Here is a 72089-nt window from a genome sequence, read left to right as displayed (position 1 = left end):
CGTAGATTCTTCGGAAAACAAATTATTTTTTATATTTTGAAACATGACTTCTTGGTTTGAAGTCTATAATGAAATACCGACGTAATAAGTTCAAATATGTTTTTTTTTAAATACCGACGCACGCATATTACGCGAAATGTATGATTTTAAGTCAGTATATTTTTATTGAAATATAACCACGCATAGTGTTGATATTTAAATAAAATTTGTTTATTTTAATATTTAAGAAAAAACTAAAACATGCGGAAGTTACCTCTTATAACAAAACAAATATATTATTGTACCCGTGTACAACAGAAAGGAAGCTTGTTTATTTATACATTTGTATGTTTCGTAAAAAATATCAAATATACAATTTATCACAAAAAGATGACTGCTACTTTTTGGTTATTTTAGATTGGAAGATGGTATGGGCCTTGTGATGTTTTATGATGGTGTTGCTAAATTCTCTAATACTTGAAGATTATATGTACTAAAATCGGACATACCGTTCAATAAAATATTCCTTCCAAAGTATAAAGAGAAACAAATCGCCCAACAGATACTATTTGTTAAACTACAGTTTGGTTAAGCATATATTAAGGATTACTGCAAATCTTTGAAAACTGGAAAGGAATAGCGAAGGACTATCGTTGATATATTTTCTATAAAACTAGCGAAAAACATCCAGTTCCTGCATTCGATAGCTGCAGGGTTTGTTTAAGTTTTGGTGGAATTGTAACTGGTCTGTTAGAGGGGAGAATTGCATTGTTACTAACTATGGGGAAAATCATGTTGTTTTTTTTTTTATTAGAGAAGAAAATCATTTTAAAATCACATAGTCTTTGTGTTTGAAATGTTAAGGCTTATACAGTATACATACTCATTGATTTGGTTGAAATGTTTTCAAGTAGAATCTTTGTCAAAATTTGAGATTTTTGAGGAGTCGAAATTAAGCCACGAAAATGAGTGAATAAGTGGATAATATTAACAAACCATGCAGCTGTTCTTGGTATTAAGTTTTTTTTATCAGAAGCGAGGTTCATCTGTCTGTTTGTCTGTCCAATAGTCAGTCTGTTTCGCATTATGCAACGAAAAGTTTTATGATAATGGAGTGTACCTTTAAATAGTAATAGATGATAATGCTATAGCGCCGAGTACAAAAACCAGAACTCTTTATAGTTTCAACCTTAAGGTAGTTCTGCACGTTAGGATCGAAATTTTTTCTACAATGTAGATTTTGATTTAACTCTGATTTTTCGAAACTTCTGAATATAGTAAGGAAATTCGGCTAATAAAATAGGTAGCGTCGTGCACTTGATTTTTTGCTAGACTGATTTGAAAAAGTGCCATTGTAATAAATTTACTCACAGGTTGCCATTGATTTATAAAATGATTTTCATATCCGAACGCCGAGTCAAGGCTTTATTTTACGTTTTCCGGATAAATTACGTTACGCCATCACTTCCGGTTTATCAAACATGCAGAACTACCTTAAAATAAGATGTGTGCTTAGTGCACTCAGAACAATGCTAACTACGTTTGTTTGTTTCTTTTGGGTTTAACGCCGTTTTTCAACAGTATTTCAGTCATGTAACGGCGGGCAGTTAACCTAACCAGTGTTCCTGAATCCTGTACCAGTACAAACCTGTTCTCCGCAAGTATCTGCCAACTTCCCCACATGAATCAGAGGTGGAGGACTAATGATTGCAGACACAATGTCGTTTATCAAATAGTCACGGAGAACATACGCCCCGCTCGGGGATCGAACTCGCGACCCCGCGATCCGTAGACCAACGCTCTTACCTACTGAGCTAATCGGGCGGGCTTAGTTGAGTACATCTTAGAAATCATTGCATTTTGTACATACGTTAGACATGTGAAATATTTGCCAATGTAATAAATTGGAATGTTTCTTCTACCAATTCAATATTAATACTGTATACTATTTTATTATTTGCAGTTTTCACATGGATAAATGCATTTCATCATCAATATGTGGATTGATAGAGCGCCAACAAGATGAAAAAGGCAGTGCAAGAACTTTCAAAAAAGAAACAGAAGGTTGAGAATGAACTGAAAGCACTCAAATGTGAGATAAAATGAAGGAAAAAATAACTGCTGAAGCAACTAGTTCCTTTGAAGCTAAAATTCATGACATACTAATTCGTACAAATCGTTCTAAGTACCTAACAAACAATAGAAGGCCAAAAGAAGGAGTTATACTAGCAGATTCGTATATTTTAAAACAATATTATGGTAGCAAGAACCCTTCAAAGAACGACCTCGAACGAGACAGTGATATATTTCAGACTATTGTTTGCTCATACGAAGAGAAATTGAGCAAACGCAACAAACCAAAAGAAAATAGTGTAGCTAATCAGTAACGAAATGGGATGGGTTTCTCTTTCTGACCGCAGAAAAATACAAAAATTAATTTTAATATATAAAGGAAAACATGATAATCTTCCAACATGTTTACTAGCATTATTTCCATCGACCGTGAATGACTTAAACCAGTTCAATTTAAGAAACAACGCCGATTTTGAAATTTTAGCCAGGCGTATTTAAATTTACTCTCAGTCTACTATTCCCTCTGCAATAAAGTTATGGAATGATCTGAACATTGAAACTCGTCTGCTACCAACTCTTTCGGCTTTCAAAAATTTTCAAGCCTCCACAATTCCCTACTTTTTACTTAATCGATGACAGACGATACTCTGTGTTTCACGCTAGGATACGAAATAAGTGCAGTAATCTAAACGCCGACTTGTTTAATAATCACATCAAAGAAAATCCAAACTGCGACTGCGGATCCGAAACGGAAGACGCAGAACACTTCTTCTTTAAATGCACTCGTTTTTCACATCAAAGAAGAGAACTTTTTACTAAAACAAGATTATTTCATCCACTAAGTGTCAATAAGCTATTTTATGGCAATGATAATATTTCTACAGAAGATAACACTACTCTTTTCACAGAAGTTCAAATATATATCAAACACACAAGACGTTTCGACAGTACATAATGTATTTCTTATGTCCTCTTGTCATTGTTACGTTACTTTGGGACAGGATGTTTGTGATTACTGGGTAGACACTCGGGGATATGGAGCAGCACATTTTTTCTTTTCTTCTTTAGCTCATCTATAATGATTACAACCATAACTTGACTAATACTAAAACTTATTAATTACCATTGTGTAATTATTATCATAAATACTATTATTGTTATCATTTTGTTACAACATTGATATCATCATCATAATTTTTCCCTTCTTCTTCTCCTTCATCTTTTTATCTTTGTAGTTATTATAACTATCATTACTACTAGTTCCGAAGAGTGGTCCTTGTTCACAGGTTTGACTGTATATCATATATCTTTTTATAAGGAATGCTAAAAACTAATACACTCTTCCTTTTTCACTTGCTATTAATGTTACGCACTTGGGAAGGGCTGACTTCTAATGTTGCAATAACTTGTAGGCCAACCCATTTGCTTTTGTTACTTATTATGTATATGTGCTATGTATTATGTGTTCAGAAGCAATAAAATATGATTAAATCAAAACAGTTGGATATTCAGTTGAATACAAATACATGTTCTGATGGTGGAAAACCTTTACAGTGTTCTTCTATGCTTAAACCCTTATCCCTATACATACATCTGGAATCACGGTCAAGCTTTTGTGCCAAATTTTGGCTCACTTGGACCGAGTACATCACAAACATTTGGGTCAAACATTAGACCGTTTGATACAATCCAAACACCACCACAAGCACCAGTGGAGACACCACCACCACCTCCACCACAAGAGGGCTGATTTTACTCGCGATAATGTACATGTGACTGTAAAAACATGTTTCGTCTTTTTTAAAAGTAAATAGACTATTAATTGTTGCATAAAATTATGCTGTGCTTTTCATGGACACTGACAGTTTTGTCTTTTATCAAACTTTATATATATCATGTCAGTTGACCATAGATCTAGCAAGCTTTAAGAACAAAAGGTGTTCAGATATGTGGCCTAAATACATTTAATATATATATAAAAATACAGACATTACCCGGTATTAGATTTTGAAAATACAAGAATGCTTTGTTTTTAGCTCACCTGTCACGAAGTGACAAGGTGAGCTATTGTGACCGCTTGATGTCCGTCGTGCGTCGTCCGTCGTGCGTCAACAATTTCTAAAAATATCTTCTTGAAAACCTATGGGCAGAATTACACCAAACTTCACAGGAATGATCCTTGGGTGGCCCCCTTTCAAAATTGTTCAAAGAATTGAATTCCATGCAGAACTTTAAAAATCTTCTTGTCCAAAACCACAGGGCCTAGGGCTTTGATATCTGGTGGTCCTCTACCAAAAGTGTTCAAATTATCCCCATAGGGTCAAATATTGCGCCGCTCCGGGGGTCACATGGTTTATATAGACTTATATAGGGAAAACTTTGAAAATCTTCTTGTACAAAACCACATGGCCTAGGGCTTTGATATTTGGTATGTAGCATCATCTAGTGGTCCTCTACCAAGATTGTTCAAATTATCCCCCTAGGGTCAAATATGGTGCCGCCCCGGGAGTCACATGGTTTATATAGACTTATATAGGGAAAACTTTGAAAATTTTGAAAATCTTCTTGTACAAAACCACATGGCCTAGGGCTTTGATATTTGGTATGTAGCATCAACTAGTAGTCCTCTACCAAGATTGTTCAAATTATCCCCATAGGGCTAACTGTGGCCCCGCCCCGGGGGTCTCAAATTTTACATAGACTTATATAGGAAAAAAAGTTTAAAAATCTTCTTGTCTGAAACCACAACACTTAGACCTTTGATATTTGGTTTGTAGCATTGTCTTATGGTCCTCAACCAAAATTGTTTAAATTATACCCCTTTAACGAAAAGAGGCCCTGCCCTGGGGGTCCCAAGTTTTATATAGACTTATATACGAAAAAGCTTTAAAAATCTTCTTCTCTGAAACCATACGACCTAGGCTTTTGATATTTGGTATGATGCATTGTCTAGTAGTTCTCTACCAAAATTTTGTCAAATTATGCCCTTGCGGTTAAAAGAGGCCCCGCCCTGGGGTCACTTAGTTATTATGTGAGTTATATATGAAAAATACTTAAAAAATTATCTGATCCTATTTCCAAGACTGTTTAATTATAATTACCTGATGACCCCAAGTAATATGATGTCACTTGACTGTGACCTTGACCTACTGACCTACTTTGTTTTTTTAAGATACAGCCTTAAAATTTTGATGACATACACAGTTTTGCACACAAATCGTAAAACTGAATTTCATTGACCATGAATATGACCTACTGACTTTCTTAATATTTTATCATCAGTTTGACATTTGAAACATGTAGCTCATACTACTCAGGTGAGCGATCTAGGGTCATCATGACCCTCTTGTTTTCTTATTTGTTCAATTTGTTTGCATATTGTAAATAAATAATATTGATTAATCGGCTGTTATGTATCGATACTATATAAATTTTCCACAAAGTTTGAGAGGACACATGTTGATATATTAATCTTGACAAAGAAATGACCCTTAGTTTTTAATGTCAGTTTTGATATCAGGTTTACAGAGACCCCTAACAGTGAAAAAGTTTCCAGTTAGTAAGTGGAGAATACTTTGGTCAAGGCTCCAAAAACTTGGCAAGCAGATAAATTGGTCATGACAAGATGACATTATTTTAAGCTCAACTAAGCACATAGTGTTCAGATTTAGCTATTGTGACCACCCTGTGTCTGTCGAAATTGTTTTGCATCATCAAGTATTGAGTTGTTAACACAATTTTGGTCCAATATTAATGGAACTTGGCAAAAATGTTTCCTTTATGTCCGTACTGGATTATTTGGAATTAAAAACTAGGTCAAATAAATAAATAAAAAAACGTTGTTAACACTAAAATGCCACATTTTCTATCTATCTTAAATATGATCTTACTAAATTGTAAGATGTTTTCTGTGAAAACTAGGTCAAGTTTGAAACTGGGTTAACTAAGATTAAAACTAGATCACTTGGTCATATCCTAGAGAAACCTTGCTAACACTTTAGACACCACTATAAGACTTAATAAGATTATGTGTCTTCATAGTCTGAAAATGGGCTGTTTAAAATCATAGAAAGACCATGTTAACACTGTAGAGGCCAAATTATTCCGGTTTCTCAAAAGCAGGCAGCCAGACGGCATGGTTTCCCAACATGTTGATAGTGGAAACTTTAAAAATCCTTTTGTCAGAAACTGCTTGCCCAATTTCAAAGTAATTTCACATTTTAAGTGTTTCTTGGGTGACCCTTTACGAGGATTGTTCAAGTTACGCCATTTATAAAAAAAATGGTGGCCAGAGCTTAATATTGAAACAAATCTTCAAACGACATTTCTTAAACCATTGGTTTGCTTTTTAAATGATTTCATATGGAAATATTCCTTGGATAACAGCAAGTCTACTAAGATTTTTCAAACTATTCCAATTAAAAAATAATTAAACATTAATATAAAAGATCGAGGTTGTTCGGTGTATGTGCGTGCATGCGTACGTCCGTCCGGATTTGTTTGTTCGGACCATAACTTTGACATGCAGGGAGCAATCCTGCTTATATTTGGCATGAATGTTAATCTCAGGGAGACAGTGTCATGCGCAAACACTAGGTTCCTATCTTAAAGGTCACGGTCACAGCTGGAGGTCAAAGGTAATGTCAGATCTTGTCCGGCCCATAACTTTGACATGCATTGAGGAATCTTGTTTATATTTGGCATAAATGTTTAACTCAATGAGACGGAGTGTCTTATGCAAACCCCAGGTTCCTATCTCAAAGGTCAAGGTCACAGTTGGGGTCAAATGTAATTTTAGAGCTTTACAGGCCACTTTGATAAGTATGGAGCAATCTTTTTTTCTTTGGCGTAAATGTTCACCTCTATGAGACAGAGTGTTGTACGCAAACCTGGCATCCCTATCTTAACAAGGTCACACTTTGGGGGTCAAAGGTCATTTTAGAGCTTGTCCGGGCTGTAACATTGCCACGCATAAAGCAGTCATTTTTTATTTGGCATAAATATTTGCCTCAATAAGACAGTGTTGGTGCAACCCCATCCCCTACCTCAAAGGTCAAGGTCATACTTAGAGACCAAAGGTTAAAACTTTGTGCTGTTAGTCCTTTTGACAACTGACGGGGTGGGAAAACTTAAAAAATCTTCCCGTCAGAATCTGCTGGTCCGAATTTTTACAGTAATTTCACATGAATGATCCTTTGGCGACTCTTGACTAATTTGTTCAATTCATACTGATTTACAAAAAAACATGGCCACAAGCCGATGGTGAAATAGTTCCCTTTATGTATACAATTTATCGGGAAAACTTAAAATCATGTTTGATTTTAAAAAAGTGTGTTCCTTGTGCAACTTTTTACTCAAAATATTTCGATTTACCAAAAATAATTAAAAAAAACATGGTCACCAGAGCTCAATATAAAAAGAAATGTCCAAACAGCATCTCTGTAAGCCTTTCTTATGATCACAGGAATGTGCCTTCAGGTGATCATCTACCTCCAGTGTTCATCACTAGCGTTTTCATTTGTCAAACTTCATGGCCACTAGAGAACAATAGAACAAAAATCTTTAAAAGCCATCTCCTAAACAGACATGTTCCTTTGGTGACTGGAATGCGGGTAGGGTCACCTGCCAGTTGCTAGTTGCTACTTGCAAGATGCCACTTGCTAATTGTTAGTTGCCAGTTGCTAGTTGCCGTGAAATAGATGTAAAATATGCTTGTTTACTGTCTTTATCTTATCTTATCTCTCCCTCAATTATAATCCGTATTGTATATAATCAAAAGGATTCAAAACATATCTGATATAAGTGTCTGTCGAAAGCTGCAAGATTCAGATTCTAATTAATAAAGTGGCAAGTAGCAACTAACAACTAGCAAGTAACAGCTAGCGACTAGCAGTAGCAACTGGCAAGTAGCATTCACAGGGCCTTTGTATTGTGATTCTGCAATTGAAGCAGAACTTGTCTGAGGACCGGATAAGAGTCCCGCATTCTTTAAACGGTCGCCTCATCCAGACAGTGACAAGACAAATGCAAACAGAGGGCGTACATATAAACTTTATCTAATTCGCAGTTAGTAACTAGCAACGGACAAGTAGCAAGTAGCAACTGGCATGTCCCTAGGTGACCATCTACTGAAATTGTTAAAATCCATCTTCATTTGTCAAATGAAGCATGGTTGTCGAGGATAGGTCTATTTTTCCCATTATGGCTCCATTGAAAACTTTTAAATCTGTGATGAATTAGCCGGCCAGTTTTCCAAGTAATTTGGCAGAAATGTTCCCAGTAAAACCTTCCTGTGCTGTGAAACTAGTGAGCAATATAGGACCATCTTCGCTCTCTTGTTTTATTTATTCTAATATTTGAAGAATGTTGTGTGCAAGAAAAAGTAAGAGTCAGATATTTCAATCCACACCTTCAACCAGCGAAAGAATCTTAAAATATCTTTACATGCAAATGAACGGATTATGCCACGTTCAGTGGCAGTCTTGTTGGCTGTTTTATATCTAACTAAAAGACTGTACTTAGTTACACAGTACAGTCAAGTTAATAAGTTTCAAGCTTATTCAAAAGTCAAGGCCCTTATGGGCATCTGACATAAACATTACAAACAATGTAACATACAACATGGCATATGAAACAAGATGTCATTATTGTGAACTGTGTACAAGGAGGATGAGAAATTTTATTAAGGTAGTGGACCCGGAATCAAAATTGGTAAACTATAAACCCTCTAAATAATCTACAAGCCCGAGAAAAATAAGCAAACACTCGGTTGTTACCCAGTTTGATTTCGGATCCATCACCCCAACACTAGCAAATTATCTAAGACTAGACATCATATTTACAAAAGAATGCCAAATTAAGTAAAGTTGAGGATGAGAAATGTTGTTAAGATAGTGGGCCCGGAAACACAATTGGCAAACTATAAACTCACTAAATAATCTGCACCCAAATAATGCTGAGCTGCTTAAAGGCCTAGATTTTGGCAGTGGGCCAAGGGGTTTTTGTCTTCACCAGCACAGCTGGGGGCTAATGATTATCACAGTATGGCTCCAATAAACAAGGGTCATTGTTTATTGGAGAGCCATTCTACCTTACAAGTGTATCTTTTAGTGAGAAGGGGAACTTATGTAATTTATTTTAAATTAATGAATAATTGATAAGTTTTAAAGTTATACTAGTTATTTTTGGCATTTCTATGTAAAAAAAATATTTGTTGATCAAACACAATAATAAAATAATCAGAAACTTATTTTCACAATAATGAAATAATGAGAAACTTAATAAAAGAAATATGCAAGTTTTTATTTTTTCAAATTCTGTCTGGAGAATTGTGATATTTTAGAAAAATGTGACTTTCACTCATCTAAAGCTCGCAGAATACTGTAAATAACATTTGTCTAGAACTGAAAACAGAATGTGCATTTCAAAGTTACAAAGCAAAGCATGAAAAAAGTCACTTTTGGCAACATACTGAAAAGGAAAATTGAGTAAAGATGGAACACAATAATTTTGTATTCAAATAATGTATATTACATGAATACAATAAAATCAGTTTCCAATTCGAAAAAAATTGTTTGTCAACACAAAGAACTCATGAAGTTTTCACTATACTTGTGTTTTATTATCATTATTATTTTCAATATTTATACTGTATCTTTTATCATCCTATATGTAATATAATAATAATAATAATGATAATTAATAATAATGATTATGATTATTTTTATTATTATTATTATAAAATTAAAGTAGTAGTTATTATTATCTATATAATATCAAAATAATAATAATAATTATTATTATCATTCCACATTCACTGAAGAAAAAATAATTTCTTTCAACTCCACTGCACACATCTTCATGGTCTAGTTGGGGTCCCTGCTGTGCTAATTGCCTTCTAATCAGTTACTGTTACATAATCGTTGATAAGCAGCAGATAAGATGGGAGTTGTATATTGGATTTGTGGGGGGGGGGGGACACTTATATAGTAGTGAATCTAGGCCTTTAAGAACAAGCAGACACCCGGTTATTACCAAGTTTGATTACGGGACCATCACTTCAAAACTAGCAAATTATCTAAAACAAGACATTATGTTTTTACTAAACACTGCCAATTTAAGTAAAGTCGTTCTATCTTCGCAATTCATAAGTTTGGAGAATTTAAAAGCATTAGGACGTTTAAAGTAGTAGTCATCAATATATTTTTTTCTAATATTATTAAAGAATGTACAATTAAAAAGATAATGAAATTCATCGCCTAACAGGTTTTTATCACATAATTGACAGATTCTTTGTTCTCTAGCAATATTGTAAAATCTTCCTTTTTCTATAGGTAATTTATGATTCATGCACCTAAATTTACATAGTGTAACAGCAAGATCATTTGGCAGAAGTTAGAAATATTTTTCAAATACAAATTCTTGCTTATACATTCTGTAATTCAAACATTTTCTTGAATTATTAACAATACTAATTGGTCGTTAAGCCTGGAGTTAACAATCCTTTTAATTGAGTTAAACAGTGGGTTTTTTTTGTTCGAACCAATAATTGGACATACCTAGATTATTCAAATTATCTCGAAGAAAGGAGATCCAACTAAATTTAGTATTTAATCTTTCATGCAAATATCTATATATGATATTGCAAATTTTATCTTCCTTGGAATTCACAAGCTTACACCAATAATTTAAAACTCTACTTTTGAAACGATTAGAAAGTGGTGTAATACCAAATTCACCATATAACATACAGTTAGGTGTGCTCTGCTTCAGATTCAAAATATATTTAAGATATTTCAATTGAAATTTATCAATAATATCAACGTTTTCAGTTCCCCATACGTCCGAGCTATATAAAAGAATAAGTGCGACCATGGTGTCAAATAGTTGTATTTGCATATCAATAGGCAAGTGCAATTTTTTAGACTTTTTAATAACGGAAAACATGGCTTTGCGGGCTTGGTCAGTCGAATAGGTTTTGGTTTTACTAAATTCCCCAATAAAAGAAAAAATAACACCCAAATAAGAAAAATGGTCGACAATATCTAAAACGTTTTCTTCAAAACGAAAGACGAGAGATTATGGATACCCCTCTTATTTTTCCAAAACATTACTACTTTAGTTTTCGAAGCATCGACTTTAAGCCCCATAAATTACAATATTCTGACATAGCATTCAAAGCTGTCTGGAGATCAAGAGCACTTTCTGCTAGAATAACTGTATCATCAGCATACAATAAAAAATAGTCTGAGAAAACCTTTACATCATTATCACTTAACATCTGGTTAACATTTTCAGACAAAAGTTGCAAACCTGTGTATTTAGTGGACATAAAGTCATTCAAATCATTTAAAAATAATGAAAACAGTACAGGCGATAAATTTTCACCTTGTCTAACACCAGTCTAACTAGCAAAAAAAAACAGACAAAGTACAATTTGACTTTACACATGACTTAGCCTTTTCATACATATTAAAAATAATTTTGTAACATTTTCCTTCAACATTATGATTTAAAATCTTACGCCATAAAGCAGTGCGGTTGACTGAATCGAACGCCATACAATAATTCACAAAAGCACAGAACAGTTTCTTATTACTAGCAAGATACATATCAATTAAAAATTTCAAAGAAAATATATGGTCAAAAGTACTATAATGCTTTCTGAAACCTGCCTGTTCTTCACGTAATAAGTTATTAGTCTCTAAAAAAAAAAATAATCTAATGTTCAATAGAGATGTAAATAATTTACCAAAGCAGCTTAGTATTGTAATTCCCCTATAATTATCTGGGTCGTTAACATCGCCTTTATTTTTATACAACGGTAAAATAATACCCTTACTCCAAACATCTGGAAAAGTACCAGAATCTAAAATAATATTAAACAGTTTACAAAGCACTGGTAACATGAGTGGATGAAGATTTTTAAGGTACTCATTCAAAATATTATCAAAAATAGAAGATGACTTTATATCCTTGGCAATTTGATTGCCTTTTCAACTTTAGGTTCAGAAAAAGGAGAGTTAAGCATCTCATTATATTCAGGTATATTATCCAAATCCACATTTTCAAAAGTATCCGCATTAGCAAAATCTGAATTCAAATTACTGAAATGTTCATAAAATACTTCACTAGAATTTTTGTGTACGATAGATTTTTTCTCACCCGAATATCTATATAACATACTCCAATAACTTTTAGGATCAGAATTCTTAAGACTTCTGAGTTTTTTAACTACTTGATCATTAAACGACTTAATTTTTTTATTGATTTCTTTTTTATACTGCTTACTCATTGCTATCATATTATTCTTATTCACATCTGATTTAGATCGTCTATAAATATTTCTACTATTATAATAATCACGTCTCATATTTTTACAACAATTATCAAACCATGGTTTATGAGAATTCGAAGACTTATTCTTCTGGTAAACCTTCTTTTGCTGAATAAAATTACATTTTTTGCAGCATTAACAATAATATTTGAAACTGATTCTGTTAAATTATTAATAACAATATTACTATAATTTTCATCGTGTACAATATGATCCATGTTAGAGATCACATTATTGATCTCATTTACGTCAAAGTGACCAGTAAATTGTTCTTTTAAGGTTTTATCCCAAACAGGACTTGTGAACACTAAGTTTTCATTGGGAACTTCATCATGATTCACTATAGAGTCTTTTACTATAATATACTCAACTGTTAAACAAAGTTAGACCGCATGAAGCATGTCAACTGAATGAGCCTTAACATAAATCTGCTTATGGCTTTAAGCGACACCTTATCTTTAACATTCCGTACTTATGGAATACATAAATTATGTCTAAATGTACATAACCTGTTTCATGCACTCATTTATCATTAGTAGCCCGTCTGTTTACAACTTAAAACTGGCCACTTTAGAGTCTTCAGGAATTTATCGGTGCATAATTGATTAAGCCTTGTATGCAAGTATTTATTTGCATAATTACATCAAAGGGGCGCAGATATACTTTACAGCGTCTAGTTATTCGGAAATTTTATTATCTTAAACATGGAGACAATAAAAGTGTAAAGTGCCCATAATTTTTAAGAAAAATTATTCCCATAGCGGATTACAGCAACAAAGTCTGTACATTACAAACAACACCAGTCTGCTGATGAAATAGCCGTACTTCTATATTAATTTTAACATCAATATTCGTAAATGAAAGTAATAACTTTTCTTATAAAACGACGTTTCGGACAAAAACTTTATTTTCAGAAATGCTAACTTTAAATTTAGGACAAAGGCAATACTTGCATGCATTGAGGACCTCTGAAAATTGAATTAAGTTGGACACGTACTTGAAGTATTAATAAATTGACGAACGTCAAATTGTACCATTGATACTTATTTCACTAATTTGTAATTAAAGGAAACAAACCCGTTAATAGTTATCAGCAAAATTACTAGATCACAGAAACATTTAAACAAAACAGGCCAATACAAGCCAAAGACCATTTGTAACGAACTTGACATGGTGTGTCTAATGTTGATACTATGATTCGGAGTTGGGGGTGGGGGCTATTCCAGTCCCACTTCAACGCTAATGTTTGACCCACCAAATCCACAACATGTATTTTTAGTCCCCGACCGGTGGAGGGAAGTATAGGAATGCCATCAAACCGCAAATCAGGATCCAGAAATTACTCAAAAATTATTTAAGCTAGGTTCATTAATCTTGGTATGTGAATAGAGGACAATATGTAGATTATTCACGTATATGACTTATGCTTGTAGGTTAAAGGTCAAGGTCACTATTAAAGGTCAGGTATAAATTGTTTCCGCTCCATAACTTTTGTATGCATTGACGGATTATCTTAGTGGTACACACAAACGTTCCCCATAAGACAGTGTGTCAACACATGATCTTTCCTTGTCGGTTAAAGGTCAAGGTCACTGTTTAAGGTCAAGTAAAAATGTCTGTCCCATAACTTAACTGCATTGAAGGACTTTCTTTATTACTACACACAAATGTTCCCCATAATTAGACTATGTGTCGTTTAAGGTCAAGTAAAATTGTTCCCACTCCATAACTTTTATTTGCATTGATGGCTTTATATACTAGGTCACTTCCTATTCATGAATTGAGGATTTATTTTGCAAGATCCAGAAATTCACAATTATCCAGGGGTGTTATTATGATCTTTCTGCATTTTTAAGATATCTCGATTTAATGTCAATTTATTATATAGATTCTAATCGAGAAATGTCATATTCTAGCCCAGGACAATTTTCTTCTTTTTTTTTTCGGTATTTTACGAGACGGAAATGTTGCTTTAATTAAAAAGATATTATTTGTACCAAAGTTGTTTTTTATCAATAAAGTCAAAACTAATGAAGGCGTTTTGAACATTTAAAAATTCCTTAATCACTCTTGAAATTACATTTAGAATGGTAAATAATACAGGTAAAAAAATCGAGAAAAAATCGCTACAGAAAATGTATATCAGAAGTTTTGTAGAAATCTATCAACTACATGTGTTAGAACTTTGAAAATTAAAAATGGATGTTCGGATTAATTTCATATACCATTACTCTGTCTACGGTGAAAATTTCCACTGGCAAAAAAAGGCTTGCCACTAGTTGTTTCAACAAAGTTCACATTCGTTTAACCAAACAAAAGGGTGGACATATTTCCCAGACAGGTAGACAGACGAACGGAAAAGAAGAATTCAGAATGTCTCTCATTGCCACTTCGTTGGAGTGGGGTGGGGGAGGGAATGGTGATGGTTTGACAAGAAACATTCAACTTGATGCCGCCAAACATTCTATTTTAACAATTAGGTTTGGGAAATACAAAAGAAATATATTTTAACAGTTACAATCAAGTTCTTTACAAGCTAAAACATGTTATTGGTTTTAATATAATTATATTAATGAGCGAATGATTTATTTATAAGCTTGTATAAATGGTAAACCTTATGTCTATTGTTCACAACAAATATACAATTATGGTAAATGTATTTACATTTAAATTTTCAAAGTAGTTATAGTCAGATCTTCAAAGAAGTCTGCTATCTGTATCCATACGTGAAATTCTTAAGTTTCTCAACGGCTCTGTTGTCAAAAGAAACGAAGGTATAGCAACAGTAATTCTTAAATATTTAACACTAACTATATTTCATGATTGTGAAATTGTTTCACAATTCATTTCACGTGAGTGATACTGTTAAGTGTTAACACGATACATGATCGCATATTCCAAATTATCTGTTGCCACGGAGCAAATATCCTCACTTTTCATTAAAGTTTTAATGTGATTAAAACACTGTTCCACTGGATTCAGATGTGGAGAGTAAGTTGGCAACAAAATGTACTCTATTCCAAATATGTCCAGTATGCGTGATAATAAATCTTCCGCACGGAAGCGATGATTTGGACAGTTATCTAAAATCAAGAAATCTCCTGGTCGTAAAGCTTAATCTCCGTAACTCGTTGTAGAATTTAATGCATTGAAAACAAATTCCATAAATGTATCTGCATTACTAACATCATCAAGAATATTTGCATGACACACTCCAGCAATTCCTCTTAGTAGATTTAGCGTCACATTTTTGTTCGAGTCCTGGTCTGTATTTCTATATCCCTTTCCACTTTCATTGATCTACCATAGCGACGGTTACGCGCATCAGGTTTGTGAAAACCGCATTCGTCAAAACAAAAGTCATTTTCTTTGGATCTGTTCTGCACATGACGGCAAGAAAAGCTTTAGTGTACATCATATTTTCATCGTTGAACCTTTAAGCTGCATTGGTTTTGTAAGTATTTTCCGGGTCATTTCCTTCTTCAAGAAGCCGCAAATAGCCTGTTTTGAAATGTCAACATCACACATACACGGTGAGGATGTGTACACCGGATATTGTCATTTTGTGATAAGGTATTTTCCGAAAAAGGGATTGACTTTTGTCAACAAAGTAAATTAAAATTTAATTTACTACTCTATTTTACTACTATAGAAAAAGGAGATTTTATTTTTAGAAACCAGCTACTGTGTATATGCTCTCACAAGAGTAAAATGAGTCAATCTTATGAAGAAACGCTAAAATTTGTGATAAAATGGCAACTTTATTATTTGATAAATGCAGGTCGGGGACACATTTCTCCCGATATCGTCACTTATTGCCTTGTGATAAAAAGTCTGAATCGTACGATTTATTTAGTTACATACAAAGAAAACATGTGCAAAATTTCAGCTTTGTAGATGTTCGAATTACGGAGAAATCGGTCATAAATACGCGTCGATGGTGTACTTTGTATTGCAAATTATATGTACTGAGTATTGACCTGTATCACATTTTACTGTACTGTGTAATGTTGACATTATCACTGAGTTTTATAGAATAAATCTTACAAAATGTACATTATCATTTCCTTTTCAAAGTACAAAACAGTAATTTCTTTAGTCCTGAAGATACGCGATGTTTTCACATTGATATTTATAACGTTTACTCAAAGCTAAGCTCTAAATCGTAACTCACAGTCACAATAGTGCAAAAGTGGGCAATACTTTTTGTTATGCTTACCAGTTGTAAATGTATATTCTATTCTTACGCTATGTGATGTTGAGCATTGTTTACGTTGATATTACATGAATTATCTCAAAAACAATTAAAGGTATTTTTTTAAATTTGGCATCGGTATGTCACTAAAGTCTTACTCTCAATAGCCCGGCCCTACTAATAAATACTATATTGTGATTTTTTTTCTTTGCAGATTCAACATGTTTATGTGTGTTTATAGCCCGACGAACGAGTTTAAGGCCATTGTATGTCATTTTGTTGAACACCACCCAAATGACGAAAATAATATAGTACGCTAACGACCAAAACCGCACAAAAAGTAAATTACAAGATAACACCAGAAATATGCAGAAAAAAAAGCAGACAAAATACTGTTGATTCAGAAAATATTAAAATTCATGTTTCCAAAATATAATTTAGAAACACACACACGGCGGTGTAAATTGAACCTTCAGTGATACGCTGAGTGCAATTCCATGGACAGACGAGGTTTTAGAAGAGTATACATTGTTATACAGTCTTTGAAAGAATGTAACAAAATAGATGAATTTATAGCCTTTAATCAGTTTGTTTGCCAAAGAAAGTTTCCTCTAAATGATCTAGCTTTCTGTATTTCTTGACGTCGCAAGATGTTTTCCATCGACAACATGGTTAATATGAGGTATTAGCGAAGACTGCAAGTTGTTTTGAAGAACAGGCTTAAAACTCTTCCGAGGATTTTACAATTATAAAACTGCTTGCATAACAGAGACCACATTTCTAACGCTAAATTAAGAGGAAAGAGAAAAGACAGTCAGACGGATATTTATTGACATTAAAAGAAGCAGCTAGTTACTGCATAAATGTGATGAGAGTACATTGCTCCCACATAAAAGGCTGGACATTGATACTGAAATAGGTTCTGTTGTGACAGTTTTATTTTACCAGACATTATTTGACAAGCAATATTTTAAAAGCTATGTTTTACTTTGATAAAGAACAAATAGTCATGTTCATTGAAATATTTATTAAACAAACTTGAAACGTAAACACGAATTCATAAAATAACAAATATTATAAACATTTTACATTCAACAGTATGAATACATGCAAAAAATCGGAATGATCTTCAAGTCAGTTCTTCATCGTTTGTTATTGTTCAAAGAAATATACTATTTTCACCAACAGGTAAGTTGATCACATAAAAGTAATAACGGACTGTTTGCATAGAAATGACATATATCTTGTAAATGAAGTGTGCAAAATATATTTCAAAAATAACACATGGCACTGCTTCCTTCTACTTTTAAAACAAATTGCTCAGTGCATATGACACTTATTTTGTTTCGTACGAAGCAAGTGGTGAGCTGATTACCTTTCAGAACATTACATTTAAAGCAATAAAAATAGCTTTGACTATTATTTTAAGATTTTTTCAAGTGGAACTAGTTCGAAGGTTCTATGTCAAATGAGTTTAAGGTAAATGAGGAGAAACCACTTTAAAAGTTGAAAGCCCCTACGACCTTGACCTTTTAACTATTGACATCAAAATCAATAGGGGTCATCTATTGACAAAGGTTTATGTCTCCTTGAAGTTTAAAGGCAACAGGATTATATATTTTTATGTTTGCTCTTCTTATAAGTGAAAACCTTTTCCACACTTATCGTTATCATATCCTGTGTTACATTATTATAAAACTTCACGGGTGTACTAGTGGCTGGGCCTGTACTCGGCAATGGCTAGTCTTTAGACAGTTTCTCGGAGTGACTATTGGCATGCAGCTGTAATTGTAAGTTGTACTTTCAGTGTTCAAACTGGTGCTTGTTATTTTCGCTGTGAAGTCTAATGTCATCTGCAAACAGAAAAAAACATCCCATCATTTGGACCAATGCCATTACATGCCTTGTCTATTTAATGACCATCAATGCTGAAAATATGCACGATTTTCAATATCAATACACCATCGACGCTCATTTATCAACGATTTCTCCGTCATTTGAACATTTACAAAGCTGAAAGTTTGCACATTTTTTTCTTGTATGTAAGTAAATACATTATACGATTCAGCTTTTCCCCACAATGCAAATAGGTTATGGTATCGGGATAAATGTGTTCACGGCATGCATTTATCAAATGATAACCTTGTCATTTTATCACAAATTTTAGCGTTTCTACTTAAGATTGACTTATTTTACGCTTGTGAGAGCACATACACAGTATCTGATTATTAAAAGTAATGCTCTTTTCTTCTATAGTAGTATAATACAATAGTAATTCGGGGTTTTACTTACCTTGTTGACGAGAATTTATTACGTTTTCGAAAAATACCTTATCACTAAATGGCAATATCCGGTGTACGCATCCTCACCGTGACATAGCGCTATTCCCAAGGGACAATGATGGTGCCTATGATATACTGTTTGTGCTCATCCGTAAATTTTCCACTTGCGCGTCGAATATACGGAGATGGAGTAAAACTTTTTGTGCCCCTGTCTATTTCTAGCTGTCTGGCTACGGCTGTATATTCACCGCGAGGTTTGATGTTTAAGTTTTCATCTGCACCAAGGTTAATCAGCTTTTTGATAATAAGATTTCTTAAATCGGAGCTCAGCGGCCTCCCACCTCTAGGCTTAATTGACGTAGCCATATTTTATACCAAAACAATGCAAGACGTAAGGAAACACCCTACTTAGTTTTGATTGGCCTACACGCTTGTCATTGTAAGTGTAAATGACAGCTTTGGATAACCGGTTATGGACAGGTGTCGTAATACGCGGCGATAACAAACTATCGGTTTTATGTTTGAAGTTGTTCGAAGAGAAATGCGGGCAAAGGGTAGTATTTAACAATAACAAAGTCTGGGTGCGGGTGGTGACGGCAGCAGTCAATTTAGACAGGGTGAGGGTGTCAGGAGACGTGAGGTGGGGGGAGGGGGGGGGGGGGTCAAACCATATTTTCGTCGGTATAGCAACGGCTGAAAGAATTTATTTAGGCGAAAGCTTCCTGTTAAGCTTTGAAAGCAGGCCTTTGGTTTGAGAGAAGAATATTTTCGATGGTATCGATATTGCTGTATGACGCTGAGAGCTATGTTGTTTGACGAATCAAGATGACTTGAACAATATTGGTAGGCAAACACCAAAAACATTTATGTGAAATAACGTTGGAATTGCACTAACGGCTTCTTACCTAAGGTAAGAAAGTCCATCCCTTTTTTGTTTTGATACGTTTATTATTTTAGTTTTGTTGGCAGTTTTTGCAGCAAAGCGGAACCAGTTGAAATCCTGTAGAAGTAGCCTATCCAAAAAGCGTGTCAGTCGCAATAACTTTCACCGTAAACTTTCAGAGGAGATGTCTTTTGGAGACAAATATTGGACATAGGTGAGTTTAAAATGAATAAACGACATCTTGTTTTTTTTACTAATACAGTCATATGGCGACATGCATTAATTAATGGTTGAAGACTCGCGATCACTTACCTAGCGAAATGTCCTTCTCACTTGACTTTGCTAGCAGTACTCGAACCATATAGCTGAATGACCAGTAATTCAAAGTATGCGACCTTACCCACTTTTCCACGATGCTCTAAAAATAAACGATGTCAATTAAGTTCTCAGCAAACGTGTACTTATATGCGGATATGTGTTTCAAGTTTTGCATTTATGAATATGCAACAGTACTGATTAATTATCTTCTTCACCCACAAAATACATAGACGGCATGTCTCGGAAGCAAACGACCAAATAGTTACCCATGATACGGAATTTCTGAAATTTCTTAAAAGAAGAATCTTTTTTGTTCCATTTATATGTATAAATAGCGGTGAAGAATTTGTTTTAGTTTATCATATGTAACTTTTCTCTAAGCCGTAAGTTGTCTTTATAAAATTTGTTACAAAACATTCATGAATCGAGTTGTATTAACGATTTTAGGTTTCTCATTTATTTTATGTTATTTAACGTTTAAGGGGAGGGCACAGCAGTATCTCCAGTTCTGTTCTTTCCTCAGTAATCTTATCCTGAAATGTAAGTAATTTTACAGTGACTACATACGATGGACATTTTAACACTCACACATGCACGCATGCATGTACGCACACACGCAAGTACTCACTGGTGTATGGATGCAATTCATTAAATACGTTCAATACGGAAAATCAGTCACACTCAGCTTGTCTAAACATCCGTACAAACTATCTTATATTATAAAAAGGAAACAAACTGTTAGATGTGTCTTATTCTTGGATAGCAGTACTAACACCATACAAACTTTAATCCAGAAGATGAATGTGACAATGGCAAGAGAAGGACTAAAACATTTGACGTAGTGTTTATTCGATAACAATCAAAATGCGGAAGCTTTTAATATGTAGATCAAGGACAGGGAATGGTAGTTATAAAATTCATTATCACTTTACCAGTAAAGTACAAGTATGAATATACTTCATCGTTTATATCATTTTTAGAGTACAATAGCTCAATTATAGCGATCCCATGTTTTATTTCTGAGAAAGGAGTCATCACTACCATGTGCATCACTTTTTGTATTACATGAATTTCACTGACTACGATGCAGTTTATAATTCTTTCATATGTCAGAGCTCGAGATGGGCGTAGCACAAGTTAAGTTACAATTACCTTTGCAAATGTGTTTCTTGCTTGACTTGTAGTAGTTCTGACTACCACAACTTAAAAACGTCGAAGCTAGTAAGGCCTAATATGAAATTAGGTGCTACCTAAAAGGCAGAGCTCCCTTGAAAAATCACAGTGCCCCTTTAAAATTAAAGGAGTGGTGTTGGAATTGTCTGGAATTATGGATTCGTTTAAAAAGTTTATGTTCTATTAGATCTATTAAACTCATGAACAGACTCAATCAAACCGAGTCTGCAATTTTCACTGTTTGCATTGTTCTCGGTGCTTCCAAGGGATCTACTTTCCAGATTTTATTAATGATAATTCATGATTTCTGACTGCATGTTTTAGACTGCATCAAATTTAATTCTTGACATGTGAAATACTCGAAAGATATTCTGTATATAATTAAAAGAAAATTCGATATAGATTAATATCTGCACCAAGATAAAGAAGAAAACGTATTTGAATAATTTCTGTTATTCTTATTAAAACGTACTGCATCAACAATTTTATATAAATTATTATCATACTGGAAACCAGTCGTAAAATGATAACTCTTTCAAACTGAGAAGCTTCAAACCTAACAGAATCTCATTATGCCAATAGCCGAAGGAATTCTGTTTCTTTGCGTGTGAATGTTTGGCAATAAGGACTTAAATCAAAGGATAATGTTTCGATTCCAAAGTAAATAGAAATTAGAATTTACGTAACCCTGTCAATAAGTGACTATTGTAATTCTTTTAAATGTCATTATTGTCAAATTTTGGTTCTTTCTGAAAAGAAGAATGATTGTGTCCAACTTTCAGTCAAAAATACTGCTATAATAGACGCCTGGTATGGGAAAATTACAATCATTTACATGGCTGTACAAAGCTTGTTTTAAACCCAAAAGACTAGCAATTTTTAAAAGTTAATGATCAGAATTTTACCTGAGAAAAACAGTGTTTGCCGAAATTCTCGAAAAAAAACCCTGTTTATTTACTGAACGTCTAAGTTAACATTTCTATGGCTTTTTTATGGTTAATCTTTTAGCACAATAAAATAGGGATGGTAGTAAGAACCTTTTTGATGTTTATTGATAATTCATCGCCAATAGTTTTAGTTTTTTTGATAAACTCTGGCCAGTGATTTTAAAGCTAACAGATGAAATATATGCGAACGGAGAGAAGAGCATTATTTGCTTTTCACAGTTCAATGCCTGTATATTTTGATCCAAAAGCTGTTTTTGTTTTTAAAGTTATGTCTACTGACTCCTACACAGGCACTACATTGGAACCTGACATCAAAACTAAACACTTATTAAATTTCACATGAATGACTTTAGTTATACAATATTTTCAAAACTCATAATAATAGAAAAAAAAAACTGAAATAAAAAAAAAGGAATTGAAAAAAAAATCTGGTCCAGGTGAGGTTCGAACTCACGACCTCTGGTTTTCAACGCTACACCACTGTGAAGTTATGACGTCATCGTGACAAACATAAGTATATATAATAGTTCGGTAATGGCAGCGTGACGAAAGTCGTTTCCAAATGAAAATATTGTCTTTTATTTCTTTTTTCTTCGTAGAAAATGTATTTAGCACTAATTTTTTATTATCAAACGCGCATTTACATTTTTATTCAATATTTAAAGCAGCAAGCGAGACGCTTTTGTCAACCGTAAACAGTAAGCGTCTACTGACATCTTTACTGATTAATTACTATGTGCATAGAGCAATGAAAAAATCCGAACAACACCGATTCCAAAAAGTACCACGAATTTTCAACTCGATAGTATACACAGTTATATCTCTCTATTCGTTTTCTTGTTCATACGTCTAACCGTAATACGACGCTGTCGGCGCCGCTTCGCGGCGCCGGTAGCTCTGCTACTAGGTATCGAGATAGTGAATCAAAATTAGAGATTGTTGGTACTTTTAGTAAGTAGGTCGAAGTTTCACGTTATTCAAACTTAAAAAACACATAGCTTGAACTAATACCATCTCGTAGGTTACATTTTTATATAAACTGGAAGAAATCCATCATATTAGGAAATAAATCAAAAGTTGATGTTCATGCTTTTCTTCGCTGCGCAACCAAAACAGAATAAACAACGTAATTTCGGAGTCAGCAATCGTTACAAATATATTTGCAAATGAGAATTATTGCAGTGGTTTCTTCACAGGTGAACTGAAACTTAGTTGAAATTAAATAATAAAACAGTAAACAGATAATTAAAAGCATTAATTTACATATTCTGATTGTACTTTCTGATCCTTTGGGATCATTGAGTTCATTCAACACAATTATAATAGAGTTCTGCTTAAGCCGGTGCTAGGGTGGCGTGAGAGGCGTTGCACATTTCATTACCTCTCATAAACAGACTCAATCAAACCGAGTCTGCTATTATTCTTCTTGCATTCCTTGCTTCCAAAGGATCATTTTAAAGATTTTATTAAACGCATCAGTATAAAGTTAAAATTATGAGGGACTAACATAACCAAGTGATTCAGACCGCTGTCTTCAAATCACTTGCCCATCACCGATGTGGTTCTTAACCTCGCTTGAGGTGTAAATTGTTTCATGTCAGAAAGTGATACATCCGGCTTACAGGAGGCCGGTTAGTTTACCAAAGGTGCGTGGTAGCCCGTGTCTGCAATAAATGCAAATGGGTGGGTACCGGTATCTTCTTCAATCATCAAAGCTGAAAAGGTGTCATAAGACTTCATACACGACTGAATTGTACGACATATGGGTTTTTCTCAGCAGCGTCCAAAGGAAATGTGTCGAATAGGGAGACAAACTCTGCAATCTTAACAGTAATTGGTCCTGAGAGTTACGATAAGAGTTGTGTTAAAGTTTAATCACATTAATCTTCAAACAAACATTGTGTTTAAAAGGAGAAAACTACATAATATTCTGATCGTAACTGTCTGTAAGTATTTCCTCCCTGTCACATTGGGTATTACGATTTCACTATAGCCTCTTTCACGGTATTTTGAATGCTTGAAAGATTAGTTCTCGTCACGCGAATGCATCTGGATGCAAAGCAGTACACGAGTTCCCCCGCCATTTTAAAAGATGTTCTAGTATAATTGTGATAGTTTAGAGCAATACATATTTAGGTTCTAGTGCTATAACATTATAAAGAAAAAATCTTTGTAAAATAAAAAAAAAATAAACTTCTGAATGTTTCAATTCGTCTTTATCTCAATATTTTCAATATTAGGATGGTTTTGTTTTTGTTTTGTTTTTGTTTTTTGATAAAATACGAAATACGGTGACTTTTGCCATTCCAAAAGCCTTATTCATTTTTAATCATTTTGAACAGTAATGTTTCCACTACAAATGTAGAAAATCTGGACAAGCTTTTTTGTGTAATTTCTGAAATCAAGACGTATTCATTCAGGCCAACGTCGTTGTCGCCGTCATGACGTCAAATTTGTTTTAATAATGTTTTACACGTGTTGATTAATTTCCTTTTATAAGAAATAAACTATGTTATGAAAGGTTTTACAGAAAAACAGAATAATAGTTGAAGAAACTGCCTAAAGATATTCATTGCTCACGTGAATTATACATTAAACTGTTTCGTATAAATACAAAGTAGAAAGCTACAGGTCGCTCAACACGACATAAATGAAAATGTAATATTACTCCCTTGAGCAGTGTGCTTCAATCAATATTGAAGAAATATATCTGTGAAGAAGAAGATGTGGCAGGCCCGGTTGATTGAGCCTGTTCATGAACGGTAGTGGAAATGCAAGCTACCGTCCACGCCCTCTAGTCCCGGGTTGAGCAGAACTCAACATTTAAACATGTTATAAGTACCAGAATATAATTTAGAGATATCAGCAGATGTATTCATACGGCGGTGCACATGGAACCTTCAAAGATGCACAGAGTGCGATTCCATGAAAAGCGGCGTATGGTCCCCAGATAAAATAATGGCTGTGCCCTAAGCGAGAAAGCAATGGACAGAACTAAATAAACTGGAATTTACAGAAGGGATATAAATATAAATACAAGATTTCTTTTGAATATTATGAAGCACAATATTCATAACGTACTATGTCTTATAAAGTTATCATAAGTATGGCTGAAAAATATCGCATCGCTGGATTTTCAGCATAATGTACATTATGCACCCGAATTCCTCATATAAGGAAGGGTTGTGAGTTCTACTCAGGTACCAGCTTAAGTTTGAAATAATGTGATGTTAGGGGTCTGGCATCTTTCTACCGAGACTACCATCTAACTCTGAATAGTTACTACGTCTCTATGTAATTCAATAACACACAAGATGCATGAGATGGTGCGATCAACGCGGATCTTTTGCTTCACTAATCTCATTGGCTAAAGCTTTATCCATGTTGTTCCAGCGTTGTGTGAGTGGTGAAATTTACACAGAATGACACGTTTCCTGTCTTATAAAAATGAATTTAGGTAAAATGTACAAGTTATATACCGAATCCAGTGAAAATGGTAAATGTAGCTAGAGCGCGAAAGAGTTCGTTCCTTTGCATATGTTTTCATCTAGCTGAGATTCTGAATGCCATTTCCTGAAACATTTCTGTACAATTCGACGGGGGCTGGGGAGATATTTTTGTTCATATTTCAGAATATCGCATTTTATTACATACTCGTTTCTATTCCCCGTTCAGTTACACTGGTACCGGAAACGTCAATATTTTTCCATACACTGACGCCTGAAATTCATATCGGATGCGTGACGTAATTCAGTGTGTGTTGTTGCACTATTTTTTTCTATTTAGTTCAGTATTGTCAATCCTATTCAGGCTATTGAACATATTTATGATATTTACGTAATATTTATACATATAGATGCATATGTAATAAAAAGGTTATTATCTTTGCATCGGGAAATATGCACTCGTTCTTCAGCGGAAGAGTATTGCGCTCCTGAAGTCGCGCAATATTTCCGCTGAAGAACGAGTGCATATTTCCCGATACAAAGCTAATAACCTATAAATATACAGCAGTTGCTGTTATTAATGTTAAACAATGCTTTGGAAGCAGCAGAATCACAATAGGCTTGTATCATGTCTTTCATTAGGGTGGTAAAATCTAAAACATTATATCGGCTTAAATGGAAGAAAAATAGGCCTCGGGTTTGCTCTCACTAAAATTAGGGACTTTACCATAATTATATGCTCTAAAGTTAATTTTCCTAACTGTTTTAAAGCGACTAACCCACACATTGTGAATTGTATTTTTTAAAATAAATGATCACCGAAAGGCAAAATACCGCCACTGTTTCATATAGTTACATGAAACATAATGGTTGGCCAGTTTATAGTTTCCAGAATTACGGGAGCATTCGAATTTTTGCAGTTTTTCTCATGTACTTTTGTAAACCGTTACAGCGCTTTATTTTGTAAACATTGATAAATATAGAACGAGACGCGACAGTATGTTTAGAAGCTATCATCACGTGGGTAGCAAAGTAGTTTGATGGATCAGTTTATATACTGGTCTACCGATTAGGGAAGTCAGCATGATTTATTTTGCCTATTTAGGTAAGAACCACTATATCGTACCGGATAACACTACCTAAATAACGGACCGCTCCATTATTAAAAGACCGAACTATAGGTAGGTCACAGTATTATGGCGTTAAGAAGTGAAAACAAAACAATAACATAAAATTAAGTCAAAACACCAAGTTTACGACTTAGTCAGTGTTTCTTTGTTGGCCAAGCGGTTACGGTATTTCTATTATACATTTTCTTCGGGAGTTTGATTCCCATTTTTTTTCAGTTTGCATTACATACTTTGTGTAAGTTTGTTTTTTCTCTGTTTTTTTTTTTTTCAGTTTTTTTTTCATTTTAATCAAATAAAACAGTTTCTAATTTATTGTTTTTTTTTTCTTATTTTCGAAAAAATTTGGTAGTATAATCCTAAAATTATGGCCGGGCAATGCTACTATTAATGTGAAGTGTAAGATTGTTATAAAACTAACCCGTACAGGTTTAAAAATATCAGAGGAAAGATTAAAAAATATTAAATCATATTAAAGGTAGAGCGTATTTAGACATAACTGCGTGTCAGTTGTGACGTACAATTTTAGTGAACAAGTTAGAACTAGATTTACTAGCTCGATTTGTTCTCATTGAATTGTATTTAAGAAAAAAAAATAAAGGCAAAACTAACGGGTCTAGGAATCGAACTCACGACGAACACGTATAATACGAATACCGTAACCGCACTAGGCCAACGAAAAATCACTGACTGCATTGTTAACGGACTAAGTGTACTGACTTCATTTTATGTTACTATTTTGTTTGTTTTTATTTCAAAACGTCACAATAGTGTGCGATACCTAAACGTGTGCGCTGTTTTGAAAATCACGTGATGTTTGCTGACGGGAATTCCGTTTATTTTTCCTTTTGTTCTATATATAAACCGGGAAACCCTTATAAGAAATTGAAGACGAATGTTTTTGTTTTAAATGTATTAGGAAAAAAACGATATTCAACAGAATTTGATGAAAAATACATTGTAAGAACATCGAATATGCTGCATATAGGTGAATAAAGCAAAAGTTTGATTTTTTAACATCAGACAACACGATGTGTGGGTTAGTCGCTTTAAACCCAGAACGATTTCCAGATCGATGTCCTGGTTTGCTTGCCAAATTTCTAAATAAAGTAATCATGTCGTCATTACTCAAAATGAAAAAAAATGTAGTTATCTACTTCTTGCATTTTTGTCTATGAACTCAGTAAAACTGAGATGATTTAGATCTATAAAGGTTAGTGTATATCTTTTCCAGCTATATTTGTGAATATGTTTTGTGACAATGTTTCATACTTGGCTAGTTGTTTCCGCATCACCTCACATAAAATAACTGTAGTTGGTGGCAAATGTTAAAGCGGGGTTTGTTTTCTCTTATATCTAAAAAGGAACTGATTAATTTAGTGTGTGTCGCAAGATTCAATTGTTGTTATTACTTTAACATTTCAAATAATTTCATTTACATTGTCACAAGGAAACGTAACATCTAGTCACAGATATAGTCTGATTGGAATTTCATTAATAGATACATTTTGTTTTAAGTCTAAGATAAGTTTAAGTTGTGAAATTCATTTCGCACAATCGTTAGTTGCAATGATCATACATTTTGACATGATATTCGTTATAATTAAGAGTTTCGCATACACAAAAAAGAGCAAAGCGCTATATACATTAATCATCTTTAAAGCGTTAAGCATATTGATTTAACCTTTTGAACTGTTGTTTTTCTATTTTACAGAGATAGTTTGCAAAATAACAAAATTTTATAAAATAAGGTAAATGAGGTGTACTATGCAATATAACATAATTAAACTTCTTCTTTTGATTTTTCTGTACTCTACATGCCATAATTTTTGCGATAACCCATTCGTGAGCAAAGTAGTGACGACATCCTCTATGTATAGAATGATTCAGGTGCGTAGCAAGAAGTGTAGTCCATGTCGTAAACAGTAATTACCATTCTTTCTAACACTATTGATACTAGTATACGTCGTGTTAGAATCGAAATAACAAGTTTTCAGGTGTGATTTATCGTAGAATAACCCGTGTTTTGAATTCTTATGCATAAGAATATATCACGAAGGGACGCTTTGGACCTTATTATTTCTTTAGTATTTGATGGCTGATAATTTCAGGAAAACGATGGGCATAGAAATAGTGTACCTCAGGAAATCGCTGAATATTCAGCACTAGTAGTCAACTGTGTTGAGTTGGTACCTGCATTCAACAGACACGAACAAAAACGTTTTGTCCTCTTTCCACCTGACTTAGGTAGCCGCCTGTCTTTGGTAGTCACACAGTTGGCAGATCATTACAGGTTTGGCTGTTATTTATTGTAATTGAGAGATTGTGAGTTTGTACCTATGCGAGTATGCATACTTGTAGGACGTCATTCTTTATTTCAATCAGCGTCATATATTATAACAAAATTCAGAACACTGCAACGTTGTCGTACTCGTATATATAATCTTATGCATGTGTATGTATGATGTCGATTTATTTAGCTATAAGATAAAGACAACGTTTTGAAGCAGTATTAAACATGCGCCATCAATATGTCTTAACTAAATAGCACTTGTCTCAATTCAAGCGATCATTTTAACCGAAAGCTGTTTGTACAAGGTTACTGCATGCAAACAAGAGTTATGTAGTCACTGTTTGCAAAGTGTCCCAGTTTTAAATATAGATATTTGCGTTGATAACATTTAAACGTGTGATTATAACCTTTCTGACGATCAGTATCTAATGTGCGTGATAAAGTCCGATAGTGAAATAGAGAAAATGGTGGTATCGTAAACATTTTCAGTTATTCTTTATAATTATTATCAGATATATCAGAGTGGAAATAATTAAGTGCAATAATTCAAACTAATTGCGACAGTAAAACGTGAAGGTTGACAATATTTTGGCTAAATAAAAGTGCATTCTATATTTCATTGCAGAGGTAAGGTACTGGCACCGTCCTGGTGCCGTCCTGGTGCCAGTAGAGAGATTTAAATTTATCTTACGTACGATTTATATCTCCTACGTAGGACTTTGTATCTCCTACGTAGGACATAATATCTCCTACGTAGGACATACTATCTCCTACGTAGGAGATACTCACTCCTACGTAGTACTTAATATGTCCTACGTAGACGTAGGAGATACTATGTCCTACGTAGGAATGAATGAGTTGGGGTTTACGGCGAATCGACACAAAAAGGTCATATATCGCCGATCCTACGTAGGAGATATTGAGTCCTACAGGTATGAAATGGTGGCTTCTGGTGCATTTTTGGACTTAATTTTAAGGTATGGGAGGGGGTCCCCCTCCCTCATTTTAGTGGGGGTCAGTGGTCACTATTCCTGGAAAATTTTGAAATACAGACACAAAATGGTGGCCTTTAGAGGGGTCAGGGGGCTAGGCTCTTCCCCTGGAAAAAAAAATGAAATACAGGTATGAAATGGTGGCCTCTGGTGCATTTTTTGGTCTAAAATTTGAGGTATGGGAGGAGGTTCTCCCCTAATATTAGTGATGTCAGGGGGGCTTCCCTTTGAAATGTTTGAAATACAGGTTCAAAATGGTGGCCTATGGTGCATTTTTTGGTCTAAATTTTGAGGTATGGGAGGGGGTTACCCCCTCTTATTTTAGTGGGGTTTGGGGGCTCTTCCCCTGGAAAATTTTTAAATATCAGTATGAAATAGTGGCCTGTGGTGCGTTTTTGGGTTTAAATTTGATAATAGATAATAAATAATTGGGTGTAACTTTGATGAGTATAAGTCACTTCTCAGCCAACCTCGGGGAGGTGGACCGGCCCTGGAACTGGACCTATCAAGTCTATCAATATGACTGCTAGGATTTCTGCCTCACCTTGCCTCAATGGTGTCATGAGACAAATGATATTCTGATATATTCTAATGATATTAATATACTTTTTTGAAATTTTATAACTGAATTTTTCATCAGTGTGATAGGCCTACTTTTTACTTTCTATTTGGCTCCTCAAATTTTAACCGAGGCAACTGCCTTGGTACGGCGCTGCCCCACACTTGAGGAGACATATTGTTTTTGCCCTGTCAGGCAGTAAGTCCGTCCGCCACACTTCATTTCGATGAATAACTGGAAAACCATTTGACCTAGAACCTTCAAGTTTCATAGTTAAGTCCTACGTAGGAGACACTAACTCCTGCATAGGAGATAGTTAGTCGTACGTCAGACAAATTTAAACCTCTCTACTGGCACCAGGACGCTTCCATAGTAAGGTGACTTTCCGCCTCCCTGCAGCGGGTCTTTATTTGCAGTTCATTATATGAGCCGTGATATGAGAAAACCAACATAGTGGGTGTGCGACCAGCATGGATCCAGACCAGCCTGCGCATCCGCGCAGTCTGGTCAGGATCCATACTGTTCGCTTTTAAAGCCTACTGCAACTAGAGAAACTGTTAGCGAACAGCATGGATCCTGACCAGACTGCGCGGATGCGCAGGCTGGTCTGGATCCATGCTGGTCGCAAACCCACTATGTTGGTTTTCTCATGGCGCGGCTCGTATAATGAATTGTAGCAGTGTGTACATAATGTATATAATTAGTCTATGATATTGATTGTCCGATTAGCTCAGTTGATAGAGTATCTGACTTGCAAGCAGAAGGTCGCATGTTCAAGTCCTGTATCGGGCTGCACATTTCTCCACTCCTATTACAGAATATTTGTTTCTTCCTATAATTGTAATATGAACGTAAATGCTACTTTAACAAACAATTTCTTTCTTATTTTTTTTTTTGTTTTTCATGTAGTACATTACTTTGAAGCACATCTACCTACGAAATAAAGGAATGATATACATGTATTGCAGAGGCATGGTTTAGTTAAGAAATATTTTAACATGACTCGGTTTGATTTCCAGTTAAACAAAGAAGGAAATCAAGCTCTGTATATTCTGCGATAAACAACGATTGACGCGCGGACCGGTAAGAGAGCATTATGACGTCAATTATGACGTCAAATTGCCGCATGACGTCCGATACATTACTCCTCGCGTAAATGAAGTCCAGTATAATATTTATTGAAATATATCAATGAGCATGTCAGAATGAAAACAATCAAGGCCTTCTTGTTATTTATCGTCTAATTTACCACGGTCCATCGTTCAAATGCTTCAGTATTTAACCACTCGGGCTAACACCCTCGTGGTTCAATCCCTACGCATCTGAACTCTGAACCGTGGTAAATCAGACGATAAATAACTCGAAGGCCTTGATTATTTGTTAAATATATCATAATATCTCATTTAGTGATTTGTCGCTGAATAAAATCATTGTTTGGAGTTCAGATGCGAAGAAAGTCTATCACGAGGGCTCAGCACGAGTGATACATTAATTTACGCATCTGAACGACAAACAATGATTTTATTCAAGACCAAATCACTAAATGAGATAAATGATTTCGATTCTAACACGTTACCAAGCATTTTAAACTACATCCTTGACGACATTCATTAAATATTTGCCCGTTTTCTGTTGGTTTCTTTTCCCGCGCGCCGCTATGCCATTTAACGCTATGACATAATAAATGTGACATCAGAAAAATGAATTGTTGTATAATAACACTCAATTTTCAGTCTTCTTTATTTAATAGGAAAATGAATGAGGTCGTGTTAGAATTTATTTTAAGGCATTGTTTAGCGAGACGTATAACAAAGTGTTTACATAGATTATATCATGATTCTACTAGACTCAAATTTTTTAATTTTAACATATCTTATATCAAATATGAAATCACTATTTCTTCTTAACCAGAAGTAGATCGATGTGACGGCACCATTAACCTGTAAACATTGCTTTTTGTATTGTTTGTTGTATTAGAATTTAAAATATTGTGTGAATAGTTGTTCAATATTTCAACACGCGCCACACATTTTCCATCGAACTAATTCCCTCAGTTATGCACCTTACAGGTTTGAGAAATGACAGAGATTAAAGTTCCGGATGCAGGTGGCGCCACCATGAACATGGTGGACGTCGGAGGATTCATACAACCAATCTTCCTTAAACCCGGAACGGAAATAAAGGACATTTTCGACAATGTTCCGAATTACAAGTTCCGGGACAACGATCTAATGCTTTGCACATTTGCTAAAACAGGCAAGGAAATCTTTCTTGTTGTAAGACGCATGTATTTTTCAGTTTGGATTTTTTCCATTAGTATATTGTTCTATATCTGATTATAAAGTTACAACATTTGTAATTTAGCACAATCAGAGAATACCCATATAAACTGATATTATATTTGGAATATGAAACACAAATGAAATATGTGATAGATTGGTTTTCACAACACAGACCTCTTCTGAAGCTTGAAATCTATTAACAAGGGAGATAATTCATAAAACAAGTAGTATACATATTGGTTCTGAACTTTATATCAGTATCGTAAAACAAAATTCTCGATAATAAAAAGATGTTTTAGCTTACAATTTGGAAAATTTTGGTTTTACCCTCTTAAAATTACGTAAGCGGTGGCATTGTTATATTGTTTAAAACTTCTTAAATCTTCAGGCACAAACTGGTTGTTTGAAATACTAATGATGATTTTAAACAAGTCTGCAAAGCGAATAAAAACGAACAAAGTTTTAACAATGCTAGAATGTGTAACTGCTGCGGAGGCAGACCAGCAACCTTCACCGAGAGTTGTGAATTGTCATTTCCCGCCAAGGTATATTAACATGATGTCAGGATTTCAGACTTACATGACATACACTGTTGTACATTTAAACATTTTAAATTGTAAATTTAGATAAATTGTTATATCAAAACATGCGTAGGAAAGTTACTAACTGGTCTTACATGTACATGTGCTCTTTATTCACAAACTGAAATATGAAATAACTTTTAACTGAGCATTCCTTAAGACTTCACGGGTATTTTAGTTTAGGCAGATGTTTCTGTGCTATACTGCTGATCAGTTTGTTTTTTATATTATATCGCTGATAAATTTTACTATTGCATATAGTACTAGTTTCGGTGACACCACAAACAATTAACGCAAAAAGTTGAATGATGGTATTAAGAAAACAAGAGGGCCATGATGGCCATATATCGCTCACCTGAGTACCATTGCTTTAACCAAAAACAAAAAGAAAAAATTCTTACAAGGTACAGATATATCAAAATACACCTAAAAATTGGAGGTACCATCCATGTTGTACCACAGAAAAGTGGTCCCAGTTGTTCCCTACGGCCAATAATAAAAAAGTTACTAAATAAGCTATTTAAAGTAACATAAAAGGAAAGTAATTAAAAAAAAAACATTATTGTAAGCGAACAAAAGAAGAATCTGCCAAATAAAAACAAGAGCACTGCAATGTAATACAAATGTAGAGCAATTTCCACATAAAACAAATTCTTATGACCTCTGACCCCTAAGTGTGACCTTGACATTGAATTTAGCCATCAAAAACATGCGCTCTGCACATCCTTTCAATGAGTGAACATTTGTGTCAGGTTTCTCTGAAATCCATCAAGGGGTTCAAGAGTTACAGAGCGGAAGGGAAACTGCTAACCAATACACAGACAGACAGACACCGAGGCGATAACAATACGTCCCTGTGGGCGTATAAAAAAGAATCGAGATCTTATGGTGATACAAGTTCTGTACAAGATTGGTTAAAATGAAATCATAAATGAAGCTGCTATTGTGCAGACAAGGTCAAAATAGCCAATTTTGGCCCTTTCAGGGGCCATTACTCTGGAACCCATTATGGGATCTGGCCGGATCAAAAATGGAACCAAGATCTTTTGGTGACACAAGTTTTGTGCAAGTTTGATTAAATTCAAATCATAAATGAAGCAGCTATTGTGCAGACAAGGTTAAAATAGTTAATTCTGGCCCTATCAGGGGCCATTACTCTGGAACCCATTAGGGGATCTGTCCGGTTCAAGAAAGGAACCAAGATCTTATGGTGACACAAGCTTTGTGCAAGTTTGGTTAAAATCAAATCATAAATGAAGCTGCTATTGTGCAGACAAGGTCAAAATAGCCAATTTTGACCCCTTCAGGGGCCATAACTCTGGAACCCATACTGAAATCTTGCCAGTTCCAGAAAGGAACCAAGATCTTATGGTGATACAAGTTATGTGCAAGTTTGGTAAGAATCAAATCATAAATAAAGCTGCTATTGCGCAGACAAGGTCAAAATAGCTAATTTTGGGCCTTTCAATGGCCATAACTCTGGAATCCATTATGGAATCTGGCCAGTTCCCGAAAGGAACCAAGATCTTATGGTGATACAAGTTTTATGCAAGTTTGGTAAAACTCAAATCATAAATGAAGCTGCTATTGTGCAGACAAGCTCAAAATAGCTAATTTTGGCCCTTTCAGGGGCCATAACTCTGGAACCCATAATGGGATCTGGCCAGTTCAAGAAAGGAACCGAGATCGTATGGTGATACAAGTTGTGTGCAAGTTTGGTTAAAATAGAATCATAAATGAAACCACTATCGTGCAGACAAGAAATTGTTGACGGGCGGACGGACGGACGGACGCACGCACGGACTGACGACGGACGACGGACGAAGGGTGATCACAAAAGCTCACCTTGTCACTATGTGACAGGTGAGCTAACAAGGTATCTAGAAACGTATTACAAATTCCAGGCGGAAGTATAATGAATTTACTGTTCGTGTGTTTACAGGAAGTTCATGCGAATGTTATTTTGGTGTATTGTAGATTTCTTCCTCTGGCTGGTATGAAGGAAAAGCAGATCAAAACAGTTTTATGTTTACGGAATCCAAAAGACACGGCTGTATCGTATTACAATCATATGAAGGGTATCAAAGTCTATGGTTACGATGGCAAATGGGAAGACTGGTTACCAGTGTATGTGCAAGGAAAATGTAAGTTACCTTAATACCAGTGAGAGTCTTAATAAGTGAGTAATCATTCTGAATTTATTGAAACGTTTATTGAATGTCAAGGTGTATGACTTTTATACTGGTAACAATTATTGTAGGCGTAAGAGTTTCGAGATTTAATAGAGGACATGCTAGCGGTGTTATGTCTTTGAAGACAATGCTGCCTGTTTGTAAATGTGTTGAACTTGCATGTTCCTATGTTTGTGAATAAATGCGCAGAAATTAAGCTTCCGCGAATACCATTATCTCTACGCATTTGCAAGTTTCTTGTGAATATAGGCGCAAAAATTAAGCCGCCGCGAATATCATTAACTCTAAGCAGTTGCAAGTTTCTATGTTTGTGAATATAGGTGCAAATATTAGGCCTCCGCGAATATCATTAACTCTACGCAATTGCACGTCACATTCATTCTGCTATTGCGATATTCATTTAAAAACTGTGTACTTTAACCTTCAGCCTGCTACATTTCTCAAATGGACTGGTCCATCATTCAATTTTGGGAGTACAACTTATTATTCAAAGGGGTGTTCACTGAAAATTTGCTGACTGAATAGCGAAAACTGCAGACCATGATCAGCCTGCACGGATGTTCATGCTGATCTTGGTCTGTACTGGTCGCAAAGGCAGAATCACTTGCTGCCAGCAGGCTAAAAGTTACAAGTTTTGATATGCGCCAGTATTGAACAACGACTATAAATATTGCACAAAGCATAATTTTTGGTATACATCTAATGATTTTTCTGACTAAAAGTGGAACAGATTTTGTGGCAAATTTTGAACTAGAGACAGAATGTTTGACAAAGATCGTATTAGACAGATACACATTCTTTTCAGTTTTGTTTTGCGTTATTTATTTTTGTGAAAAGTTTAGAAGTTTTAGGAAAACCAATCAAATGACTTTAAGGTAGTTCCACAAGCCCGGATCAAAATTTTTCTACGATGTAGAATTTGTTTAAACCATAATTTTTCAAAACTTAGAAACAAAATCGAATATTAGACAAAATAAACAATGATAGGGTCATGGACCTTACTCAAGTTTTCACAATGGGATACTATTTTGATGACATTTTTAGGAATAGAATTTCTTCAGTAATGTAGATTTTAATGAAACTTATTATAATAGCTCCGTTTGCTTATTTTTGAAGTATTAGAGTATTTGAAAACATTTGACGTGTTAACATTTTTTATCATTTGTTATCTATGTAGGGAAAACGTAATCTTACCGTTTTCATAAAAGTACACACGAGATGACATTTATGTGAAGGATGGTTTCCCTTTCCGTATGCCAGGTCTAAGCTTTATTCGACGTTATCCGGATAAATGACGTTAAACCGTGACTTCCGGTTTACCAGAAGCAGGACAGAAGACAGGACAAAACTTTTAGACTGTCGTTATTGCTAAAACCCGGCGAAAATATATTTTCAGTGGAATATGGGAGGTACAGTGAATATTTGTTGGAATGGCAGCGCGAAGTACAGAATGATCCAGGATTCCCTCTACACATCATGTTCTATGAAGATTTGAAAATGGTTCGTAAACGTTACAGATCAATGTTTACGTAAACTCATTAACAGAATATCAGGGCATATTGCTTTAATACTGAGATGTGGTTATCTGGCCAACACAGTTTGACTAGCTTACATGGTAAAATCGTTTAATTTTATTGAAATATAATATTAAAGAAATCAAGAACTAGTCTACTGTAAAACTTTATCCCGTGGTTAGATTATCATCAGTAGGATTCAGACTGACTTTTTCAAAGTGTAACAAAATTGAATATCATAGTCTTAACCTAGTATAAAATGACAAGAAAGTCTACACAATATATGAAAATTCTGACCGGTATCTGACTATTTTATATGCAATTTTTCTATCCATATGTTTCCTCAATCCTTCTATACTGTGCGTACTTTATTAAACAATTTTTGACTTATGTTGAGGTAAATATGTGTTTTTTAAGACCTGTAAAAATGATACTGACTGAGGACGCAGTCCGAGGTCAATATCATTTTTACAGGTCCGTAAAAACACATATTGATCGAAACATAAGTCTATAATTGTTTTATTATATGCCCTTCTCAAATGCAATCATTTGACCAGCCAATATTTCATACATATAAGAAAAAGTGATATCACAAGAGCCATTATCACTTTTGAAGGTCAATATCGCTTTTTGCGGACCCGCACGTGCACTCATTTTGACCAATCAAATGAACGCATTTGAGAAGGGTATATAATATTTATAGATATAAATAGTCTCAGTTGCTATTATATATCGTTTCCGTGAATTTTGTGTATAGTCCAGCTGTGTTGTGTCTGCATTATTTTTAAGATTGAGTGCATCAGTGTATTTCTTTGGACTTTACTTGATTGTACTGTTACAATTTGTTTTTGTAATCGTGCATGATAATTTATTTAGAATGGAAGAGATGAGCTGGATAAGTTACTAAAGTTTCTCGACATACAGCTAGATGAACAACTGAAAAATGATATCATTGATATGTGTGGTTTTAAGAAAATGGCAGAGGAGAAAGGAAAAGACAAAATAAGTGAGGCTTTCATCAAACCAGATTTTAAATTCTTCAGGAAAGGTACTTGTACGTTTTGTACATCATTTTGAATTATTTGATATGTTATTATGACTTTTAAAAGGAATGTTTTTAACGCATTTGACAGACGGTTAGCTCCCCCATCCCAAAACAAATCCTTTAAACAAAGTTGCCGGTAGCCCTAACTCGCCGTGATTTACAGTCATCTTTGTTTACAGTCTGTTTACATAAAATGATTTTTATAGATATTTCGTTACCTATTTTACAATATTTCCCTTCCAATGTCAAAGAATAACTGATAAAGCTTTCCTCTTCATTGTGTAGTAAAAGTCAGTATGACTCGTTTCTGTTAAACAATTTTACGATCAAGATATGACACGATGTATTAAAATAACTGCTTTCTTTATATGCTACTTGCAGGTCAAGTTGGTGACTGGAAGAACTGGTTTACTGTTGCGCAAAATGAAATGTTTGATAAATGTTGGAAGAACGAAACAAAAGACCTAGAACTTTTGAAATTCAAATATACTCACGATAACGTATGATCTTGCGAAAATTTGTTTAAATGTCTCAACGAATTTTGTCAGAGTTGTTCTAAAAATGCCAAATTTTTTATTGTATAAGGCCGCTATATATTTTTACAGGAAGTTGCAAGTAAATGCCTGGTATGGAGATTTTACGACTTATTTTCTATTCTTGCGACATCTAAAATACTACTTTGTGAACTCAGTAAATCGTGTTATGATATGATTAATTCATTTACGGGTAACACAAAATTGAATAATTAAGCAGCACCATGAGAAAACCAACATAGTGCATTTGTGACCAGAATGGATCCAGACCAGCCTGCGCATCCGCGTAGTCTGGTCATGATCCATGCTGTTCGCATTCAAAGCCTATTGCAATTAGAGAAACCGTTAGTTGGTCTGGATCCATGCTGGCTGCAAATGCACTATGTTGGTTTTCTCATGGTGCGGCTCAATTAACTATTTTTGATATTATAAAACGATTTTGAAGATATCACAAAAAGGTAGAGATATTTGTAATTTTAAAAGTCTTTGATATTTTAAAATCAGTTGTATTATAATATTATTAATCAAGCAATTTCATATTGGCCTAGTTATTTGTCCTCGGGCAAAAATATGAAATTGCTTGATTAATGATATTATTATTATTTAACTTTCGACTGTTGGCGGCAACAGTATAAGAACTCTGTGAGTTACCTTATTGCAGCTATGCGCGTTCAGGTAAAAAAACTTGATATGCCTCATCCTTTTAATTAATCTGAGTTTCCGTATTTTCACATTATTTTCATTGACAACTGCCAGAATTTCTGACAGGAAACACTTGCATTTTACACAATACCGACTAAGCGAAAGTATCGTTGTAATCTATGAAGACGTACATCCCGCTCAATCATACTTGGTTATTACATGAACATGTAAGATTTTTTTTGTCAAAATTTAAAAAAATGTTGTAATTTATAACTCTGATGTAAAACAAAATGGCGTCATATAAAAATCTAACGGAAGTGACTTCTCCGTATTGGCCCTCTCTTTTTAACCAATCAAAATGCTTGAATTCCGTATTGGCCCTGTTTTTCTCATATTGGCTCAGTTATGTTTTGTATTAGCTCTGTCTGTATCATATGATGTTTGCAATTGATCTTATACAGTGTGTAATATTGTAAAGTTGAATAATAATTAATGATATAATAAATTCAATTTGATGATAATTTAATTCAGGCGTATAAGAAGGGATATAACACAAGAAATTTTGTGATATCACTTAATCGACTTTATAATATCTTAAAATCGATTTTATAAATTATATATACAATCTTTAGAAAATATTTCAGCCACATCTGTAAGACATGAATGGAAAGTAGAAAGGGTTGTATCATCTGCAAGGAGTATACACCAGAAATGTAGGGGTTTGAGGTCCTATCATGAAGATAGGATTCAAACCAAGATAAAGAGGACCCATCTAGATGAAATCGTTCTGAGTTACGTAATGGGATAGTATGATTAACCAGTTCCAAGGCTTAGGATAAATCAAGGACAACAAATGTGTCTTTTCCACATATCACTGGTGAGTAGCCAGTTGGTCGAAGAAGTTAGTATAAACATAGTGTTATGTTTCGTCCTTGACGCTTTATATAATTTTTACCGACTGGTTTAACGAATGTGTAAACAAAAACAGCCGAAAGTAGCAAAACAAAAGCTATGACATTCTTACTAATTATTTTGCATTATGATTTTTTTTAAATGTGATATAAAGTTTTGAATCTGTTCACCGCAATGACTTTCAAGTTACGTTATTTTATTTAAAAAAAAATGGTAGCACTTCTTCATGGCAACGACCGTAAATAACGATATAAATAAATCAAGATGTGTACATTTGTTCGCTGAAGTCATGAAGTCACTCGCTTTGTGCTAACGGTAAAACGCCTTGACTAAATTACTCATATAAAATCTCCATATTTACGCATGGAATCGACCTTATTATCAGTTGTTAACAAACAATTCGTTAGTGTTTTATAAGACTATACCGAGGCCGGCATCAGTCCTTTGAGTCATTTAAATAAGCATCTTTGCCATTATAATCTGAAATAGAGTTGATGATGATCCGCTGTCTATCAGCAAAGAGTGCAAACAGATCGGAAAGTTATTCAATTATTGTTTTATTACATGATATAAGAGACAAGCTTTCACTGTTTCATCTTTAAATTTTTGACTTATTAGCCAAGTAAAACTGTCAAAAGAACGATCATACAGCACAATACGTTGAATGGCAAATTTTACTCTTTCTTCAGCGAAGAAATACTGAGCACTTAAAAGAATCTTTGTGTAATAGGGAATTTATCCATGGCGCGAAAGCGCGGGGATGAAAATCCCCGAGACGGTAACGTCCGTATATACTTATTCGTCTTTGTTGTCTGCATATATAAGAAAAACGTTTTTCTCTGACACTATGCCAGTTTCATTTGAAATGTACAAGAAACCCATATGCATGAAAAAATACAAGGTTTTAGCTTGATATCAACAGTTTCCAAGGTTTTGCGGCATTTTCAGTACCATAAGACAAAGCGTCAGATTTTGTCAAAAATAGCTGTCGCGACATAATTTTGAAGCAGTTACCCTAAATGCAGCCTTGTTTTGCCCTGTTTTGACATTTTCTACTCTGATCTGCATGCAAATTACACATTTAAACTTTTTCTATTTTTCTATTTAGTGTCTGTATGCCTATACTGGGGCAATTTTTTCGATGTTTTCCGGTTCCGGTTTACGTACACGCCGCAGACTGGTTGTCTGTATGAACATCCGAGCACCACGAATCAGTCACAGTAATTCGTAAACCGCGCCAACATGCTTCTTTTACTTCTTTTTCGTAAAGAAAACTGTACATGCAAGTGAAAAACACTTTTAAACCAGTAAGGAAGTGTTAAGGCCGTCAAGTTTCTGCGAGGAGTACAGACAAACAAACAAACAAACAAACGCGGTGAATGACGTCATCGTCACGGCTTCCCGTAAATTTTGAAAAGTATGATATTCGCTGTAAGAGCTATGATGACACTAAATGTAAACTTCACTGTTTGGCGCGAAGTTTCACTTTCTTTCGAGTGTTTTTATATTTCTTTTAAGTTGATTTATAAAAGATAAATCCCCGTGCTAGGCGGTGCCTTAATTCATATTATTTCAGCTGTAGAACTCGTGCATATTTCTCGATACCAATCCAATAATCTTTTTATTAGAAACGCATAGATATTCTTTCAATGGTATCAATTTGTTCTTTAGTCCGAGTAAAATTGAAATTTTTATCGTTAATGAACGTTTAATGGCGACTACACACATATGTTATAATATGGAAAATATTTCACGTCGTGTTAAAGTTCTAGTACACTATGAAACCAAGGTTATTAGAGATTGCACTATGTAGGTCTATATGCAATCACAGTAATTTCAAATATAATTGTTTTGAATATTTTGCTGAATCTGGTATCAATATGATTACACTATCGGTTTAGAATTTATATACTTCACTGAAATTTTCTCCTTTAAGTCCTATTTAAATATCTCCGTTGTTTTTTTCAAATCGAACCCGACGTGATCGCTTTTAAAGTGTTTTTTTCATATTGTTTACCTTCAATGCATTATTTTGATTGATTGATTGATTGATTGATTAAACACTCATGGTTTGTATCTATAGATATTTATATTGTCTTAATATAAATATGATTGAATAGAAAACAGTGATTATCCTGAAATAATTATGTCCTTCTAAACTATGGTGTATTGATAGAAGCTGAACTATAATTCGGCTGTATGAACATTTTGGGAATTAACCCTTACCCTGCTGAGTTTCTATAATGAACTTGTCCATCTTCCAATTTGGACAGTACCATTAGCTGTTTAAAGGGGTGTTAACCAAAATGATACTGGCTGAATAGCGGACAGTGCGGATCATGATTAGACTGCACGGATGTGCGGGGTGATCATGATCTACACTGGTCGCAAAGGCAGAACCAGTCTTGTCCAGCATGGTAAGGGTTAATGTTTCTATAGTCATGCTTTAAAGATGTAGGTTTGTAACATTGACAATGATAGATGCGTTATGTTGCAGATTATCTTATGCAAATAAGACGAATTTATTCACCCACAGTAAAGTGTCCTAGTTGTAACTGATAACTGTTGAACTGATCAAAGTTAGCTTTGTTTATAGCCTAGTTTTAAATATAAACTGGCATCTGAAGAAAACTACTTTACTACTGGATTTAACAAATTTCGAAATAGGTAGCGATATATTTCTAATCTTTCTTCGAAATTATAGTGTAGCTAAATAATGTATGTAACGTAATAATATTTGATATACATTGTCATCTGTGAAGTCTTTAACCTTTAATAGTATCTAGTTAACATCAATTTAAGTTCAATTAACGCATTTACAACTTTAAATGTAACGTCCTTCTCCCGCATAAACGCAATACATATTACAATTAACAATTTCTAAAAATATATCTAGATAACATCAATTTAAGTTAAATTAACACATTTACAACTTTAACTGTAATGTCCTTATCTCGCGTAAATGCAATACATATTACAATTGACAATTTATAAAAAAATATAAACATTTTGACAGGATTGGAAAATGACTGAAGTAAAAGTCCCAGATGCAGGTGGCGCCACAATGAACATGGTGGACGTTGGGTGATTTATTCAACCAATCTTCCAAAAAACTGGGATAGAGATTAGTAATATTTTTAACAACGTTCCAAAATACAAATTCTGTGATGATGACCTGATGCTTTGCACATTTGCTAAGACAGGCAAGTTGCACTTGTTTAATGAAGGATGGAAATAGAAATTATAGACCAATCTTTAAGCTATTGCCCGGGGCAATGCCATCTGTAGTACTGTTGAAATTTGATTCAGTCATTTATCATAGGTTTGATAATTAGTTCCACCTATCTAAGCTAAAATCCATGGTATTTGTCTCAAGACTGCAAAGCGACAAGGCTTCTGTAGATGCTTAATCAATTTTAAACTGTGAAGACATTTGTTAATAAACTGTTTAAAGTCATACACTTCCTCGAAGAATACATGTAGCGAATAAATGCGGCAATGACTTATAATGATTTCGAACTCATTTTCAAGACTTGAAACGCGTTTGGATATAACTGCTAAAATGAACTTTCTAAAATATATATTATACACATGTTTTAACACAACACTTATTAATATCTTCACGAAAAAGTACTAATTTCATTACAACAGTAACTTAATTATGTAGATACTTTTAGACATCCAAAATACTTTCCAACGTCCGCGTTTATTCTTTGACTAATCTGGTGTCTAATCCGAGTACGTTTAATATGACAAAATAAAACAGATCTATTTTTTTTCTTCAATATTTTGTTACAGCAAGTAACAGATAGATACACCGGTTTCATGCAAAAGCTGGGTGAACAGTTTTACCCTTGACTTATGACAATGATTACCACGTTGTACCTTTTTAATAAAGAATGTATTTCAATGTTTTCTAAATCCTCAGGTACAAACTGGATGTTTGAAATACTTATGATGATTTTAAACAGAAGCGCAAATAGGGTAGAAGCGAATAAAATGTTAACCATGCTTGAAAGCGTTACTGCTGAAGAGGCGGACCAGCAACCACCACCGAGGGTAGTGAACTGTCATTATCCGCCTAGGTACATTTATACCCTGTATTGTGATTTGTCTTGAGTATCGCAGTTTTACCAATACTTCAAATTAAGGACGAAAACTTTGAGACTCATGTATCCAATCGGTGGAATAAAATTGATAAACATATATTAGTTCATTAATGCTTTGAAATCTTGTTGAATCACAAAATAATAGATATTATTATCCAAACTCGTCTTTGTCTACAATGATAAAATCCCATTACCCAAGAAAGAGATATTTTGACTATCAAAACCATTTTCAACCTTTTTGACATGTTACTGTCAGGTCATGTCATCGATGTCATATAAGGGTAAATAACTGCTTCAATGATTTAGCCTAATCATGAAATGATTGCCTCCCTTGTACACATATAGTAATAACGTCACTATTTAATGTGTTCACAGGCGATTCAGATGACAGTAACTGTAAGAAAGAAAAACAAAAGAATTATAAACTGTTTTAACTTTTTTATGTACTTATATTTGTTCAGTACAATAAAATAAATATCATATGGCAGCGTATGTGACATTGATATTGTCAACCCTAGAAACAGAATGTCATCACTCGGCGAAATTTACAACTCGACAGATTACCACAGGAGTTTTTCATCTGTATTGAGCATTCTTTAAAGGTAAAGAAAATATACTGAAAGTCAATGGGATTTCTGCTACACAAATATCTCGTATCTTGACAGATGACAGCCTGTCTCGACAGCCCGTAAATAGAAAGTTTTACTTTGTCTGTTTATGCATGTATAAATGTCAATCATTCAGATATCACTACAGACACTTTGGTAAGATTTTGCTTTTGCGAAGCTGCATCTTTGGCTATTCCTACTGGATCATTGCGCTTGTTTTTACGTTAAATGACACGATATGACATGATTTATATATATATGTTTTTTTTCTTCAATATTTAGAAATTATTTTGTAGATATCTTCCCCTAGAAGGTATGCGAGCAAAACAGATCAAGACTGTTTTATGTATACGCAATCCCAAAGACACAGCCGTATCATATTACAATCATATGAAGGGGCTAAGACCATATAACTACGATGGCAAATGGGAAGACTGGTTGCCAGTGTATCTGCAAGGAAAATGTAGGTCCAAAGTTGCTTTGTTGTAATTTGTTAAAAGAAACGAAACTAATGTCGGGACTTTTATGATAAAAATGTTAAGCTGTCTGCAAACAGAAGAAATGTTTTTAAACAGCAATATAAAATGTTTAGAATTAAAATATAACTCTGTCCTGAAAAAAATCTAGAGCTGGCGTATATTATGGCTTTTTAGTACAATATCACATTGTCATCATTTCTGGAATGAATATATACATGATTAAAATGTAAAACGTATCTTAGCATCTGTCGTTAGAATCCTGTTCGTGCCAGATGTAATGTCGTCCGTCGCGCTTAGAGGGCGGCGTATGAAAATGCGAAGCGACAACGCGACAATGCGAAAAAAGCGGTATATCATGCTACTAACACATGACAATACAATACGACTTCGAGACATTATCCACTTACATTGTTGTCCGTCGCTTTGCATTATCGTGCATTGTTTCGCATTGGCGTGTGTCACACCATATTGTCGTGCATCTCATAGAATTGCGATATATTGTGTTACTGACATGCGACAATACAATATGACATCGCAACATGATCTATTCACATTGTCGTCCGTCGTTTGGTATTGTCGTTGCCGCCCACTAAGCACGGCGGACGGCATTACAGCTGATACGAACAGGACTCCGTAAGAATTGTAAATTTTGTCTCTAGGATTGTACATACAGCTCTGAAGGAATTTAATATCAAAGTTCAACTGCTTCCTGTATGAACTCCATGAACTTTGCTAGATTTTTTCGTTGCATTTAAATAGACGGTGAAAAATGAACAAATAGTCTAGAGTTAAATTTTACATGATAACATATATTTAAGGAAGCCAATTAAAATAGGTTTGTTGATCCTTAGCAATCCGCATTATGCAATGACGTTACGCTCATTGTTGGCGTACATTAGCGTAATTTACGTTATCGTCGTTTTTAACCGTTTTGACGTTACTTGGGGTATTTAGGCTACACTTTTCATAAATCATGTCGTTCCGGTATTTCAAGAAATATTTGATATAGATGTACATATGATGCTTATTCAATCAACTTTTTCATCAGACATTGCATTATATTACAATGTTCGGATACAATTTTAATACCTATACGTTATTTCGTTTTCAAACGTAACGCCGACGTTACGTTGATTTCACGGTTGTGACATTTCGGCTTGATTTTGCAATTTTCATGTGTGATAAATTTAATTTATATTCAACGTAAAACTTATGCACATCAATTTGCAGACAATTGTATGAACTTGCAGGCTGTATTTGCAGTTTTGTAAACAGATACATATTATTTTAAATAGTTCGGCACCTAACAACTTCGTAATTTTATACTTTTTTTTTAATTTTTGACCCGTGTGACATCGCGGCTAGATTAAAGAATACGTATTTCAAACGCCATTATCAATGTCAAAATAGGACAAAAACTTACTTATTCAAAAGTAGATTTTATGTACTTTTTGTCAAAATAAATATTATAGAAAGCATACAATAGTTAAAGAAAATACAGAAGTTTTAACGAATCTGGTCGAAGAAAGACATAACATCTTGCGTTTTCAGTTGGAACTGTTTTTCGCTTCCGATTTGTTACAGGAAGTATTGGACAGCAAATGATTAGAATGACGTCAATTATAGTAGGCGTAAAGTCACCGAGTCTTCTTATCTGACAGAAAAAATTTTTTTATGAATTTACCAAACCGTTAAATAATGCGCATTGTTAAATTTTGTTACATCTTACATTATGTCTTTTTGTTCTTTTCTATTATTCTATGTCAAATTAAATTTTTACTAATTATTTAACGTAAATGTGACCACATTTACTAACAGGGCGGTTGTTTTGCCTTTCTTGTGATATACAAGACAAGAACAAAGTTTATTTTGTAAATAAAGGCCTCCGGCCCATAATACAATATTACAATAAAACAAATATAATAATATGAGTTGTGCACAGAAATGTAACTATTCATTATCCTTTAGCTTCATAATAGCGTTAACATAAAAAAGCAATGTATTTAATTCTATCATCATTTGAAGATTGCATGAGATTAATAAAATGAGGGAATTCATTTCCACCAGCATACCAGGAATATATAAAAATTTGTCTTTCTTGCCTATATTTGTAACATTTAAAAAATACGTGGAATTCATCTTCTATGCATTCAATATCAAAATTAATGAAACAGTATCTACATATTCGATCTTCTCTTGGAATTGCAAAATGGCGACCAGTCTCGATAGCAAATTTATGGCTAGAACATCTAAATCTTGCAAGTGATTTTCTAACATAAAATGGTAAGTTCAAGCACAAATACCTTTCGGGATTTAAACAAGTTTTAAAATGTTTGTATGTATCACAACGAGTCGAGTTATGAATATTATCATGCCACATTTGATTCATACAGTCAATTAATCTTTGTTTAAAGACACAAATAAAATTGCTAACATCACCGACCTCTTGACTTAGCCATACAAAACCAAAGCCATAGCGATACAACAAATTTTTGACAGCGCTAGCCCAATTCTGTCTTCCTATTTCATCGTGCCTTTTCAACATAATATAACAATTTTTGGGATATCGTGCGTCAGACATGGCAAGTAATTTAAACCAGTACTTAATACATTTTACATGATGATCAATGCACAAAGGTAATCTGCCACATCCACCAAGGGCAACACTATCATTTACGTAATTATTAACTCCCAAAAACTGCTTACAATATTGGATTTGAACCTGCTCCAATATGTGACATATTTCTGTTCCATATATTTCAGCCCCATAAGTAAGTATGGGTTTAACAATTGAATCGAACAGCTTAAAATATTCATTATGTGAGAATGCACCAAAAGATTTCTGATAAGCCTTTATAGCATAAATAGATTTTCGAGCCTGTGCAGCAAGCTTTGATTGCGCTTTAGACCAAGCTAATTTTGGCGTGAAAATCAACCCCATAAATTTATACATCGAAGTAACATTCACTGGACTATTATTATAAAACCATTTTTCATATGTTCGAAGCGGTCCTCCGTTTCTGAAAACAATTATTTCCGTTTTTTGCTGGTTTATAGCCATACCGGTGTCTTCGCAAAATTGCGCTATTGAATTTAGTTGTAATTGAAATTCGACCGCTGTGTCTGCACAGTTCGCGACGTCGTCCGCGAAAAGTATACATATAATGTCCGCAATTTGTTCCGTTATAAAGATACCCCGATGACCTTTTGATCTCAAGAAGGAGGATAACTCATTAATGTATAAATTAAAGACTATCGTACTGGTTACGTCCCCTTGTCTGGTCCCAACATTGCAATGGAAGGGCTGAGATAATTTACCGTCACCGACTCTCACTGCGCCGCGCAAATTTGAGTACATAGATAATAGGATTTTGAACAGATTACCCTGCACCCCCTTTCTATGCAAACTGGCAAACAATTTATGGTGTATCAGGCCATCAAAAGCTTTTTTAAAGTCCACATATAAAACATAAAATCTCCCGCCTGGCTTACTTATGTATTTTTGTACCATACTTTGCAAGGTAAATATGTTGTCTATCGTAGAATATCCGACGCGGAAACCAGCCTGCGACTCATCTATTTTGTCAAATTCCTCCGACCATGTATATAATCTATTATATATAATATTCGCAAATACTTTATACATAACGTTAATAAGAGCAACTCCCCTATAATTAGACGGGTCTTCTTTAGATCCCGATTTATGTACAGGAACTATAATACTATCCCTCCAAACTTCCGGGAATATACCAGTACTCAAAATCTTATTAAATAATGAATGTAGTAGCGGAGTAATAATATGCCTAGTATTTTTGTAAAACTCAGCCCCGAACCCATCAGTACCTTGAGCCTTCCCATTTTTTAATTTTAGAATACTTTTAGTAATTTCCTCTACCGTAATTGTAGAGTTTAAAACCTGGTCATATTCCTCATTAGCTGTTTCTATACCCCATTCTAAATCCAACAAACATGGCTGGTCTTCCTTAAATAACAAACCGCAAAAATAGTCCCTCCACGATTTAGGGTCCACGTCCGGTGTACTACTTATATTACTACGCCGGCTATCTTTTAACAATTTCCAAAATACTTTCGGATTTTTGCGAGCCAATATTAATTCGTCTCTCTTAGCGCGCTGGTGCTCTTGTTTTTTGAAATAACAAGTTGCTTTAAATTGTTTACGCAGAGTTATATAATTTTGAAGGTCCAGCGTCATACTTGTCCAGCGAAACCGCCGCAGTGCTGCGTATTTCAATTGTTTCGCGAGGTCACAGGTTCGATCCCACCAGGGCTGGTTATTTGAATTACATTTTGAAGTTTTAACTTCCTTTCTATATTTAACACGCATATTTGTAGCTGAATTCCGATAAAGTCCTAATATCTTATCTACAGCACTATTAATATCTAAGTCAATTTCAAATAAAATATTAGCCGCCATGGTATTGCAGTTATTAATAAACAATGTTAAAAATTCGTCCATGTGAGCGCTATTCCATTTATATTTATCAACATGACCAAAATTATTATCATCATGCAAATTTGGTGTAGTATTATTACAGCATTCCTCTACGAAAAATGATAACCTTGAGCATAAAGGCATATGATCAGACTCTCCTCGCATGTCAACGTTAAAGTGTCTTATACAAGAAAAGAGTTCAGACGAAATGACATGGTAATCTACAACACTAGCGCCATTATATGTTAAACATGTATAATTGCCTAAAACATCCCCGTGCAGACGGCCATTAAGGATATGTATACTATGAGAACAACATAATTCAGTGAGAGATTTCCCAAATGAGTTAATCCGCTCTGAGTCCTTATTATTTCGTGGGTGCTCAAAATAATCAGAATTATACCCATAAATATCAGTATTAAATATGTTTTCTATGCTATCATCTGGTATATAGTCTAGTAAATTCCTGGTTCGTGCATTAAAATCTCCTGCCAAGTACAAATATACGTCTGGTTCTTGTGATATAAGAATATAAACAACCGTATTTCTATAACGAATTTCATGGAACATTGAAGTGTAAGAAACTTAAAAAATTCCCGATGTCCACCAACAACGTACGCAACGTCCATTTGTTTTGTCCTAATGTCTGCTTATGACGGTATTACCCGCCATCTTAAGCGGTGGGGTAATATTATGTTGGCGTCGTCCATCAGTCTGTGCGAGCGTCCGTCCAGATTGGAATATTATTATAATTAAAAAAATGCAGTATCTTGTTTTAGTAAAAGCAGAGTTTTCCCCTAGATATATTTGAAGAAAAAAGAAATTGCTTACAATTTATTAAGTATTTCAGCTAGATTCACCGAAAACCTTATATACTTATTAATTAGCATATGACCTTTGCTCACATATTGTATTTTTCCCCGTTGACAAAGTAAATAAGATTTTTCATGATTTTTTTTTAAATATTAAAAATCCTTATAAATCAAAGAAGTATTTGAATTAGAATCACCAAAAATAACACAATGTTTAGCATGACCTTTGCTCACATGTAGTATTTATCCCCCATAACCAAATAAAGAAGTGTGTTTCCCCTTGATTTGGTACAAAAAGGGATTTCGAACGTTTCTAACTAACCTGAAAGATAGATTTTCATGAAATTTTACACAGAAGTAGATCATTATAGGGCGATAGTGCATAAACAATTTCGTCAGGGCCAATTTATTTACAGGAGATATTGTCCTTTAATCATTTTACAATCCATAAATTCCCACATAACAAGATAATCGGCATGACATTTTACACATATAAGTATCACATTTTGTCAGTAGTGCCTGTATATCTTCCACCAGGACCTTTTTAGTAACTGAAGAGTTATTGCCCTTCTTTTTTAATTCCCAAATTTCCAACAAAAAGTAACCCATTGATGGATATTCATGAATCAATCTAATCCCCTCATTCACAAAACAATTTATTCGATAGAGGATATATGTTCATTTAAGTTGCTTGTTTTTCTTGAAACAGTCGACATACAGAATTAATGGGATCTGTCAGAATAATTCGTAGCTGCCTGTTGCAAAACGGCGTTAAACCAGAAGTTGTAAATATATTTTGTACACTAGCTATAACAGCAGAGAGAAATAAATTTATCTGTATTTACATGTTGCTACATTATACAACTTGTTAAACCTCGCTGATAAAATATTCACTGCAGTATAGAGAGAGAGTGGGCAAAATAATTAGGTGTTGACAGGTACGTGGAATTTTACACAATTTTATTAGAGTTTATCAGTTTTGGTCGCGCTTTAGCGAGAGAAAGACGCATGTTACACATGCAGTATTTCAATGTTGTTTAGAGTCAGTTGGTGGCTCGATTTTTTGAAGCAAATATTTGTTTCTTGATTTATTTGTTGGAGATTGGGGGGTACATTTTATTGTACATAATTGTTGAGTTGCTCGGCGAATATTTTGGTTGTTTGGGTGTTTAATCGTGGTTTTGTTTTGAAGCTGATACTTGGTTGTTGAAGGTTGGAATTGTTGGTTCTTTTGTGAATTGAAGTTTATGATTTGGCTGGTTGTTTGAATGTGTGTGTTGATGGGTTCTTTTGTGTTTTAGAGGTGTATAAATTGATTTTCTGCAGTTTGGTGGTGTATCGTTCGAATATATATTTTGCTCTGAGTTTTTCAGATTAATTGTTTGGTTTTGAATGGTTGTTGGTTGAAGCTTGTGCTGGGCGAGCATAAGTATTGAAATACTTGCGATATTTTGTATATCATATATATCTGCGTACATGTGATAAAGTTTGACGAAAAGCGGTGCAAATTTACTTATACTTGTATACAGAATGTTTGTGGTGTGTGTTTGTTCTAGGTGTAAATAGTACGTCACCATGCTTAAGTATATAATGTATATACAGTGAAAAATATACAGAAAAACTACAAAAAAATACACACACGAAAATATATAGGGAAACAATTAAGAGCTAGTTTCCAAGGTAAAGATTAGCCATAGTCAGGCGGTGCACACTACCTCCCTAACCGTTGGTAACGCCTCGCACCGGCCACCATCAAATCCTGACAGGATCACTTACGCACTTTCGAGAACTCGGTCAAACAAATACGAACTATATATATATATATTTGTTTCAGTGGAATATGGCAAGTACAGTGAATTGTTAGAATGGCAGCGCAAAGTACAAAATGGTCCAGGCTTCCCTCTACATGTCATGTTCTATGAAGATTTGAAAATGGTTCGTCTGTTCAATTATTAAATACTGAATAAAATACACTTTATTCATATCACATACATTACCTCTGTTAAAGTAAATACCTGTAAATACACGGTTGAAACAACTGATGTACAATTTGGATAAAGAAGTGTGCCTATGAATCTATATATAATTTAAAAGTTCATAAACTAATACATTTTTCGATTAGCGAGAATATCTCAAGATCGCTTACGCTATTCGTTAACAATTGGGGTGTATGTTGACTATGAATACCTTATATTCATATTATCATATCATATTAGCTTACATTTACAACGTTCCATTTTCCTTTAGTGTGTTTCTACTGTGCTATGTAATATGTCACAAAAAGTGTTGCTTGTGTCGTGAGGACTGTAAAATGTTCCCGTATTTGCAAATAATATTGTTACAGTTTCATCTTTTAGGAATGGCTTTCCTTATTTTAATTCTCAGCACTTGTCACACACAAATCATTATCAATGTTAAGAGTTTATTCTAATTTTTTAATGGAGGGGACGGCTGCGGTCTGGGGATGGGGGTTCTGGGAATATAAGTTCTTGTATTAATACTTTTATTGTGAGTTCTATTCTATTAAGTAAATACTGATGATGGATACCACACACACTGATTCAGCTTCAAATGTTTGCAATTAGTGTAAAACGTTGTGTCACTTGATTTGGTTTAAACAGGACTTACCCACAGAGTTTAATCCATAAAAAGCGAGTACTCTAGAATTTCTTTTGCCAGTGTCTTTCTTTTATTATCAACCACTTTATTATTTTCTCGGCGTTATAAACATTTTAGACATGCTAAAATTGGTGGAAATGAACATTGTGGAAACAAAATCGCGAGTATCTTCAAGTATTCCGATTATTACGTTTTATTTTCATAAATATTAATTTGATAATTTTAGAATGGGAGAGAAGAGGTGGAGAAATTGCTCAAGTTTCTCGACATACAGTTAGATGAACAACTGAGAAACGACATCATTGATAAGTGCGGTTTTAAAAAAATGGCAGAGGAAAAAGGAAGTAACAAGATATTCGATGTTTACTGCAAACCAGGTTTCCATTTCTTCCGTAAAGGTACTTGCATTTCTCTGTAATTGTTGGACACCTTTTTTATGTTACTATGAGCTGTCTGCTGATTGTTATTTCACTGCTAATGAGAATATGGTAGAAATATTAGGTTCAGCTTAAGGACGATATATTATAATAACGTTTCAAAAATAATAAAGTTCAGCATATAATGACAGCTGTCGTGTGCATTTATTTACACGAAAAACTGTATTAGCTATGTAAACATTGTTAACAGTATTTCCCACTGTGTCAACATTACGTGGATTAACCGGTGAAAGATAAATAAAAGAAGAAAAAGAAACGATTAGATTAGTTATTACTAATTTGTTTTAGCTCGATTGCAATGAAAGCTTCAAGCTTATTGGAATCTGTTTTGAGTTCGCTTCTGATTGAAATGATTGATCTCAACCACAGGACATCCAATGCGTTATCTATTTAATGTAACAAACTTAACAAGGGACAAAGGAAGCACATGTACTATGTAGGTTGGTTTATACAGACCTGCATTCTTTATATATTTTTTTACTTTATCAAATAATATCTGATTTTCGCGTCATTTAAGTTAGCTGAAAATGTGACAAACTTGCTATTGTTTATTAAGCTATATGGAGGAAGTCTCTCCAACTGATTGAAGAAATAGAGCATTAAAATAGTCTGGAAATAAACTTATACATGACTTTAATTTCAATGCATGACAAGGTGTTTTCCTTCATATTCTTTATACTTGTAGGTCAAGTTGGCGACTGGAAGAACTGGTTTACTGTTGCACAGGATGAAATGTTTGATAAGATTTGGGAGAATGATACAAAAGGCCAAGACACGTTCAAATTCAAATATACTCACACTAACGCTTGATTTCAGTGAATAATTTTTCTGATATCAATTAATTTCTTCAGTATTGTTCTAAATATTTATTGCGGTCCTATTTGTGTACTGTTTAACATCCATTTTTGTTTTTAATATAAGTTACAGGTCAACGTTTAGAGGGAAATATTCTATTTCTCACAATAAAGGAAACATTTGTCCACATAACAATTCTCATTACCCTATATACTCGTAAGTAGTACTATATCGCCTGGATTGAAAAATGTAAAAAGAGCAGTGCTATGTGATTAACCATTGTCAATTCAATATTATCGATAACCATATAAATACCCTGTCTATAGATTTTTACAAAACCGAAAAAGAAAACAAATGGAATAGACAAATCATCAAGCTATTTTATATAAAGTATTAATTGATTTTTAGAAATCTTGTTTTGTTTGCTTTAATGTTTTATTTAACCAGTTTTTAGATTTCCTCCGTACTTATTTTGATGTATGTCTATAACATTTGCACTAGTCTAGTGGTGTTAGGTTGGCGCAGCCCGTTACCTACTCCTCCACCTTAAAACTCACCAAGAACACGCGTTTTATATCTATAGCCGTATAGAACTTTTGCATACTACGCTCAAAGAGTGCAACCGGAAACTTTCAACTCGTTTCGCTAGCGCATAGCACATGTTTCCAACTCTTCCCTCGCACGGCATTATTCGTTATAAGTTAAAGGAGTTATATTGAAATTGAATTATTTAAAAGCTCCGCTCGCAAATCATAACTACAATACAACATCCTTAAGAACTATTCTAGAAAACAAACAATACATTTCTGCTCGCGTATTTTTATAATTACTAAGGGGATTGATATTCAAATGGAAGTTTACAGTATGAATATTTCAACTCGCTTTGCTTCATTTAGTATTGTATTTATTGCAAGGAAAGAGTAGAGCGGAGAGTTATATGGAACGTCTGTATATTACCCTAAGGAACCGAACGTTCACGCCCCAAGCCCAGAATCCTAGATCCGCACTTGATTTGTAAAAATAATATATTAATATATTTCTGTCTCGCTACATACCTGAATTAACAAAAATAATGTCCCCGTTATGTGTACTATTATATCCTGAACAATATCATAGAACGACCGTTCAATGCAGGCTAATAAAATATTAGAAAATAAAAACAAATCCTTATTGATACAATACAATATATAGAAGGCACACTGTAAAACTGAGACAAAGAACCTATAGGAGAACACCAAAAACTACTGTGTCTTTATTTATGTATACAGGTTTTCACACAAAATACAAGCTTTTATTAAATTTGGTTTGTCAAAGAAAAAAAACCTTTAAATATCAAAATTCACCATACCAGTTGTTCTACATTTCTTATGAAGTGTCTCTTGTAGACGCACGGTAACCTCAACTTTTTACTGTTTTGAAGCATATTTGTATATCATTAAAGCAACAAAATATGTTTTTAAAATCTTAACAGCAATCTTTTTTGTAGATTCAGATACGTTTTTCCATTGAAAAATATGCGGGTTGAGTAATTATGACAATGTCAGAATAATTTATATATTTGATGTATTGATAACGAAACACATAAGCACATAGTGCCTGACCCCCTTTTTCATGCTATCATTGCTATAATTATTGTTGAACTGCTGTTAATAATAGAATTAAGGTCATGTGTGGCTGATTTGGGTTCATTATTTCGTTAGCTGGATCCCAGCATCACACGTTATGTCATATACAATTATAGTTAAAGGGAACCAGATATTTGTTAAAGCAAGTACTCGTTGTAAAGTCCTATATATAAATTTGGACCAGTCAGAATTAACACGTTCTATAAATAGCACCAATCAAAGCTCACGTCTTGTAAGGTATAAATAGGTAGAAGGATGACAGAGAAATCATTCGGTATCCAGCGATTGAAGAAGACAAATCGAGGATTCAACTGATAATTTATCCCAGTATCTTGATGAGGAAGTTATTGCAACTACACTGTCAGGGCGGATAAATTATTAAAAAGAAGAAGTTTGAAGTTCATAGACTGAAGAAGAGTTGCAGATTTTTAACAAGGTTTTTAGCTAAAGGGCCAGCGCATATGAGTTTTACCTTAACGGTAGTTGAATGCTATAGACGATAGCAAATATAGGCTGAGCACCGGAAAGCTGAGACAGATGCCGAGAGTTTGGTAATCTACTGAGATAGTAGGAGAGTTCCAGCTTATAGAAGGTTCAGCGTTATTGGCGAAGTACCGCCAAGTCATCGGGGATATACATATATGGTAGTTGAAATCTACATGTGATAGCATATAGGCGCTGAGCATCCAGGAGTTAGGGCAATCATATAGAGTTGCAACTTCAAATAAGAGGGCAGTGGCCCAGCATCTATGCGATAGGACCCGTATGTTGATGATTCAAAGACATTAGAGAGTTTGAGATTTCAACCTTCGCCTTCCCCTTCAACGTCTCTTGCGAAGTTAACGTATGAAGATGAAGTTTGATTAAAATTCCTTGAGATTTCAAACATTAGAATGAACCTTACTACTTTTAATCCGCCCATTCAATTTATCCGTAATTATGATCGTTTTTTTCGTGCATTTTGATACCAATTGTCCGAAAGGGCAGGAATTTTACAAGAGGTTTTAAAAATGAAAAAATGAAAATTAAATAAAAAAAACATTTCAATTAATATAATCATCGCATGGATATTAGAGCGATTACCAACAAAAAAACAAAAACAAAAACAACAACATTAAAACAATGTGAACAAAGTAAAAAACTCGTTAGTCACTGGTTGCTCCAAACATTTAGGTTTTATATAAAATTGTGTCAGTATAGTCAGTATACAATGCACGATTGTAAATCATACATGAGAGGAAATAAAAATGATTATTCCATACCTAAAATTACTTTCCATTGGGTTTCAATGGACCGCGATCGTGCAATATTTTTCCATATCATGACGTTGAACGTTTGCATATCGGACAAGTCCAAATCCGTGACTCTAGTTACCTCCCCTGACGGTCCGTCCATTGCGGATCTCGTTTCTTTAGATTTTTGTTGCTATTGAGTGTTTGTTTAATTTGTAATTTATGCAACATTTTGTTTACTTTTCCACTTTGATTAATCTGACCTATTAGATACTGGCACGTAGTAATTTATCAGACTGAAATGAAATGAAAGTTATAATTACGTCATGAGTTGGACTAATAAAGGACGTGGAATGTTTTCTAAACGTTGTAATGGAAAGAATCGCGTGACGTCCATGGCGTCTACGCGCACGTTGCGACAACAAGTTGACATCATTTTCGCGGAAAATATTAATGCGCGTCAGTTTGATTTGTTTATTGCGTTTTCGGAGAATATTTTTCTGTATTTTTTCCTGTCTTTCGTGACAGAACGATAATTTGATAGTGAATATGTAATAGAAAGGTTATCAACTTTGTATGTGGATATATGCACTCGTTCTTTCGCGGACAATATTGCGCTCCTAAAGTCGCGCAATATATCCACATACAAAGTTAATAACCTATAATGATCATATCAACGTGATAATGACACTCTGTATGACTGTGTATAATGCCAAACTCTCAGACAGCACAATATGATTTTAATATACTATTTTATAAGTAAAGCATCTGCGGATCCAGGAATTTTGGTTAGAGGGACACCAACATTAAAGAGGGCGTCACCCGTTTCAGTAGGGTAGGGTCACACCGAGTTTCAAGACCGACTTTCTTTATAAAAAGTAAGAATCAAAGGGGGAATTAACCCACAATGTCCCTCTGCCAGGCTCTGGTTCCGTGCATTTAAAGAATGGAGTTATCCCATACGGCTAACAGGAAACGTCTCTCATCATGATATCCTAGATATGAAATTGTCTGATACTTCAGAAGAATTTTCCGTCTTACTAGTACCATTATATGTTTATAATTAAAACGCAATTGTCGTATTAAGTGTCCGACAGAAACAGATTGTTTTTATTTGGATGTGAAAATAAAATGTTCCACCAAATGATAATCGCGCGTAATTATTTATTGTTCAAGTAAAATGACTGTCATGCCATGTGCCTCCATCCAGATTTCAGTCTTTGATGCCGAGTATGTGGACAGAGTAGATGTAAAAAGAATGAAGTTTCGACTTTCGTGATATCACATCTTCGGACGTTCAAAACTTCACTTCATACGACAAAAAGGCCCATCTTGTATAATCGATACCGCCTGGGGACACAAATATGCCGTAGAAGTTAAAGTTTGAACAAAATCTCAAAGTTTCTCAAAATCGGTTGATAACTTCATACTTCCAGGTTCAATTCAATGTATTTAGTTAAAATCATTAGCCATACAAAACTTCATTATTCTTATACCTATTGATAGTGTTTCGCATCAAATTTAGTCTAATTATATATATGGATAATCAAATAACTTAATAAGCAGAAATCCCGAAACTAAGCTTTTTATTTCGCATAGTAATAAAGAGAAGTCTTAGGCTTACGTGATATTACATGGAAAACTTTAGTAGCAACGTGTGATATAAATAAAATACACGCATATCGGTGACGTTTTACCCAAAATATATATGAGAGACGTTGAAGGGAAAGGCGAAGTTTGAAATCTCAAACTCTCTATTGTCTGGCGGGAACTTCAACAAAAAGACCAGTCAATTATAGAGTCTCCAGCCTATAGGAGTTTGAGCTTATTGTCATTAATTGAAGATTCTTAGTTTGAAACATTTAGTGATTTGCCTGATCCCTGAAATTATTTAACACCTAATAGAAATCATTTACGAATCATTGGTAGACGAATCATTTAGGCAAGGTAGCCAGAGGAAAATTCTATATATGAGATATTTGGTCTCACCAACTTTACGTTTTAACGAAGGACATTCTATATCGTTTGTTAGCTAGTCTAAGACATAGTCACCTTATCGATTGGACCAATTTCATTGTTCAAGATACGTAGGCGTAGGCACTTGCCCGGGTCATATAACTCGTATCCTGACAGACAACATTTAAAAATGAAAATGTTTTGTAAGTGAAATTGCATTTATAGTTACCTGTCAGACCTGAAATCCCTATAATAGTGTGATATTATATGTTTTATAAAATACCACCATTCTTCCAATTTTAAAATGATTAGTATGTGTAAAGACAACGCCCTATAAAGTAAAAACGTTCTGTAACATTTGCATCTTCTGTTCTTATATGTGCAGAAATCAAATGTTCTTCAAGCTAACAGATGTGAACAAATTCTTAGTCGTGTATACATATTTATAATAAATCCTTAAGCGGACTTTTATAATTATAGTAAAAATGAATGAAATATATGACCACAAAGGACTAAAAAGATATAACAACACTGAGTCTAAGTAAGGGAAACAGTTTATAGCTATCCGCGACGCGGCACATAAAGACTGATGTTGTGATAGTTAATACAATCTGTTAAAAGATCCTTTAGAAGCAAAGAACGCAACCAGTTAATAACATAATTGTCGACTAAAAGAATCCATATGTCCGCCGCCGTATGAATATATCTGCGTATGTCTCTTGTATTATTATATTCCAATACTTATAACATGTGTAAATGTTGAGTTCTGCTCAACCCGGAGCTAGAGGGCATGTACGGTAGCTTGCACTTCCACTACCGTCCATGAACAGGCTCAATCAAACCGAACCTTCAACATTTACATTTTTGTCGTGTTGGGCGACCTGTGGTTATCCAATTTTTTATTGGTTTAAATGAGTCACATAGTAAATATTGAAACATATATATTAAAGTTGCAGTTGTATGATGATAAGACATTCACCGCGAGGCAATCAATAAGAAGTTATTTCTTATATTTCTATATTAAGATTTCGATATAATTTTCTCAAAAGAACGAGATAGGAAGGGAAGTCCCTTTAAGAGGTATCGATTCGTTAGTGAGATAAAAAAGCTTCCTATTATCTCCCAGCTGGGAGACATTTGCCAGTAACAACAGATAACCCGGACTTTTGTCTCTAGGCGAGACTGTATAACTTTCGTACTCTTGAATTATTGATTCCAAGTCATTTACATCACTTAAAGTAGCCATTTGACATATATGTTGATGCTTTACACAACCATCGTATTGATTATATTATTGTTTTATGCATATCCTAAAGTTTATATAAACTGGAATTATTTTGTTAACTGTATATTCATATCGAATGTAGGTAATAAATAGGCCTGCATACAAATGCAAAATAAAATAACATTTGAAAGAAATTCCGTTTTAGTCTTCAAGGATCTGTACGGATTATAAAAGGCTAAGATGAAAGTCCAACATGAAACGCTGAATTCAAAGAACGTATCAACCTACGAAAATACTTTATCCGATTACATGCAAATGTCATGGTATAGGACTGTGAGAAAATGTGTAGGCGGTCGGGTAGCTATATCGGTAGAGGTCTCGGGTTCGAGTCCCGGTTTGGCTGCACATTTTTCTCACCCTGTGATATTTGACGCCCAATACGGAACCGTTACTAAATATACTGCGAGATCATGTTTACCTTGTTTTCTTTTCCATTAGAAATTCGAGGACGAAATTCGAGGACGAATTTCATATAGCGGGGGCGTCACGGTATAGGACTTGAATATTAGATTGGGAGAAAATGTGTAGGCGGCCGGGTAGCTCAGGCGGTAGAGCATCTAAATGGCATCTCGAAGCTCTGGGTACGTGTCCCGGTCTGGCGGCACATTTTCTTCCCATTTTGATATTCAAGTCCCATACCGTGACATATTTTGAGATAGTAAGATGTTTTGATTTTGGAATAATGTTCTTCATAAATATTAATTAAGAGTTTTTCAGCTCATTTGCATACTCATGAATATTAATTAAAATGTATAAAATGTGCATTTAAACTGTTCATTTAGTACAAATATATCTGGTCTTAATCATTGATAAGAACCTTATCAGTTTTATAAATGTCCAAATAAAGCTTGTAAACATTCCATGCATTAAGAATGTAATTAGTATTTAACACATATTCAAATACTGCACAACGTAGTTCACTCAGTTCAATCTTGCTCATAGTCTTTTCTCTATACACAATGCCAGATGACATTGCTTTAAAAATGTCACAACTTTATTGTCCTCGTTGCCATGTACATTTCTACAGTTGGTATATAAATAGCCTCGCATGTACATTCAAAGATGCAAACCTGGTTGGATCAGTAGCATTTGCACATTGAACTGCCACATTTCATCTTGCAATCCACATTAGTATATGAGATGTTACTTTGGGTATTATAGGAATACAGTCATACATGTCACTCGTGGTATCCTTTGTATGCATGCAAACTAGATCCATTAGTTTACGCTATCGGTGCAAAGTTCTGAAACGTAATTAATATATGTCCAAACTGGCATATATGTAGAGCTATGATGGTATGTCTGTATACACAGGATACACATGTGGTCAGTCTGTATAACCCTGATACCAAAAATGGCCTGCATCTATACCTAAGGTACCGATATCTGCCTCTTTGTATACCACGGACACTCAAAGTGTATCTGTATGTATCGCTAACCTGACCTGTATGTATATTCATGATATCCAGAGTGACCTTTATACCTTTGATACATTGGCGGTCTTTCTGTATACCAAGGATATCCGTATTGGCATACATATACAGCCCTGAAAGCCTGCATGTATACAATGGACACCACGAGAGACCTGTCTGTACACATAGGATACCATAGTTTTCTGTATATATACCCAGAGTGGTCTTTATGTATAGCATGTTTACATATAGCGGTACCCAGGATCAAATAGTGGCCAGTATTTATAGCCAAGTAGACCTGACAGTATACCAAGGATACCCAGATAGACCTGCCTCTATACCTAGGGTACACCGGTGGCATGTATTTATACCCAGGATATTCAAAGTGGCGACATTAAGTAAACGGTCAGGATGGCCTGTTTGTATATCCAGGCTACACAGAGTGGCATGGCTCTATACCTTGGATACATAGATAACCTGTCTGTATACCAATGCCATCCAAAGTGTCATCCAAAGTGGTCTGAATGTATAGCCATGGTGGCATATCTATATACCCAGAATGGCGTGTATGTAAATCGAAGATACCTTTAGTAGCCTATATATACAACTGTATAGCCAGGATGACATGCCTGTATACCCAGAATATCCAGAGTTGCAAAGAAACTCGGTTGGCCCTTCTGTATCTCCAAAATACCCAGAATTGCCTGTCTGTATATTCAGTATATGTATAGCCAAGATACCCTTAGTGGACTGCATGTATAGCCAGAGTGGCTATACATGTATGCACAAAACACGCTGTGTGAATGATTGTATAACTAAGATACCATAGTGAAATTTACATGCATGTATACCCAGGATGATTTTCCTGTATAACTCGGATACCCATTTTATCTGTCTCTATATCCAGGCTACCTATTGTTGCCTATATGTATAGCCAGGTTTTTCCTAGATGTTTGTATGTATAGCAAGAAGGGCCAGTCTGTATACACAGGATATCCAGAGTGGCATGTCTGTATACCCTCGATACCGGTAGTGGCATCAATGTTTAGCCCGGATGGCGTGCCTGTAAACAAATGATACCAAAAATGGCCTGACAATATATCACTGATACACAGTTTGCCTGTCTGTGACCTAAGAATATCCACAGTGGCCTGTATGAAAAGCCAAGTTTGCCTGCCGATATACCGAAGATATCCATAGTTGCCTTCTCTATACCTCTAGATATATTGGGTGCCCTGTCGTTATACCAAAGATAATAGGTAAAGGTAGACTTCTCTGAAGCAAGTACACTATTGGTAACAATTTAGGCTATCCTGTCTGTAAACCCGATATATGTTTTAAATAGTATATTGTTTAATTATTCGTCAAAATATTACAAAACCATACACAAAACCTTTGGTACATTCGCCAGTATATAAGAAAAACTGAACATACTGACTTCTTGACGGCCATTGTGAAAAGTGGCTATCATAATGGTTGTCTGAAATGGTGTCAACCAGTTTAAAAAAGTAGTAATGTTTTTTCAATCACAATACTATACTAAACAACATAAAACAACTATGTAAACTTAATAATGTATGCAAAGAAACCTTAACATATTGACTTTTGGCAGCCATTTTGAAAAATGAGCGCCATATTGGTTATCTGAGGTTGCCTACATGGCGTATGGTCGGTCTTATTAGCAATTGTATTTATCAATCATAATACTGCAATAAATTACATTAAAACATATGTAAACGCTCGTATATATGCATACTTTTGAACATACTTACCTTTGGTGGTCATCTTGGTCGCCATTTTGAAAAAATGGCAGCCATATTGGCTGTGTGACATAGGTTCACATTTTAAAATAGCCTGCAGATATGTACCTACTACAAAGGAAATGCCTTGCTTTTGTGAAAACAAATATACAATTGTGCTTAAGATAACTGTTGGTCAGAAGTCAACTCACCCCACCCACTTCAAGCAGTATCTACACATAAAACACATGTGATGGCGATATAGAAAGTTTCGTTTATCAATAAATAAGTATCCCACATATCATTTGTTACCTTTCTGTTTTTCAAATCATGAAAATTATATATAAAACAATAAATATTGTACAGCTGTACATACATGCCAATTTTTATCGTAATTTTGTACGATTTTGCCGCTTTCATTAATATTAATTAATATGCAAATGAGCTAATTTGCATAAAGTGATTTTATTTCATCGTTAAATACATTGGCTTCAACTCTATACCATTTTTGTTCACTTATTTCATCAAATGGCGAAGATATGATGCCATATAAGTAAAATTTGTAAAAACTACACTTAATGACCTTTGACCTAATTTATTGACCTTAGTTTGACCTTAGGATTGTGACGACCGACATCAGTGAACTACTTACATCATATATTTTACATATAACACATAAAAGTTGCATCTTCACGAAATGCCTACGTAGGTGTTATCCAGCCACATATATGAAAATAATTGGTAAACTAGTTGTTCCAGGAATAAATGTATTGTTCAAAATCTTTCAGTTGTACATTGAACAAAAGGCAATTATACCATTAGACAGTTTAATAGAATCAAACAACAATCTATAAGAGAACTGCTATAACCTGTGCAAATAACACTTAACAGCATACATATGTATTATGTTTTTTTCCACTGATACAGAAAATAATGCCTAAGTAATGCTAAGTATTAGCATTAGCATTACTTACTTTGGCATTAAATTAGCATTATTTTCAATGCTAAAATTGTAGCATTAATAATTATTTGGCATTATTTGAAAAAAATAATGCATTACTAATACATTAGCATTAGCATTAGCATTACTACAACCCTGTCACCAGCCGGCAAGAGGATAAGATCAGTAATAAGCTGAAGCATCTTTCATTTTATCATGACAATCCTATTTTAGCTCACCTGTCACGAAGTGACAAGGTGAGCTATTGTGACCGCTTGATGTCCGTCGTGCGTCGTGCGTCGTGCGTAGTACGTCGTCCGTCAACAATTTCTAAAAAAAATCTTCTTCTTGAAAACCACTGGGCAGAATTATACCAAACTTCACAGGAATGATACTTGGTTGGCCCCCTTTCAAAATTATTCAAAGAATTGAATTCCATGCAGAACTCTGGTTGCCATGGCAACCGAAAGGAAAAACTTTAAAAATCTTCTTTTCCAAAGCCACAGGGCCTATGGCTTTGATATCTGGTGTGTAGCATCATCTAGTGGTCCTCTACAAAAATTATTCAAATTATCCCCCTAGGGTTTAATATGGCCCCGCCCCGGAGGTCACATTGTTTATATAGACTTATATAGGGAAAAGTTTGAAAATCTTTTGTACAAAACCACATGGCCTAGGGCTTTGATATTTGGAATGTAGCATCATCTAGTGGTCCTCTACCAAGATTGTTCAAATTATCCCCCTAGGGTCAAATATGGCCCCGCCCCGGGGGTCACATGGTTTATATAGACTTATATAGGGAAAACTTTGAAAATCTTCTTGTACAAAACCACATGGCCTAGGGCTTTGATATTTGGTATGTAGCATCATCTAGTAGTCCTCTACCAAGATTGTTCAAATTATCACCCTAGGGTCAAATATGGCCCCGCCCCGGGGGTCCCAAGTTTTACACAGACTTATATAGCAAAAAAAGTTTAAAAATCTTCTTGTCTGAAACCACAACACTTAGACCTTTGATATTTGGTTTGTAGCATTGTCTTATGGTCCTCAACCAAAATTGTTCAAATTGTACCCCTTGGGTGAAAAGAGGCCCTGCCCTTGGGGTCCCAAGTTTTATATAGACTTATATAGGAAAAAGCTTTAAAAATATTCTTGTCTGAAACCATATGACCTAGGCTTTTGATATTTGGTATGCTGCATTGTCTAGAAGTCCTCCACCAAAATTATTCAAATTATGCCCCTGAGGTTAAAAGAGGCCCCGCCCTGGGGTCACTTAGTTATTATGTGAGTTTTATAGGAAAAATACATAAAAAATCATCTGTTCTATTTCCAAGACTGTTTAATTATAATTACCTGATGACCCAAAGTAATATGATGTCACTTGACTGTGACCTTGACCTACTGACCTACTTTCTTTTTTTTTTTAAGATACAGCCTTGAAATTTTGATGACATACACAGTTTTGCACACAAATCGTAAAACTGAATTTCAATGACCATGAATGTGACCTACTGACTTTCTTGATATTTTATCATCAGTCTGACATTTGAAACATGTAGCTCATATTACTCAGGTGTCCGATACAGCGTCATCATGACCCTCTTGTTCTCAATATATACGTACAACTGCCAAGGCTACGGACGATATTGTTTATATTATCAAACTGAACATCAAATATCATGCTGGCCCAGGTGGAAAAAAATCTATCATTACGGTTTTTAAACCGTTTTTTGCTCAGTTGGTGGATACTATTCGAACAGATTGAACTTAATATTTACTGGTATTTCTATGCCGTTAACAAATAAATATAGCAGCACTTCTTTAAGACAACGACCGGAAATAATAATATAAATAAATCTAGATGTATACAGGTTATAACACACTAAATAGTTGTTGTTCTTTATTCTATATAAAATTGCCCTATTTCCAATTACCGCAGCACACATTTTCTTGAAGAATATTGACAGTGCTAACCTAAAATCAAAAGAAAAGTGGGGGTCATGTTTGATGCAAGAAAAATAATTTCAGTCAAACACATAAACTGCAAAATCAGCTAAAAATGAGACCCCAAATTATACTGGTGGTGTATGATCTACGTTTCCATGAAAAATTCTGTCATGTTGTTATTTCATTATGAAAATGCTACCTACATGTCAAGCATAGATCTGTCATGTGATTGTAGCAAACAAATTGCAAAGAAAATAAGGAAAATAGCTCTGCAGAGCAAAACAACTGAGGACTATTTGTATCTGCCATTATGCGACTACCATTTTTTTCGCGCCATTTTTCTATTTAGTGTCTGTATGCCTATAAGACACTGTGCCAGTTTCATTTGAAATGTACAAGAAACCCAAATGCATGAAAAAATACAAGGTTTTAGCTTGATATCAACAGTTTCCAAGTTTTTACGGCATTTTCAGTACCACAAGACAAAGCATCAGATTTTGTCACAAATAGCTGTCGCGACATAATTTTGAAGCAGTTACCCTAAATGCAGCCTTGTTTTGCCCTGTTTTGACATTTTCTACTCTGATCTGCATACAAATTACACATTTAAACTGTTAAATATGTTCACTTTTACCTCTGATGGCCAGAAAATAGCAATCAGTACCCTATGAATATGCAGTTTTTGAAAAAAATACACTCAAAACAGTGAAAATGTGATATTTTTGGGTTTTATCCCCATTTTCAACAAAATTTCAATTAATTTGTCATTTTCTATCAAATTCTAATCAAAGAAGCCCATTTCTACCATCATCTGGCCAGATTTTATTTTTTTACCAATGTCATCTTATAGGTTATAACACACTAAATAGTTGTTGTTCTTTATTCTATATAAAATTGACCTATTTCCAATGACCGCAGCACACATCAGGACCCATTTTAAATGTCTGTAACTTACATTTTCTTGAAGAATATTGTCAGTGCTAACTAAAATTCAAAAGAAAAGTGGGGTCATGTTTGATGCAAGAAAAATAATTTCAGTCAAACACACAAACTGCAAAATCAGCTAAAAAATGAGACCACAAATTATACTGGTGGTGTATGATCTACGTTTCCATGAAAAATTTTGTCATGTTGTTATTTCATTATGAAAATGCTACTTCAAGCATAGATCTGTCATGTGATTGTAGCAAAAAATATGCAAAGAAAATAAGGAAAATAGCTCTGCAGAGCAAAAAAACTGAGGACTATTTGTATCCGCCATTATGCGACTACCATTTTTTTCGCGCCATTTTTCTATTTAGTGTCTGTATGCCTAACGGTAGAACTTCTTGACTAAATTACTCATACAAAATCCCCGTGTTTACTCACGAAATAGGCCGAAAAGTCATTTAATTATTGTTTTATTACATGATATAAGAAACAAGCTTTCACTGTTTCATTTCTAATTTTTTTTTTTTTACTTATTAGCTGAGGAAAATTGTGAGAAGGTCGATCATATAGCACAATCCGTTAACTGGCAACTTTTACTCTTTCTTCAGCGGAGAAATACTGAGCACGTAAAACAACCTTCGTGCAGTATTTCCGCTGTATAACTCGTGCATATTTCTCGATACAAATACAATAATCTTTTCTTTTTATTAGAAACGCATCTGCACGTAGAGCTAGATATTCTTTAATACCCTAGTCACACATACGGCGCGGATAGCTACGTCTGGCCACGTATAAAAACGTAGTGATCTGTATCGATCCGTACCTGGTGTCATCCCGGTATTGAAGTACTTCCGGGTCGTTGTATCCTAGGAAGTAGTTCTTTGAAATTTTGAAGTTCCCAATTTAAAGCCATCCCTACTTTGACATGTTAAATTTTAAATGTATTTTCTGACACTGTGTACATTTTGTGTCATTTCTGATGTCTTTAACAGTTGTTTTGTCTGTGTTTTTCAGGACTACATTTCTGTGCGGATGGATTAAAAAACTATTCCAGACTGGTAGTCATGACAGAAGTGTATTGGAAATATGAACATGGGCTTAAAACTTTATGTGTAGCAAAAACGTTTATTGTTGATGATAGTGATTTTCTAAGTTATATTGACTGGAACAGGTTTCTTCTTTAGAAATACAGAGCTGTCAATGCTGCAATTTTGTTATGAAAGTCACAATCCATGTCAGAAGGTGCTTGTTTTATTATACAGCAAAGAAGAAGTTATTGTACTGGGCCGACACCGTCCAAACCCCAACAGATCAATCCCCTCCGCACCGTACCTCAACGCACGGACATATCCGTATGTGTGACTGTAGCTTAAATGATATCAATTGTTCTTTAGTCCGAGTAAAATTCATATTTTCCTCGTTAATGAACTAGTTTAGAGGTCATATTTAATTCTCCTTTGACAAAAATATCTTACATTTAGCACTTGTATCACTCTATAATTAAACAATTTACTAGTCCTTCTACTTAATGGCAACAACACACATTTGTCAATGACGTCACAAATGACGTCACGCACACAATATTAAGTTTGAAAGAAATATGGAAAATGTTTCACGTCGTGTTAAAGCTCTAGTACACTATGAAACCAAGGGTATTAGAGATTTTGCTATGTTTATCTATATGCAATCACAGACATTTCAGATATATCTATTTTGAATATTTCGCTGAATCAGGTATCAATATGATTACACTATCGATTAGAATTTCTATACTGAAAGTTTCCTTTAAGTATTTAAATCTACCTCGGTTTTTTTTTAAATCAAACACTACTTGATCGCCTTTTTAAGTTTTTTTTTTCAAATGTTTTACCTTTAATGCATTATTTTGAATGATTGATTGATTGTTTGATTGATTGATGTACAAATTAATTAAACAAACATGGTTGTTTCCCTTGTTGCTCTGTCGTCTGCAAAGGCATTGCGTACATGCGTTTTAGATTCTTAAGGATTGCATATATATATACAAGAGCATTTTAGTGTTTTACATTACATGCCTTCTGTTGCCTTTTTGTTGGCCACTGATCGTTCCAAGGCGGTGCCCCATTGTGTTCCTGTATTTGTTTGTTTTGTCCTTGTGGTGCGTGTGCGTGTGCGTGTGCTGATCGTGTGTGCCTTTATACACCAGTCACACATACGGCGCGGATAGCTACGTCTAGCCACGAATAGAAAAGTAGTAATCCGTATCGATCCGTACATGAGCGTACCTTAAAGTAGAAATCCGTATCAATCCGTACGGCTCAGGTACGCATCGGTACGGATTACTACGTTTCTATCCGTAGCTAGCCGTAGCTATCCGCGCCGTATGTGTGACCTGGGTATAAGGGAGGCTGCGTGTTTAGAACGTGGCTTTTCGTGGGATCATACGGCGCTAGCACGGCACTCGTACGGTGTCTGCACGGTATCCGTGTGACAGGAATAAAAAATTCGGCGACATCTGAAAAAAAATCCATTTTCAATCGAAGATTATCAATATGGACATCGCAGACAAGTCGTACGGGACTCCCAAGGAGCCCGGCCTTACCTCGTACGATGTCCGTTGACGCGTACGGCGCTCGTACGGTGTCCGTAGGGTGTCCCTGCGACAAGAAAAAACCAGTTTTGCGACGTCTGAAAACGTCTGCGAGCCCCGTGCATTCTCCGTTCAGTGTCCTTAATATCGTGCGGGCATCGAACGTTGACAGTGCGAATACCCTGCGATAGTCGTGCGAGCATCAGCATGCCTCGCAGTTTTCCATATCCGTGCGATGCCCTTACCAGCTCTTCCGGGTCTAGCGAGCCGCTCCCGACATCGAAAATCTCTACGAGCTCGTAAAGAACCCGGGAGGTCGCTGAAACATTTTCACCGAGTTCCCGAGTCCTCTACGAATTCAAAAAAAAAATCCGTACGACGGTCGTACGGATCAACGATGTCCGTACGGACGCCGTACGAGTTTGCCAAAATTAGACTGAAAACCTACCCGTATGGAGCTCGTAGCGTTCTTATGATCAGAGTATTATGACTTTTGCAAACAACTAGACGAGTATTTCCGGTTTATTTAACGGAAAGTCTTGTAAAGCGCCACTAATTACCAATTTCATCACAACAGTAACTTAATTTATATGTAGATACTTTTAGAAATCTAAAATATTTTCCGATGTCCGCGTTCATTCTTTGACCGTTGTCTAATTTGTCTAACCTGAACACTCTTAATTTGACAAATAAAATAGAACTTTTTTTCAACATATTGTTACAGCAAGTAACAGATAATAGAAACACCAGTTTCGCAAAATATCCTATCCAGAGGTTGGGTGAAAAGTTTTACCTTTGTGTAATGACAATGACAACTATGTTGTACCTTTTTGATAAAGAATATGCATTTCAATATTTCTAAATCTTCAGGTACAAACTGGATGTTTGAAATACTTATGATGATTTTAAACAGAAGTGCAAATAGGGTAGAAGCAAATAAAATGTTAACCATGCTTGAATGCCTTACTGCTGAAGAGGTGGACCAACAACCACCACCGAGGGTCGTGAACTGTCATTATCCGCCTAGGTACATTTATACCGTGTACTGTGTTTTGCCTTGCATATTACAGTTTTACCAATACATCGAACGAAGAAAGGAAAAATTGAGACGCATGTGCCCAATGGGTGAAATAAAATTGTTAAAGATAGAATAGTTCATTAATGCTTTGAAATCTTGTTGAACAAGAAAACCCATTATCCGACAAAGAGATATTTTGATTATCAAAACCATTTTCAACCTTTTTGACACGTAACCAGGCGAAAGTGACTGTCAGGTCAGGTTATCAATGTCATATAATGGTAAATAACTGCTTCATTTTTTTAGCCAGATCATGAACTGATTGTCTCCCTTGTACACAAATAGTAGTGAAGTCACTATTCAATGTGTACACAAGAGATTCATATGACAGTTACTGTCAGAAAGAAAATCTAAATAATTAAAAACATTTTTAACTTTTTTATGTACTTAATTTTGTTCAGTATAATAAAATAAACATCATATAGCCGCGTGTGTGACATTGATATTGCCAACCTTCGAAACAGAATGTTACCACTCGGCGAAATTTACAACTCGACAGGTTGCCACAGGAGTTTTTTTTTCATCTGTATTGAGCATTCTTTAAAGGTAAAGAAAATATACTGAAAGTCAAGGGAATTTCTGCTACACAAATAGCTCGTATCTTGACAGATGTCACCCTGTCTCGACAGCCCGTAAAAAGAAAGTTTTACTTTGTCTGTGTATACATAAATGTCAATCATTCACATATCACTACAGAAATTTTGGTAAGATTTGGTTTTGCTAAGCTGCATTCTTGGCTAATTCTACAGGATCATTGTGC

General features: G+C 34.6%; 3 protein-coding genes across 6 annotated transcripts in view; all 3 read left to right on the top strand.

Annotated features, from left to right (window-relative positions):
- The first annotated feature begins 20800 nt into the window (after positions 1-20800).
- Positions 20801-38852, top strand: LOC128547473 (sulfotransferase 1C4-like). 4 transcript variants are annotated; one of them, XM_053520391.1, is made up of 8 exons: positions 20801-20970; positions 28871-29052; positions 32673-32859; positions 33274-33430; positions 35444-35610; positions 37055-37158; positions 38049-38220; positions 38599-38852. In XM_053520391.1, the coding sequence occupies exons 3-8, from the start codon at positions 32682-32684 to the stop codon at positions 38721-38723; spliced, it is 903 nt and encodes a 300-aa protein (XP_053376366.1). In that variant the 5' UTR covers positions 20801-20970; positions 28871-29052; positions 32673-32681; the 3' UTR covers positions 38724-38852. The 4 variants fall into 4 exon arrangements, with proteins under 4 accessions (XP_053376366.1, XP_053376365.1, XP_053376363.1 ...); XM_053520390.1 differs by lacking the exons at positions 20801-20970; positions 28871-29052 and adding an exon at positions 29396-29519; XM_053520388.1 differs by lacking the exons at positions 20801-20970; positions 28871-29052 and adding an exon at positions 29444-29679.
- Positions 38853-42847: 3995 nt separating this feature from the next.
- LOC128547472 (sulfotransferase 1B1-like) lies at positions 42848-55208 on the top strand. The gene is made up of 7 exons (XM_053520387.1): positions 42848-42971; positions 43321-43507; positions 44233-44389; positions 45318-45484; positions 52600-52700; positions 53611-53782; positions 54507-55208. The coding sequence occupies exons 2-7, from the start codon at positions 43483-43485 to the stop codon at positions 54629-54631; spliced, it is 747 nt and encodes a 248-aa protein (XP_053376362.1). The 5' UTR covers positions 42848-42971; positions 43321-43482; the 3' UTR covers positions 54632-55208.
- Positions 55209-70213: 15005 nt separating this feature from the next.
- The window catches only part of LOC128547611 (sulfotransferase 6B1-like), a 4023-nt gene continuing 2147 nt past the window's right edge, over positions 70214-72089 (top strand). Inside the window, exons 1-2 of the mRNA XM_053520660.1 lie at positions 70214-70277; positions 71122-71278. Of these exons, the coding sequence (XP_053376635.1) occupies positions 70214-70277; positions 71122-71278 (221 nt within the window). The remainder of the gene's footprint in view (positions 70278-71121; positions 71279-72089) is intronic.

This window comes from Mercenaria mercenaria, chromosome 12, assembly GCF_021730395.1.
Source record: "Mercenaria mercenaria strain notata chromosome 12, MADL_Memer_1, whole genome shotgun sequence".
NCBI classification, from domain to species: Eukaryota; Metazoa; Mollusca; class Bivalvia; order Venerida; family Veneridae; genus Mercenaria; species Mercenaria mercenaria.
This window is presented reverse-complemented; position numbering and strand designations above follow the sequence as displayed.

Bases quoted from the DNA above. Each gene is read 5' to 3' on its own strand.
- LOC128547472 (XM_053520387.1), top strand. From the start codon at position 43,483: ATGCTTTGCACATTTGCTAAGACAG. The intron at 44,390-45,317 runs GTACATTTATAC...ATTATTTTGTAG, and splicing joins AACTGTCATTATCCGCCTAG to ATATCTTCCCCTAGAAGGTA. The intron at 52,701-53,610 runs GTTCGTCTGTTC...TGATAATTTTAG, and splicing joins TCTATGAAGATTTGAAAATG to AATGGGAGAGAAGAGGTGGA.
- LOC128547473 (XM_053520391.1), top strand. From the start codon at position 32,682: ATGACAGAGATTAAAGTTCCGGATGCAGGTGGCGCCACCATGAACATG. The intron at 32,860-33,273 runs GCAAGGAAATCT...TTAAATCTTCAG, and splicing joins TTGCACATTTGCTAAAACAG to GCACAAACTGGTTGTTTGAA. The intron at 37,159-38,048 runs GTTCGTAAACGT...TAATTTATTTAG, and splicing joins TCTATGAAGATTTGAAAATG to AATGGAAGAGATGAGCTGGA.